The sequence below is a fragment of the Hypanus sabinus genome, chromosome 16 (genome assembly GCF_030144855.1).
Source record: "Hypanus sabinus isolate sHypSab1 chromosome 16, sHypSab1.hap1, whole genome shotgun sequence".
In the NCBI taxonomy this organism is placed as follows: Eukaryota; Metazoa; Chordata; class Chondrichthyes; order Myliobatiformes; family Dasyatidae; genus Hypanus; species Hypanus sabinus.
In genome coordinates, this window is record NC_082721.1 from 25,152,088 (window position 1) to 25,224,176 (window position 72,089).

General features: G+C 43.7%; 3 protein-coding genes across 6 annotated transcripts in view; all 3 read right to left on the bottom strand.

Moving 5' to 3' along the window:
• Positions 1-11,298: 11,298 nt before the first annotated feature.
• LOC132406106 (proteinase-activated receptor 3-like) lies at positions 11,299-44,219 on the bottom strand. 4 transcript variants are annotated; one of them, XM_059991331.1, is made up of 3 exons: positions 44,067-44,219; positions 14,305-14,968; positions 11,299-13,947 (listed from the first exon to the last, which is right to left on the bottom strand). In XM_059991331.1, exons 1-3 carry the CDS (start codon positions 44,155-44,157, stop codon positions 13,842-13,844), a joined length of 861 nt encoding a protein of 286 aa, XP_059847314.1. In that variant the 5' UTR covers positions 44,158-44,219; the 3' UTR covers positions 11,299-13,841. The 4 variants fall into 4 exon arrangements, with proteins under 4 accessions (XP_059847314.1, XP_059847313.1, XP_059847316.1 ...); XM_059991330.1 differs by having other exon boundaries at positions 11,299-13,977; XM_059991333.1 differs by having other exon boundaries at positions 14,286-14,968.
• A 3,848-nt stretch (positions 44,220-48,067) lies between these two features.
• LOC132405800 (proteinase-activated receptor 3-like) lies at positions 48,068-53,509 on the bottom strand. The gene is made up of 2 exons (XM_059990799.1): positions 53,230-53,509; positions 48,068-51,264 (listed from the first exon to the last, which is right to left on the bottom strand). The coding sequence occupies exons 1-2, from the start codon at positions 53,309-53,311 to the stop codon at positions 50,129-50,131; spliced, it is 1,218 nt and encodes a 405-aa protein (XP_059846782.1). The 5' UTR covers positions 53,312-53,509; the 3' UTR covers positions 48,068-50,128.
• A 16,101-nt stretch (positions 53,510-69,610) lies between these two features.
• The window catches only part of LOC132406107 (proteinase-activated receptor 4-like), an 11,743-nt gene continuing 9,264 nt past the window's right edge, over positions 69,611-72,089 (bottom strand). The window contains exon 2 of the mRNA XM_059991334.1: positions 69,611-72,089. This exon is cut by the window's right edge and continues 488 nt beyond it. Within this exon, the coding sequence (XP_059847317.1) occupies positions 71,547-72,089 (543 nt within the window). The 3' untranslated portion in view covers positions 69,611-71,546.

The window sequence follows — 72,089 nt, forward strand, 5'->3', positions numbered from 1 at the left end:
GTGGGCTCTTTTTATTTTCCTTTTTCTACTAACTGTTCGATAAAGCTGAAATGTGTAAACGTACTTTAATTATAATTGTATACAGTGTACGATCTGTTACTTCTTGCATGGGGGCTGTGGGATGGAGTCGGCCATTTTGTGAGACTGTCCTTGTTGCCTCTCCACTTTTATGGACTCTGAACTGATTCTTGCACTGGGATAATCAAATCAGAATGTGAACACAAGGTAGTGACCTGTAAACCTGAGACCATTCTCAGATGAATAGTTATTTACCATGCAAAGAGGCAGACCGACAGAGGAGAAATTTGTAATCTCGTTAGACTTGGTGTCTGGGTCACCAAGTTTGACTGGTTTGAACCAGTCAGATTTGAAAGGAACAAAGGCATGAAACTAAAGGCAGAGAGCATGGGACAATGTGGGTTGTAGCTCTGAACAAGAGCCAGTAAAAAGATATAAAGCGCCAGTCGAGGTAATATCTATCCAATGACACTGGAACACTACATTTATAGTGATAAAGTCTGAATATAAAAGTGGACACTTTGATTGCGCCATCAGTGATAATTTCCTTCAGAGAATTGCCATCACGAGGAAGAACCCCGTGCCAGTGGCTGGCAGAAGAAAGAATCAATCATCTGGCCAGCAGAGATCCCCTATTTCGGAGTTATAAATTCGGTGGTCTGAGTGAGTATTGGTACAGAGGGAACGTGTTCTTAGTTGTTGCCCTGGGTCAACAAAGTTACGTTGTTGTTTGTGCAGAGACAATAAAGTGCGAGCTTTGATTAATTAAAAATTGTGTAATGAGTTTCCTAACCTAGTTCCATTGCTGAACGGTCAATATATACCAGCTGTAATAAAAATAGGGTTAATATCAAGTGTAGGATTAGTGTTCTGTTCAGGCATGTGGCAGATTGCTGCCGTAATCTCTTCTTGTACTACAGTACTTACTTGTTCATCTATCTGTCAATCTGTTTATTAACTTATGTAATGTTTCTTTTTGTAATATAATATTTTTTGTATATTGTTCTGTACAGCTGTCACTAAGCGACACAATTCACAACACGTCAGTGATAATAGCCTGGTTCTGTTTCTAGAGTTTACATTTTCAACTCTTTTATTTCACTTATACTTCTGATGTTATTGTCCAGTTTTATTTGCCATGGTCTCCTCAAACATTGTCGACCGAAAAAGATCTTTCTATCGTTATTTTGGATATTTCACTCTCACTTCCACATGGTCCTTTTTATGAATCTCTCTTTCCTTTTTTGACATTGCAATCTTGAGGTTTAGGTTAAACATCACCGAGGGCCTCACGTGGTCTGTACACACCGGCTGTGTGGTGAATAAAAGCACAACAGCGCCTCTTTCACCTCAGATGGTTGAGGAAGTTTGGTATGGGCCCACAAATCCTTTCTACAGGGACACAATTGAGAGCATCCTGACTGTCTACATCACTGCCCGGTATGGGAACTGTACCTCCTTTAATTGCAGGACTCTGCAGAGAGTGGTGCGGACAGCCCAGCGCATCTGTAAATGTGAACTTCCCATGATTCAGGGCATTTACAAGGACAGGTGTGTAAAAAGGGCCAGAAGGATCACTGGGGATCTGAGTCACCCCAACCCCAAACTGTTCCGGCTGCTACCATCGGGGAAACGGTACCGCAGCATAAAAGCCAGGACCAGCAGGCTCCGGGACAGCTTCTTCCACCAGGCCATCAGACTGAGTAATTCATGCTGACACAACTGTATTTCTATATTATATTGACTATCCTGTTGTACATAATATTTATTATAAATTACTATCAATTGCACATTGCGCATTTAGATGGAGACGTAACATAAAGGTTTTTACTGCTCATGTATGTGAATGATGTAAGTAATAAAGTCAATTCAATTCAATTAACAATATCCATTATAAAGCCATTAATCCCCACAACAGTATCAATTACACTTCTATTAGGACTCCAGCCCATTCTCACCATTTATCTCCTTCTAAAATCAGAGTCATAGAGACGTAGATTGTCTGACAGAAGAATGGGTCCTTTGAACCTTCATAGCTAAATCCAACTTTTCTGCCCATTAACACTCATCCTAATTAACTGTGACATTTTGTGCTTTGTACCCAATTTCAGCACCTCTATTGTCAGCAAGTTCTAGATATTAACTACTGTTTGCCTAAAAATCTTTCCTCTCAAATCCCCTTTAAAACTCCTTCCACTAGCTTAAACCTCTGGTTTCTGATAATCCCACCGTGGGAATAAGATTCTATCTACTTGTCTCTATGCCTTTTATAATTTCTTATTCTCTGTTAAGTTACCTCTCAACTTCCTTCGCTCCTGGATATGAAGCCCAAACAATCTTTCCCCATAACCAATGTCCTTTAGTCCATTTAACATCCTGGTGAATCTCCTCTGCACTCTCTCTAGTGCAAGCACATCCTTCCTGTAGGCTTGGGGCCAGAGATGTATCGTGGAATTAGGTCTCAGGACTCTGGCACTCATTTACATTAATCCTGCAATAATCCTAAATTATTTTATTCCTCCCACATTCTTGTCTCCTCACCTTCCTCCCCAGCCACCTCTTGATTCTACCACTCAGCTAGTTTACTGTGAGGTATTAACCTACCAACCTGCAGATCTTCAGAGAGTAGGAAGAAACTGGAGCAGTCAAAGGAAACAATTAGGTTACCGGGAGAACGTGCAGACATCACGCTTGATCAGCTTTGAACCAGGTCTCTGGTGTTGGGAAGTACTGTCTCTAACAGCTGCATCACTGTGCTGTCCTGTTAAATTTATCCTGATGACGAGATTTACTGCACTAATGTCTTTCTTTTCCCTCTAATGTGGCTTCCAGTCTACGCTGGCTGAAAGGCCCCCACACTTCCCCTTCTCCCCTCTCCCCCCAGATTTTAGAAGTCAATGTCCTGAGGTAAAACAGCTCCCCTCTCCTGATGCACCATCAATAACTCACTCTGAGATATCGGTTTTTATTGACTGGAAGAAGGAACAAGCAGTGAGTGACCACCATACTACATCCTGGAGACTGAGAGGCCGGGCTCAGACCTCGATTGCCTTTATCCAGGGGTCTGTGGGAGGAGCCACAGGAGCAGTCAGCGGGGGGGGGGGGGGGGGGTGTGTCCAGACAGGCACACGTAGTTCCCCACATCTCCCCACTGCTAGCCCTGCCCATTCCATGTTTCTGCAATGTTAACATGTTTATCGCTGTAGTTGATGCTTCAGGAAGGATGCATCACTTCTAAAGGGCCAGCATTGATTAAACATGGATCAAGTTTCTTATCCCATGAAACACAGTGTGATTGATGAACTTTTCAAAGCCAAAATGTATGTGCTTACATGATCACAAGATCTTTAGTCGCACTCCAGACATGCAACAATATCACTAAAGTCATAAGCCGTCTTAGAAATAACAAGATACCTGGTGAATCCTTTCACTGTCAATAACCTGAATTAAAAGAGTGGAGCAGTACTGCTCAGAACCCCAGATGTGACTTGCCTTGGCAATTATGACAAAACTTCCCAATTTCGAAATTCTATTTAGTGATAAAAACCACCTTGTCATTTACCTTTTTACATCTCCCTAATGTGTATTGACTCATGCACAAGAATCCTTAAATCCCTCTGTAGGTTTTGTAATCTTCTTCCATTCAGTTAATAAAATGCCTTTTGACTCATATAGCACACAACTTCACACTTTTCCATACTTAAATGCCAAGTTTTCACCCACTCGCTCACCTGCGGTAGAGTACAGCACCGTCACCATACCTATCTTGTGCGGTCAGCAGGGAGTGTCCTCAGCAAATGTAAACACACCTGCTGCTTCTGGCATGTTGATCAACTGAATCATTTTTTTTCCCAATCAAAACAGCTTGTTACATAGAACATAAAACATCACAACAGTTCCTTTAACCACGATGTTACATCTAACCCTTCCCTCCCACATAGCCCTCCATTTTAATATCTTTCCTGTGCCTACTAAGTGCCTCTTAAATGTCCCTAATGTACCTGCCTCTACCATTACACCTGGCAGGCGTTCCACATACCTACCACTTTCTGTGATGAAAATCCTAACTCTGGCATCTCCCCTATATTTTCCTCCAATCACCTTAAAATGATGCCCCCTCATATTAGCCATTTCCTCCTGGGAAAGATTCACTGACTACCCGCTCTACCTATTCCTCTTATCATTTTGTACACCTCCATCAAGTCACCTCTCACCTTCCTTCACTTCAAAGAGAAAAGAACTAGCTTGCTCAACTTCTCTGCATAAGACCTGCTCCCCAATCCAGGCAGCATCCTGGTAAACACAAAGTACACTGCAGATGCTGTGGTCAAATCAACACGTACAAACATGCTGGATGAACTCAGCAGGTCAGGCAGCATCCGTGGAAACGAGCAGTCAACGTTTCGGGCCAAGACCCTTCGTCACAACTGAAGGAGGAGGGGGCAGGGGCCCTATAAATAAGGTGGGGGGAGGGTGGAAGGTGCCAGGTGAAAAACCAATCAGAGGAAAGATCAAGGGGTCGGGGAGGGGAAGCAAGGAGTGGATAGGCAGGAAAGGTGAAGAAGGAATGTAAGGGGAAAGCACTATGGGTAGTAGGAGAAGGCAGAATCATGAGGGAAGTGATAGGCAGCTGGAGGAGGAGGCAGAGTGGAAGTGGGATGGTGGAAGGGAGAGGGAGGGAATTACCGGAAGTTGGAGAATTCGATGTGCATACCAAGGGGCTGGAGACTACCCAGACGGTATGTCTCCCCTGCAGCACTTCTAAAGCTTCCACATCCTTCTTATAATGAGGCAACCAGAAATGAACACAGTACTCCAAGGGTGGTCTAACCAGGGTTTTATCGGGCTGCAAAATCACCTTGCTGTTCTCGAACTCAATCCTGCAACTAATGAAGGCTAACACTCCATTTACCTTCTTAACATCCTTATCAACTTGTGTGGCAGGTTAAGTGGATCTGTGGACCTGGAGCCCAAGATCCCTCTGGTCCTCCATTACTTGGACGTCAAACATTCCTATATTGGATAATTAATGATCACGCACAGGAGAGCAGATTGTGTAGATCAAATTGTTGTGGGTATAATTTTTGGTCTATGTAATAAGAAGGGCTCGGTGAGAGAGAGAGAGAAAAGCACGGGCAAATAACTTTCAATAGAACTCTTGAGTGGTGTTCAGCATGAGCTGAAACATGTGAGAAGTTCATGGTGCTGACTCAAATCTACCCACAAACCAAAATCCTGGTTTTTCCAATCCCGAGCCCAAACCACAGACCGGATCCTGGCTTATGGCCTCCTCTTCTTCCATCTGCTCCTGACGCTGGTCCTAGACTTAGCCCGCTCCAACTGTTGATATCGTATTATTTGTCAGCAAAGACCACAGGAACGGATACAACACTGATTACCAACCCTTCCAATCTTACACGGTCACGCGAGTACACTAGTCTGGGGTAGTGTCAGTGGACAACAGTGACTTTGTGTATAACTCAGCAGTGCTGGCTCAAGAAATTAGAGATGTTATATGAAATTATACAAACAGCTAAAGTAAGAGTCAGAAAATACCGTACGGAATTTGAAATCTGCCGATTTTTTTAAAGGACTGCAGACTTTGATTTCTGTGCTTTACTTTCAAAGAAACACAGCCCATTGTTCTTGTCTCGTTCTTTAAAAGAAATCTGAAATTGCAACTTGTTTCAGATTCAGACATGTACCCATTAGTGTTGTATTTCAGTGTTATACAGAGACAGACCGGTGCTACGCTGTGGTGTTGGGCAGAATCAGAGTAGTGCTCATCGATGTTAGTTATGGAGCTACAGACTGCAAGGATGGTATTCCTTTCTTTCACTTTCTTGAGATGAGGACTTCTACTCCAGGACATCTAAGATGTTCTCCTTTTTCAGAAAACAAGGCCCCCACCTCACTGTCACTTAGGGACCCTCCACCAGCATCTGCCCTTACCCCCACTCCCGCCTCCCCAGACAGAACAGGTTCAGAGTTCTCCCGGCCATCGCTTACCACTGTGCATCCAACGCACCATTCTTCACAACCTAGTACACGATCCCACCACCAGCTGCACCTTCCACTCACCACCCCACAGGTCTCTGTCCATCATGACTGTCTCGGTTTCCGGGTTGTAAGCCTCTTTAATTCTCCTCCCTGTTTTCACACTGACAGTCTGTGAAGGCGGGCCATTGTCAGGATGGAGCTCCCAGGACTGGACACCATCTATTCCTGCAGACTCAGGAGGAAAGCAATCAGCATGACCAGAGACACCACATACCCCGGCCACTCCCTGTCTGACCCGCTGCCGTCCAGCAAAAGGTTCAGGACACTAAAAGCCAGAACATATAGACTGAGGAACAGCTTCTACCCCAGAGCTGTGGCCTCCATCACACCACTCCCACAGAACAATGACTGAAACTGTCAGCACACACGTGCATGCACAAGGACTCAAATACTCGCACTAACGGGACTTTGTGCATTACTGTGATATTCTGGTGCTGCTGCAACTTATTTTCTGCTACGTATCTATTTAATACTGTTTTTCTATTACTGTCTTGTTTTTATCTACCGCTTTGTTTGATTGCCTGAGAGGAAGCCAAATAGAGTTTCATTGTACCTGTGTATAATGACAATAAAGATCATTCAATTCAATTCAATTCAATTGACCTCCTCTACTGCAAAATACAAACATGAGGAAGAACACCCCACATTGTGTCTGGATAGTCTGCAACCTGATAGCATGAACATCAAATTCTCCAACTTTAGATAAACTGCCCCCCATCCCTTTTCTTTCTCCTCCTGATCTACCCTGTTGTCCCTGTACTTAACCTCAACCATGCCCATCATCTACACATTCCTTCCACTGGTTCCTCTTCCCCACTGTTCTCATCAGTTCCCTCCACCCCTCTTACTTGTTTCATGAGTGACAGCTCCAGAAAGATGGAAGGACTCCATCCACGTAGAGATACTTTAGAGCACGCTTCTCAGATCTGATTGCCCATAGGAACTCATCTGCATCTTATGTTTGCTTCACAACTGCCTGCCTGCTGTTTGTGCCTCATAAGCCTAACTGAATTCTCCAAGGAAGTGACAAAACGTACAGATGAAGGTAGAGCAGTGGATGTGGTGCAGATGGCTTTTAGCGAGGATATTTGCCAAAACTCCCCGTGGTAGGCTGATTCAGAAAGTCAGGAAGCACGGGATCCAGGGAAACTTGGCTGCATGGCTTCAGGATTTGCTTGCCCACTGAAGGTGGACAATGGTAGCAGATGGAGCGTATTCTGCCTGGAGGCCTGTCGTGGAGCGCTCACGAAGGGCTGGACCCAGGTGCGGAAGAACGGCAGGAGATGGAAACCAAAGATTAAACGTCAGAATCAGAGCCTCGGAGGAGCAATTGAGTGACACCATGAGGTAATTCATCCTCTGACACAATGACCCCACTAAGGCATCAACTGAGGGTCCTCTTTAAATAATCATAGACCGCAGGAAACACATGCTAGCTGCAATGAACGATAAGATTAAACTGAAAACACAAGGGCTTAACGACTCTAGTTAAGATATTGATTAGTAAGTATAATTACCTATGCAGGGCTCGTGACAGAGGTTGGTAACCAGTAATGTTCCATGAGGATCTCCTTCGAACCACAGCTCTTTGTGATTTTGTAACTGACTTCAATGAGGAACTGGGTTAGTATGGATACTGATTACTGGGTTAGTATGGTTACTGATGACCATGCATGATGACCTGTTCAGATTCTGCTGCTGCCTTAGAGGCTATAAAAGGGAATAAATCAAAAGCTCGTCCCCACATAGTTATTGAGATTCTCTTAGTTTTGTTTAGAGTAGGGAAGATGGGTTGTGAAGTCAGATTTACATGGATACCTGGGCATGCTGGGGTGGAGGGAAGTGAAATTGTGGATGGCATTGCAAGGCCTTCCTTACAGAGCGGGCAAGTAGGAATTAGAATACCCCTAGGCAGAGCAGAATTGAGAAGTAGAATAAAAAAGGCATAGAGAAGAAATGGCAAGAGGATTGGAAAAATGAATTAAAGGGAAGGCATTTCTTTTCTAGTCACCCACTAGTTAAAGAGGTCTCAGACTGTTGCTCTTTAAATCATAGAGATATGGTGAAATTAACAAGACTTAGGTTGGGGCATTGTGGGCTAAACTAATACTTAAAGATAATAGGAAAACATCCAACTGGATTATGTGACTGTGGTAGTCCAGAACAAGTTAGCATGTTTTGCTGAGTTGTAATCGATATAAAATTGAAAGAGGAATATTGTTCAAGAGGCTGTCTGACTTAAGTGTATTTTGTTTTTCTATTAAATCTTTGTTTGGCCACCAAGAGAACCATCATCTGATTGAAAAGTTTATTATTCTGTTTCTACACGTGACTAGTTTATATTTGAGAATTTGAGTTTCTTGAAATTCTGTAATTACCTGTACATCCTGCAGAGGGCAGTAATGTGCCTAGGTGCGTCTAAATTGCTGGAAATAGAAGAAGAAGAAGAAGAACTGGGTTAGTAAGCTTGCAGACAACACAAAGGTTGGTCATGTTGTGGATAGTGTGGAAGGTTGCCATAGGCTACAAGATTGATAGGATAGGATGCATTGCTCAGCTGAGGAATGGCAGTCTGGAAAAGTGGGAAGTAATTCACTTCAGAATTTCAAACTTGAAAGCAGAGTACAAGATTAATGGCAGGGTTGTGGAACAGAGGGATCCTGAAGTCCAAGTCTATAGATCACTCAAAGTTGCTGAGCAAGTTGAAAGGGTGGTTAAGAAGGTGTGTTGTCCTTGATCTTAAGAGCTGTTGAGTTTAAGAGTTGTGCAGTAATGTTGCAGTTCTATAAAACTCTGTTTAGACCACACTTGCAGTATTGTGTTCAGTTCTAGTCACCTTATTATCGGAAGGATTTTGAGGCTTGAGAGAGGGCACAGAGGAGATTCACCAGGATGCTTTCTGGATTAGAGAGCATATCTTATGAGAATAGGCGAAGTGACCTGGGGCTTTTCTGTATGGAGTGAAGGGGGGTGAGAGGCGACTTGATAAGAGATGTTTAATAAAACAAGAGGCATTAATAGAGTAAACAGCCAGCTTTTTTTTACCCAGGACAAAAATGGCTAATGCTAGTTTGTTTAATTTTCAGGTGATAGGAGTGGTGGTAGAGGTAGGACTTTTTACATGGAATGTGGTGGGTGTGTGGAACAAGCTGCCAGGGCTGGTGGTAGAGACAGATACTTTAGGGACGTTTAAAGAGTCTCTTAGATAGGCATATAGATGAAAGAAAAATGGAGAGCTATGTGGGAGAGAAGGGGTAAATTGATCTTGGAGTAGGTTAAAATGTTGGCACCAAAAAAACCAGTGCTGTGCTGTACTGTTCTGTGTTCTATTATATTAACCAATGGGTCTATCTTTCTGAATAAAGACTGGTGTCAAACAAGACTGAGCCTTTGCCCAACATGTTTCTCAATCCTTCTTGACAAAATGTTGGATCTCATGTCCAAAAATCTACCCAAGAAATGAGCCACCTTCAGATCCAATGGGAAGCTGTTGAATTCATGTTGGCTGCACTCCAGGGTGAAGATTACTTGAGTAACTCAGTAATTGAGCTTAAATAAGGAGACATCACTTATGTTTGTAACCTTTTGGTGGCTGAGCTCCGAGTCATGGTCCACAGATACACTGAATCATTGTTGGTAGAATCTCAGATGGAGATGAAAGGGTGTACAGGAGTGAGATATGCCAACTAGTGGAGTGGTGTCGCAGTAACAACCTGGCATTCAACCTCAGTAAGATGAAAGAGCTGATAGTGGACTTCAGGAAGGGTAAGATTAAGGAATACCTTCCAATCCTCATAGAGGGATCAGAAGTGGAGAGAGTGAGCAGATTCAAGTTCCTGGGTGTCAAGATCTCTGAGGATCTAACCTGGTCCAAACATACCATTACAGTTATAAAGAAGGCAAGACAGTGACTATACTTCATTAGGAGTTTGAAGAGATGTGGCATGTCAACAAATACACTCAAAAACTTCTATAGATGTACCATGGAGAGCATTCTGACAGTCTTCAACACTGCCTGGTATGGGGGGGCTGCTACTGCACAGGACTGAAAAAAGCTGCAGTGGGTTGTAAATTTAGTCGGCCACATTTTGAATACTGGCTTACAAAGTACCCGGGACATCTTCAGCGAGCGGTGTCTCAGGAAGACAGCGTCCATTATTCAGAACCTCCATCACCCAGGGCATGCCCTTTCCTCACTGTTACCATCAGATAGGAGGTACAGAAGCCTGAAGACACACACTCAGCAATTCAGGAACAGCTTCTTCCCCTCTACCACTCAATTCCTAAATGGACATTGAACCCATGAACACTACCTCACTTTTTAAATATATATTATTTCTGGTTTTTGCAGTTTTAAAAATCTATTCAATATATATATATACCGTGATTTACTTATTTATTTATTTCCCTCTTCTTCTATATTATGTATTGCATTGAACTGCTGCTGCTAAGTTAACAAATTTCACGACACATGCCGGTGATAATAAACCTGATTTTGATTCTGATTCTTGCTACACCACTCCACACTTTGACAATAAGGTTTCACAATGAGCCCCTAGAAGGCATGGATTTCTTCTCATTTCTCAGGAGCAACATTTTGATCAGGGTAGAAAAACTGATAAAGAAATTCACCATTGTGTTCAAGACACCGGCATGTACAAATGTTCATTGACTAAGAGGGTATTTGAAGATCAAGATCTCAGATCTAGCACAAAACTTGTGTTGTGTACCATTGTAATTCCTGGCCTCCGATATGCTTGTAAGGCCTGGACTATCTATTGCATTGTCAGGCACTGCCACTAATGTGTAGCCAGACTAAACTTCAAATTCACTGGAAAGTTAAGCAAGGCACTATGAGTGTCCGCTGCTTGTCTACAGCACCATTGCTGAGGCCCTTCTCACGATGCTCAGTTGGCCCCGTTGGCTTGGCCATGTCATTCACATGCCCAACACCAAACTCTTAAGACTCTCAGTTCTGAGCTTTGTCACAGGTCAGATTCAGAGGCGGACAAAGAACACAATCCAAGTTCTCTGAATTTAGAACATAGAACATAAAACATAGATTCAGCACAGCACATTACAGGCCCTTCGGCCCACAATGCTGTGCTGACCCTCAAACCCTGCCTCCCATATAACCCGTCATGGTTTCTCGTGCCCCACAAATGACCAGGAGATGCAGAAGTTTCTTCAAGAAGGGTTAAACTTTAATTTGCAAATCAAAGCTGAGACAGTCATTGAGCTAGTCGCTGATTGCCCACCGATCCTTGGGCATAGCATTTTTTATAGCAATTTCCTGGTTTAGTTGCATTAGTGTATCCAATCGGTCTACAGTTGCGTCTCACAAGTACATCCGCCACTATTGTTTCTACCCATTGACAATCATGTTCTAATCTACATCTCTTAGCTACCTCTCATTAACACACCATTGTCTTCTACATTCTTAATATTTCATTCTCCTACCAAATTGGGTACATGCATAGCAAATAGCAAGTTTCAAAGCTGACTACATAGTTTTGGTTACACAGCAAACAATCTCAACTTTTATACTCCAATACCCCCCACCTTAAATTCCTCCATATACCTGTCTAGTAGTCTCTTAAATTTCACTAGTGTATCTACCTCCACCACTGACTCAGGCAGCCACTCTCTGAATGAAAAATCTTCCTCTAATATCCCCCTTGAACTTCCCTCCCCTTACCTTAAAGCCATGTCCTCTTGTACTGAGCAGTGGTGCCCTGGGGAAGAGGCACTGGCTGTCCACTCTATTCCTCTTAATATCTTGTATACCTCTATCATGTCTCTTCTCATCCTCCTTCTCTCCAGAGAGTAAAGCCCTAGCTCCCTTAATCTCTGATCATAATGCATACTCTCTAAACCAGGCAGTATCCTGGTAAATCTCTTCTGTACCCTTTCCAATGCTTCCACATCCTTCCTATAGTGAGGCGACCAGAACTGGACACAGTACTCCAAGTGTGGCCTAACTAGAGTTTTATAGAGCTGCATCATTACCCCGCGACTCTTCCTTGAGGAAATGCGACACGTACAGCAACCCTTGTGAATGTCAAACACTTGAGTGCTCAAACCAGAGGAGGTGGATTCAGGGTGATGCTGACAGCTTCAATACCAGTGTCAGGGACATACAGATACCCTGCACAGGCGACTGAAAGAGTGTTTCACCTCAACCTCCTGACATCATCCAGCAGATGCCCCAAGCAGAGGCTGCCTCAGAAGAAGAAGACTTCAATTACTCACTTATATGCTCACAAAAGGCATCTATATGATCTGTTTTTATTTGTTGCACAGGTTTGTGTCAGATACAGTGTTTACATTTTAACACAAGTTTAAATATACATTAAATATACCTGTGGGGACAGGCAGTAGGCTGCTACCTTCAGGTTTACTTGTGGGAGCCTTCAACCAACAACGTACCACAGGGTTGACCTGGAAATCCTTAGTTTATTATTTACATTAGTTATTAGGATTATGGTAGGGAAGGTATGATTAGTGACACCAAATTTGGTGGTGGCACAGAGAGTGAGGATGGTAATTTTAAGGCTATTGGATAATACAGATGAGTTTCTGAGATGGGCCAAACAATGACAGACAGAATTTAATTCTGATAAATAAGAAGCACTTTTGGAGGGCTAAAGAAGCTGGGCCCTGTGAGGTATTGAGGAAGAGGAGGACCTTGGTGCACGAGGATCCCTGAAGGTAGCAGCCCAGGTGGATAGATGGCCAAGAAAGCAGTGTGAGGTGCCTGTCTTTTTAATAAGGCTTTGAATATAAAACAGGGAGATGATCACACAACCATGCAAAGCATTGCTTAAGCCAAGACTGGAGTACTTTGTGTAATTCTCATTTCTACACTATTAGAACAAAGTGCTTATACTGGAGGGCAGATTCACCACAATGTTGCCCTGGGATTGTGTGTTTCTGTTATGAGAGGAGACTGGATAAACTGGGCTTGATTTCTAGGAGTTGAGGAAGTAGTGGGGGAATTTGATTTAAGTATACAAAATATCAGAGCCAGAAAATAGGGCTGACTATGAGGAACTTCTCAGGGTAATCCAGAACCAGAGCATCTGAAGTGAACTGACCAAGGAGTGGAGTGAGACGATGCTGGAAACCCAGAGCAACGCAGGCAAAGTTCTGGTGGTCCGGCAGTGCCTATGGAGAGGCATCGTGGTGAAGGGTCTTGGCCTGAAGTGTCGACTATTTATTCCTCTCCACAGATGCTGCCTGGCCTGCTGAGTTCCCCCGGCGTTTTCAGAGTGAGACACCATATTGGTCGGGTTTTGCTAGTGTCACATGTAAATGCAGTGAGAAGCTGTTTATGGAGCATACCAGCCAGTCAGATCAGGCCATACATTGAGGAAGTATAAAGGAAAACAGAACATAGTGTGGCAGCTATGGAGAAAAGTGCAGTGCGGCTAAATCTGGCAGGAGGGAGCTGTGTTCTGAAAGGTGCTGTGGTCTGGAGGGGAAGTCACCAACTCACTTTCATTCCTGCTACTTTGTAAACAATACAACAATACTGAAGGAAACATAAATTCTGGTTTTCAAAATTCTATATAGGTGATATCTGAGAACAAAAAACATAATCTGCTAAATTAATCTGAACCAACAGAATCTGGTCCGTTTTCAATTCCATTGCTGATATGATGCTGAAAGCATGCAGTGCTGACGATGTATTTTTCAGTTCATCGTCAGCAGATCGATTTCTTCCTTTGGGTCTTTGAATTCCCTCCCGGTCCTGCACGGAATCAGGCGTCTTCCACAGACATCTTAGCTCTGGAGTGTGAGGAGTAGGTGTGAGTGTTCAGGAGCTCCTGGGTGGTCCTCCCAGAAAGCACGCCTCGCTGCTCCTTCCTGCAGCAAATTACACGCATCACCTTAACCCTAAATTCATCAGAAATGTAATAGTAAATGAAAGGGTCAATGCAGCTGCTGGAGCTACTGACAACCATGCAGACCATGTAATAAATGTAGAGCTCACTCTCCTTGGTAAGGTGGTACTCTGAGTGGTGAATTAGGAGGATGATATTGCTGGGAGCGAAGCACCCAACATACACCAGTAAAATCAGGAAAGTGACTATTGCAGCATGCACGTAACTCTTCTCATTGACTATTAAAGTTTTGATTACAGAACCATAGCAAAAAACAGTGATACAGCATGGGATCAAAAATCCCATGATAACCAAACATACAAAGTAGTAGAAGAAATACCCAGCCTGACTATCCACCGGCAACACATCATGGCAGGTCGTAATGTTCAGGTCGTGGATGCTGATCAACTGCTCCCTGAAGAGAAATGGCAGAACCAGGAGCGTGGCGATTACCCAGATCACGGAGCAGACGCTGATGGCAAATGTGTTGTCCCTGAACTGCCGGGAGGTGAAAGGATAGACGAGGGCAAAGTATCGGTCGATGCTGATGACGGTGAGGAGCAGGATGGAGCAGTACATGTTCCCGTAGAAGAAGGCCGTCATCGTCCGGCACAGGGCTTCGCCGAAGACCCAGTTGTTGCCCAGAAGGTGGTAGGAGATTTTGAACGGTAACGTCAGGATCAGGAGGAGGTCTGCAGATGCCAGGCTGATCAGGAAGATGGTGGAAGGCAATTTTCTGATTTTTGTTGCCAGTACCCAGAGTCCTAGCCCATTGGCAGGGAGCCCAATGGCAAACACTAAGAAATAGAGGCCTGGGATGGTAACTGTTGTGGTGAGACCAGTGAGCTGCTTTTTGACTGTCTTATTCACATGGTAGATCGTCTCATTGGAGCCATTTACTCTGAGTAGTTTGGCTTTAAATCCTTTCATGATGTCGCCCACGCTTGGTACTAAACGTGTTTCAGCTTTGACCTTTGAAACAATGGTAGTAATATCGTTGTAATCTAAAGAAGAAAGCAAAGGAGAGGGGAATTCATTGTTATTGCATTGGTAACTGAAATCAAGGATCAACTTCATTCACCATACACATCAGCACGTATTCAGAATTTGCTGTGATTTGTTGACCAAAATCAACAGTATTTAATAATTATAATGAATAAAAAATTATATAAAATAAAGCTGAAGATTAAAGTACAGATATGGAATAAAATGTGCATGATGTCACCAGGATTTATCAAGCAGGACAATTCAGTGTGCTTCTGCCTTAAAGCTTAAGTGACAGGGGTGTGATTTGACCTCTCATACTATCCTTGAGCAAAATTGTCTCTCCAAACCTGGGTTTCTGCTAGGTGTGCTGCTTTTCTCCAATAAACCACCCCCCCCCCCCCACCAAAAAGAAAAAATGTTAGCTTAATCAGCTGCTCTAAATTGCTCCTGGTAGGGGTGAGTGTAGTGAGGTGGGATTAAGGGATTTAGGGATTTCTGTGTGGGAGAAAGAGGAGAAGTGAAATAAATGTGGAAGTGGGATTGATAAGATTGTTCTGTGAGCCAACATAGGTTCAATAGGATGAATGGCCTCCTTCAATATCATAAGGAAATATAGACAGCAGGTGGAGGGCAAGCTGCAGTCTAAATTATGCAGAATCTGGAATCATTATGAGTGTATTCTACTTCTGGCTGATTATCTGTGCACAAGATTTCTCAAGCTCACACTGACAAGATGGTAGTGCAAGAATTGCCGCAATATTATACAGTAACGTGTGCACATTCACGCTATCCAGATAAGAAGTGATGGTAGTATTTTACAGTGTTACACAGGGTGTCCATGATAGCTGGGTCTGGTAAACAACCTACCAGGAGGGAGTCATCACTTCCCCGGCTGTAGGTTGACTCATTATAGAGCCTAATGGTCGAGGGTAAGAATGACCTCATACAACACCCTTTGGAGCAGCGCAGTTGTCTTAGTCTATTACTGAATAATTATAATAGACAGTCTATTATAGAACGTAGAACACGGAACGCAGAACAGCACAACAGGACTTGCACATGAAGTCCACGTCAAACATAATGCTAAATTAAATTAAATCTCTTCTGCCTACTCACGATCTATCCCCTCCTTATTCATGTGTCCATCTAACAGCCTTTTAAATATCTCTTATCACCATTTTCCTGGCATTCCGTATCAGGCACTGCCACTCCACGTGTAAAGTACTTACCCAACACATCCCCTTTAAACATTGTCCCTCTCCAATGTCCTCCAAAGACTTGACATTTCTACCCTGGGAAAAAGAGACTCTGTCTACCCTGTCCATGCCTCTCATAACTTTATCAGCTTCTATCCAGTCTTCTCTCAGCCTTTAACGATCCGGAGAAAATAACCCATGTTTATCTCCTTATAGCTCAGACCCTCTAATCCAGACAGCCTTGTGATGAATATCTTTCCAAAGTCTTCACTTCCTTCCTGTAATCGCATGCAAAGCTTGCATGTAGGATCCTGGAGAATCTTGAAGGAGTGGATGGAAAGAGGAGGATTCTTGTGGGAGATCCAGAAACAGAGATTGGAGTTTAAAAATAAGATAGAAAAAAGGTGATTTTTAAAAAAGTTCATCTTTGCAACTCACTGTTTCAAAGGGCTGCGGAAGCTGCATCTTTGAATATCTTTTTACTGTAGAGGTAGAGAGAATCTTAATAAACAAGTGGTGAAGACTGACCTCAGGTAGATGAGGATTCAAAATTAAGGTTACGATCATGTCACATGTTTTTGAATGATGGAGCATTTTGGGGGAGCCAAATGCCCTACTCCTGTTCTTAGTTTTTTTAATTGAAACTATGGTGAAATACCATCTTCCAGATGGCGGTGTGACACAGTTTGCAGCGGCCTCTCTGGAGTTGATATCTGTTATTTGTTAAGTGGGGTGCCGTGCACAATCCTAATCGGATGAAAAACGGACATGGGAGCACGGAGGAACATCTGGAGATCTCCAGGAAGACCTCCTTCGTTGCTGCTGCTGCTGTGAGGTCCGGGTCTCTGCTGGGAAGAACAGGCCCCCAGTCCTCGGGGTCACGTTGCCGGTGGCTGGTGGCGGGGGCGTCGTAGTGCACTCGGCAGAGGATGGTGCTCAGAGAGGCTGTGCTGGAGGGGATGGTCGGAGGCTCGGAGGTTTGACGGACTCGGAGTCCGCTGTGGTCGGGGCGTTTTCGCTGTGTGCTGTGTCTGCGAGGCTAGGTCCAATGGCACCGTGTAAGTCCATAGCGGGGGTGTTCCCTTCTGCCGTCTGCGTGGGATGACGAGTCTATCGGGACCCTGAAGACTAGTGGAAACTGAGTGTTGGTTTCTTTTGAACTTATAATCTTTTAACATCTTTGGACTATTTTAATGTGACCATGGTCTGTTTTTTATTAATTATGGTATTGTTTGCAATGTTGTAACTACGTGGTTTTGTGTAGGTCTTGTAGCTTTAGTTTTTGGTTTGTTGGGTGGTAGAGTTGGTCTCCTGACTTGGTGTGTCTGGGTAGTCTTGTTTTGTCTGGTGGTTTTGAAGCTCCTTTCTAGGGAGCGCGCAAAGATGGTAGCGTGATATTAATACGCAGCAGCCTCTCCGGACTCTCGATTTGGGGATTGCCAAACGTTATGTGGATTTTCTGGTGTAGTCTGTTTTGTCATGTGCTTTTTGTGACATCATTCTGGAGGAACGTTGTTTCATTTTTTAACTGCATTGCAGTTGTGGTTTCTAAATGACAATAATCCAAAATTCAATTCAGTTCAAATACTGTGTAGGTCTTGACAGGAGAAGATTGTGAATCCTGCCCACCACAGTCTCTCTACATTCTCCAGTCAGTCCACGTCAGAACAAATTCTGGAATAGTTGGTCTTCTGGCTGTCAGCTGCTGAAATGGCGGTGCACGGACCCCACCCACCAGCACAGCAGAACGAGCTTCACCTACGCCAAGCCATTGCCCACTCAGAGCTCCAGCTCCACGGGCTCCACTGAGACGCTGCAAGATCTAAGGCTGAGAAACTCAGAGGCAGCCCCTTCTCCTTCAGGCAAAGACACTGCAGCTGAAAAGGAAATCTGCACCAGATGTTGATCAGAGAAAACAGACCGACCTGTTCCCTTAACTTCTCCAATGACTCCTGGCAGCACCGGGTGCCACAATGATCCCACGTCTTCGGATGAACAAAAGCCTCCCTGAGGATTTTGTTACTATTGATGGAAGATGTTTCTTTAAACGACATGCTCTGCCTGTGACGTACGTGTTCAGAAGACACAGCAGAATGATCAAGTGGAGCGAGTAATCAGCAAGGGTCCCTTGGCCTCAAGATTGCTGACTGAATGCAGTTTATTTATTTATTGAGATATAGCACAGACTAGGACCATTCAGCCCTTCGAGCTGTGCTGCCCAGAAACCCCAATTTAATCCTAACCTAATCATGGGGCAATTTACAACCAGTACGTCTTTGGACTATGGGAAGAAACCCACGTGGTCATGGAGAGAACATACAAACTCTGTACAGGCAGTGACGGGACTTGAACCTGGCTTGCCTGTATTGCAAAGCATTGTGCTAACCACTACGCTCCTGTGCCACTCCAGGAATAGAGCTGAAATGACTCATGCCAATATATTCCCCTCAACATAGGAGCCAATTAACTTATTCACCCAGAACGTTATGGGTTCTGGCAGAAAGCTCACCACACGAGGACTGAGAGATTTCCTACCTTCGCATTGTTGCATCCGGTGTTGAGGCTGCCTGTTTTAGCCTCCTTGTGGAAAGTACTTCCAAACCTGTGGCTATCACTTTCCTATGGGGTGGGCGTGGAGACTTCCTCCGGTCCCTCAGCCTCTGCACACCGGACTGGCGCAAGAAGCACCGTCTCTGACCAGCCTTTGACCAGCCAACGGGTCATTTCTGGGACAATTGCTGGCCTTGGCAATGAGGTCCCAGTGAGGATGAGGAGAAATATTGTAGGGGGGCACGATGGTGTCACACCTCCCTGGTTGTGGAGAACTGCTCCCATCCACCGCCCCTTGTGTGGCTAAACCTACTTTTGCTTCATAACGTCTGTAAGCTGTGAATGTAAACTATGGGAACAGTCCTGATCTCAGTGCAGACTGGCATCAAACTATTGTGCATCATTGGCATGACATTTTGTATTTATTTTATGTAGAGAGATAGCCACGGTAACAGGCCTTCTAGTCCAACGGGCCCAGAATTCCCAATTACAGCCTTGTTACCGATCAACTCATCATCTCTTTGGAAACCAGAGCATCAGGAGGACTGTGTCACGGGGAGAAGCTACAAATTCCTTACAGGCAGTGGCAGGATTGACAGGTCTTTGGCGCTGTCATAGTGCCATACCTGATGCTGCCATTACTGCACTGCCCTCATTTTATTCAGCCCTTAGTGCCAGGGTGCAACACTTCACTATTCCTGCTGGAGTGAAGCTAACCAGTCACGGTTGTGTGCTGGCAATATTGCAACCCGAGTGTGGTGGAACGGCCGACTCCGGCAAAGAGACGGCGGACATCGGTGGCTTGTGGGAGGGACACCGTGAGACGTAACGTTCTCAAACTAGGACCCTGCGATCAGCATTCGATTCAATAATGCAAGTAACTCAGAATCCCTGAGTCTATCAAATCAAACTTAACAAGGTTAAACAGAAGGCGCCGGGAGACTGCATTACAAAGGGCGAGTCGCTTGAGAAAAGCCCAAGGAACTCTAACGTCTGTCTTTAAACAACAATCAATAATGTGCTCTAACAACCTCAGAGCCCAGTGGTCTCCAGTGTACCACAGAGACCCGGAGAGGATCCCCTCTCCATGGCCAGCATCTGACGGCCCAGGGAGATCTGAAATCCTGAGATCCAGGGGCAACTCAAGAGACCTGGGAGATTGAGAGAGAGACCAGGAGTGCTCGAGAGAGAGACATGGAGAATTTGAGAGGGCAGCATGGGGAAATCGAGAGGGACCTCAAGAGTCAGAGAGACCAGGGAACCTTGAGAGGAACTTCAAGCCAGACCAGGGAACATCGAGCAGGGCCCTAAGAGGCAGGCTTTCAAGCTCTTGAGAGGGGGAGAACATTGAAAAAACCTTTGAAACCTTCCTTGGGCCTTGGAAACCTTGAGCAAAATCCTTGGGAAACCTGGATGGCCATGGAACCTTGACAATTTGGGCCATGACACTTGGGCTGGGAGAACATCTTGAGACCCAGAAATAGCTTTGAGACCGAGAAAAAACCTGGGGACCCTGAAAGTTGAGTCCTTGAAGACATGAAATTTGAAACTTAGGGAAGAATCCTGGAAGGATTTTGCTCAGTGTTTTACTCTACGCTATTCTTTTTTCCAGAGACAATTAGGATACAGAAGGCTGCACACTCAATTTTACAGACTGAGACATCATAGGAGGCTCTTCCTATCACTGATCTGTTTCTCTGTAGATCTGCTTTAATTGTTACATAAAAGTTCAATTTTCATGGTCTGTACCATGACTTTCATCAAGAGGTTAGATATAAGGTAGCTTACTCTTGATTGGGTTACTTTAGTTGTGTGTTTGCACTCTCCCGCCAGGAATCAGCTCTTGGAGCCGGCTTCTCCGGAATTTATACTATTGATTTGAAAGCTGATTTGTTGAATCCAATGAACTTTGTTGATAAGCTTGCTTGAAGCACTCAATTGTTATGCAGGCCTGAGTCACGGGACCCCAAAGCTGGGAACCGGGGTACTTGTAACTTAAAAAGCTCAGAGCAGATAGTGGAGAAACTCAGAACGAACACTGGATCATTGACTCAGGCCACTCGAAGTGTAGATTCGGGACACTTGAACATAGACTTGGGACGTGCACTGAGCATAGAAAGCACCTTTGCCTCCAGCCACCGCTGTCCAACCTCCGCTGTGTCCATTACTTGGCATGGTCCTTCAGTCACAGTGTGAGCTGTCAATGTCAGAACCCAATTGCAGAGGAAAGACACACTTCGATGTGGCGACAGTGATGGAAGTTTGTTCATAATAATTCCATAAAGAACATCGGTGGCTCAGCTGAGCGACACAGCGAGAAGTCACATGCTCAAGACTAGGACCCCGCGATTAGCACTAATCAGGCATCCGCTTGGATAATACAAGTAGCACAAAATCCCTGAAGATATCAAAATAAACTGAACAAGTTTAAACAGAAGACGCCATGAGACCCCCATTACAAAGAGGGACTCGCTTGAGACAAACACAAGGAACTCTAAATGATTAATGAATATCTTTAAACAGCGATGAACCGATTCCAATGCTTTAAACGCTCTCTGGCTCCTTAACTCATCTCCTTCCACCTTCTAACTTATCAATCACCCCTGATGAGTTATTAGCTTCTGCATAATCACTCAGAGTTGAACTGCATGCGCATGTAACGAGAGCTGTATTACTCATCTGCTTCTACCATAGGCCACAAACTTATCAATCACCCCTGCTGTGGACACTTTCTGGAGGTCCAAGATCCGTATGCTCCACAACCGCTGGACGAAGTGTGTAAATATAGAAGGGGACTATGTTGAAAAATAAATGTGCTAGGTTTTCTAAAATTGATTCCGTCTACCTTAGGCCACGAACTTATTAATCACTCCTTGTATTTATATCTGCATTTTAACAGTTTGTCGTCTTCTATGCTCTTGCTCTTTCACTGATCCTGTTACAGTTGCTACTCTACAGATTTGCTGAGTATGCCTGCAGGATAAAGAATGCCAGGATTGTATCTGGTGACAGGTATGCACTCGGATAATAAGTTTTACTTAGAATGTCGCATGAATGAGAGTAGGGACCCCAAAAGGGCAGGAACAATATTTTCACCAAGGAACCCTTCACATTATTAGAAGGATGTGACCCAACGCCATCGATCCCCACTCCCCAACAACGTCCCCAGCCTCAAAAACATAACTGCACTCAAAAGGCTGGGTGCCTGAAACCGGCACCATGTTCCAAGTTTTGTAATGGGAAGAGATTATGGATGGGTAGAGGGAGAAATTCAAGGAGGTGTTCAAAGTTACCCAAATAGAACAGCACCATATTGTTGTTGTAAGGTGTATTCCTTAGATAATAGGTTTATGGGCCAGTAGAAACATATTAACCATAAAATTGACCACAAATATAGAATAATGATGTCCTTATTCTATGTGTAGCAAGTTTGATCTAAGTCTGTAAACTATTGTGGGCATATTATTAATTGTATAGTTTGCACCGGTACCTAATAAAGTGGCCAGATATTAGCTTGTTACTGCAAATATCAAATCAGCCAGTCATGCCGCAGCAACTTAATGCATTAAAGCATGCACTGGGGGCTCAGTTGTTGTTTAGACAAAACATCAGAATGGGGAAGAAATGTGATCTTAAGTGATTTTGACCATGGAATGATTGTTGCTGGCAAATGGAGTGGTTTGAATATCTCAGACCAGGGAGTTGCACACACAGCAGTCTCCAGAGTTTACAGAAAATGGTGCAAAAATAAAAAAAAACCATCAGCTCAATTGAAAGGAGAATGACAAGGGTGGTTCAAGTTGACAGGAAGGTGACAGTAACTCAAATAGCCACGGGTTACAACAGTGTGGACAGAAGAGCATCTCTGAACGCACGACACGATGAACCTTGAAGTGGATGGGCTACAGCAGCAGATGATATAGTTATATATCTTCTTAGAAGATATAGCAGCAGCACTCAGTGTATATGTCACCATTCACTACTACCTGGAGATGAAACTCGATGCATAAAAGCATGCAGACATGGTTAAGAGATTGAGCTATTATTGAGAGCAAACACCAGAATGGGGAAGAAACATCAGATGAGTGACTTTGACCACGGAATGATTGTCAGAGCCAGACAGGGTGGTTTGAGCACCTCAGAAACTGCTGGCCTGCTGGGATTTTCAAGCACAACAGTCTCTAGAGTTTACAGACTATGGCACAAAAAATTTAAAATAAAACATCCTGTGAACAGCAGCTCTGTGGATGAAAATGCCTTGTTGGGGCCTGGCCTCGCTGTCGGTGCTACCCTCCCATGTTCAAGTGGTGGAACAACAGGCTGAGTTGCACACTGCCTGGAGGCTGTGCCAGTGACTGCTGGACATTGTCGCTCAGGGTCTTAGACTACCTATACTGGTTTTCCTTTCAGTGAAAATGCTTCTTTGCTGGATATCGAATTATGGCATTTTTTTTAGTGTTTGCTTGCTGTTTTGAAGAGGAACACTGCCTCGTTCAGCTGTATCTATGCATGGTTTGAATGATAATTAAACTTGATTTGCTAATGAGAGGGGTCAGTGGAGAGTGGCCAGAGTGGTTCAAGCTGACAGGAGAGCGACAGTAACCTCCAGTTCGCCTATCAGCCCCGATTAGGAGTTGAGGATGCCGTCGTCTACCTGCTGAACCGTGTCTACGCCCACCTGGACAAGCCGGCGAGCACTGTGAGGGTTATGTTTTTTGACTTCTCCAGTGCGTTCAACACCATCCGCCCTGCTCTGCTGGGTGAGAAGCTGACAGTGATGCAGGTGGATGCTTCCCTGGTGTCATGGATTATTGATTACCTGACTGGCAGACCACAGTACGTGCGCTTGCAACACTGTGTGTCAGACAGAGTGGTCAGCAGCACTGGGCTCCACAGGGGGCTATCGTGTTTCCCTTTCTCTTCACCATCCACACCTCGGACTTCAGCCACTGCACAGAGTCTTGCCATCTTCAGAAGTTTTCTGATGACTCTGCCATAGTTGGATGCATCAGCAAGGGAAATGAGGCGGAGTACAGGGCTACGGTGGGAAACTTTGTCACATGGTGTGAGCAGAATCATCTGCAGCTTAATGTGAAAAAGATTAAGGAGCTGGTGGTGGACCTGAGGAGGGCTAAGGCACCGGTGACCCCTGTTTCCATCCAAGGGGTCAGTGTGTACATGGTGGAGGATTTCAAATACCTGGGGATACGAATTGACAATAAACTGGACTGGTCAAAGAACACTGAGGCTGTCTACAAGAAGGGTCAGGGCCGTCTCTATTTCCTGAGGAGACTGAAGTCCTTTAACATCTGCCGGACGATGCTGAGGATGTTCTACGAGGCTGTGGTGGCCAGTGCTATCACATTTGCTGTTGTGTGCTGGGGCAGCAGGTTGAGGTAGCAGACACCAACAGAATCAACAAACTCATTCATAAGGCCAGTGATGTTGTGGGGGTGGTACTGGACTCTCTGACAGTGGTGTCTGAAAAGAGGATGCTGTCCAAGTTGAATGCCATCTTGGACAATGGCTCCCATCCACTCCATAATGTACTGGTTAGGCACAGGAGTACATTCAGCCAGAGACTCGTTCCACCGAGATGTAACACTGAGCGTCATAGGAAGTCATTCCTACCTGTGGCCATCAAATTTTACAACTCTTCCCTCGGAGTGTCAGACACCCTGAGCCAATAGGCTGGTCCTGGACTAATTTCCACTTGGCATTATTTACTTATTATTATTTAATTATTTATGGTTTTATATTGCTATATTTCTGCACTATTTTTGGTTGGTGCGACTGTAACAAAACCCAATTTCCCTCGGGATCAGTAAGGTATGTCTGTCCGTCTGTCTGTCTGTCAAACAAGCATGCGTTATGATAGTGGTGTGCAGAAGGCCACACCGGGTTCCACTCCTGTGCCTAATGAAATACCCATCGAGTGTTTATCCTGCACCATTGAAACACTGTAAATATAGATAAACCATAATTTTGAAGTGAGCTTTGCACAAAGGAAATGGTGTCAACTGTTTGGTGCTTGCAGTTCAAACTGCACAAGTCAGCTCCAGAACAATTAGATAAGAGTATTTGGTGTAGGAATGTTCATTTTCTAATTAAGCCTGTGAAAAGAGAGATAAGGAGGACTTGATGGATTAGAACTGCGTCATATAACGAGCATCTGGTGAAGTCACTGAAGTGAATAAAGGTTTCCCGCTCCAGCTCTGAGACCATGATAGTAGCAAATAGCATGAGCAGAGTCCGTCACTACCACTTGGCCTCATTTGTGAGTTCAGAACCCACAGAGCAGAAATTAATCTCTTAAAATGGGTAATAGGTTTTGTATCTTCATCTGCGTCAACTGAAACCACCCACGACAAAGATCAAGGTTTAAAGATAAACTTTTTTTTCACTTAGGCAGCTTCGAAGGTTTTGGGCCGATAAAGGTTCTTGATCCCCGCTCGTCAGATATTAAGTCACTTCATTTTCCCCCCTCACTCCACTTTTCTCCTCTTCAATTCCAGCTCTTCCTCTGCTGTGCAATTAGTATAGTTGGAAAACAATTTTTTTTCTCTCTTCCTGGTAAAAAAGAATCCTCTGCCCCCACTTTCTTCTATTCCCCACTCTGACCTTTTACCTCTTCTGACCTGACTTTCACTTGCCCTGAGCCGTCTCCTCCTTCCCTTTCTCCTGTGGTCCAGTCTCCTCTCCTATCAGATTCCTTCCTCTCCAGCCCTTGTCCCTTCTCACCAACCTGGCTTCACCTACCATCTTCCAGCTAGCCTCCTTTTCCCCCTTCCTTCTCAGTCCAGAAGAAGGGTCTCAGCCTGAAATGTCGACAGTTTATTCATTTCCACAGATGCTGCCTGACCTGCTGAGTTCTTCCAGGATTTTGTCTATGTTTCTTTTTAGTTTTGCTCAGTTCCAAAGCCTCCTTGACTTTGCAAAGCACCTATTCCTGGAACAATTTGACGGGACTGTATAGAGGCAGCATTCTTTGTATCTAACTCTTTTTCTTCCTGGCCTGGAGGTGTGTGATATTGATTCTTGCAGAAACATACTGGTCTTCCAGTCAAGATGGTGCCTGTATACAATGCTCCCTTGGTGGACGTCTTCTGGATAGACCACAAAACTATTTCACTTCTTTTACGTCTGTTTTTCATACTAAATGTCTTTCTGGGACTGTTAGAGCCTATGATTTACAATTTGGAGACCGATGGAGTGATCCAGTGCTTTGCTGTCTCCGAGTAGATTCCAGAAAGCGAGCTCGAGCTCAAACCCTTGAGGCTTTGAGGCGAAGAAACTTTGAGAGGAAATGTGAGCCAATAACCGACTCCATTTCACCAGTTGTTTGCTGATTAAAGTGACGAGGAAGACTGAGACATCAAGGTGGATGGGAAGGCGAGCGACGTTTCAGTGCCTACTCTGCTGTCAGAGAAGGAGCTTGTGTGGACTATTGCTGTGCCCCAAGGGTAGGTCTGTGCACTCGAGCCATGTTGCTCTCTTTCCATGATGTTAGAGGATGTTACTGAAGTTCTGCGTTTATGGATTTTGACTATGGACTTTATCAGTCTTATGGTTTTTAAATTCTGTGTTGTCACCTATTCTTTCTCAATGTCTGTTGGGGGGGGAGGTTTGGGGGTTGTCATTCTTATTGTGTTTTTGTGCTGGGGAGGGGATTTTGGGGGGCGATGTTGCATTTCGTGTAGAGGAGGGGGTTTGTGGCCGATGCTCTTGCTGCAATGTTGTGCAGGGGTTGGGGGCATTTGGGGGTTTGATGATCGCGTTGCCGTTATGTTCTTTGTGCGGGGTTAGGTTTGCTGTTTCTCTTTGAATTGACTTCCATGGTTTTCTTTGTTTTGTGGCTACCTGGAGAGGAAGAATCTCAGAGTTGAAAACTGCATACATACTTTGATAATAAAAGAACCTTCCAACCTTTGAGCCTTTGAAGACCATTTAACTCTAACCATCATACAGCTTGAGATAGAAACTAAACTGCATTAGAAACAGTGAGCAGCAGGGCTCGACATGACATATCTTTTCCGGTCATGCAGTGCTGTAATAAATATGAGAAAATAACAAGGCACTATTTATGTAAAGAGTAATTGCTGAATATGTCTACACATCACAAACAAATTTTCAGTATGTTTACTTTGAGTCTGGTCTGGGCCAAGCAGTGGAGTTTTTCCTTTTTGATGACTCAAGGGTGTGATGGAAAATTTACATTCCCACCAAGCAGCAGGAAGGAAAAGCCTGCGCTGCAATTTCCTGTTGGAGTTAGTACCCAAGATTGTCCCGTGTATGCACTTCTGCTAATTCCAGCCTGTTGTTCACGACTAAAACATTTTAATGTCGAGTCTCACCCAAACACTTTTTTGCCCCAAAATGGGATTTTCAGCAAATTTCTGGAATTTTAACTCAATTCATACTCAGTAGCGGTTCAAATTTCTAAGCATTAGCTGCTTGACACTCAACCTTACAACTGAAGGAACAGCACACGCAACACACTTGAGGAACTCAGCAAGTCGGGCTGCATCCATGGAGAGGAAGAAACTGCCAACATTTCAGGCTGATGAAGGGTCTTGGCCTGAAACGTCAGCTGTTGATTCCTTTCCACAGATGTGGGCCCAACTTGCTGATTTCTAGTAACCGCAGAATCTCTTGTTTCTCCAGCTGGAGAATGGGTTATTGTGACCATTATGTCTGCAGCAGGACATTTGAGTAAGCACAAGGGTTTCCCTCCTAAGCTCCTGGTTAATATTTGCCCCACAACCATTCAAGGCAGATTACAATTATCTGGCTGTGTTTATGCTTGACGTAAGACTCTTTTATTGATTTTTTTAGGAGATGGCAGTGGTGGCAAATTCAGCATTTATTGTCCATCCAAATAGTCCTTGAGAAGAAAGATAAAAGAAACTGCAAATGTTGGAATCCAGACAAAAAAGCAGAGTTCTGCAGGTCGAGCAACGTCAAAGCCGACAAAGGATGTAGTCAATGTGTTGAGTCAGGTCCTGCGTCAGTGGTCTCGGTCCTAATGCAGGGTCCTGACCCGAAATTTTCAGTATGTTTACTTTGAGTCTGGTCTGGGCCAAGCAGTGGAGTTTTTCCTTTTTGATGACTCAAGGGTGTGATGGAAAATTTACATTCCCACCAAGCAGCAGGAAGGAAAAGCCTGCGCTGCAATTTCCTGTTGGAGTTAGTACCCAAGATTGTCCCGTGTCCCGAAATCTCTTTTTGCCTCTGAATGCGCTGCTTGACCCGCCAAGTTCTTCTGGCGCTCCGTGTGTTGTCTTCCTCGAGAAGGAGTTGGTGATCCTCCCTCTTGCGCTGCACAAGTCCTTTGGATGAGGGAGCTCTGGACTTCAGCCCCGGCAATGACGGAAGAACAGTGGCACGGCACGGAGAGGGAATCTGCAAGGCCTGGACTTCCTCTGCACCTGCCGCTTTGTCCTCATCGGTAGTGGCAGGTTTTGGGAGGAGCGAGTTACAACACAGTGAAAGTTTTAGCCTCTGGATTTCGCAACACAGCGTACCCTGGTAACTGGCCGCAGCAGGGGAGTTCCTGGACTGACAAACAGGCAGTAGCAAGGGAGTTGCCAGGCTGATAAAGGGTCAGTGACTGGGTCAGGTCAGAGGAAGCAGCTTGATTGACAGAGGGGCAAGGTCAAGGGGGAAGCTGGCCTGATGGAGGGAGAATATCAGGGAAGCAATGGAAGGGCCGTGCTGGGAGCTTGAACCAACTCCTGATTAATCAGCCTACTTATTTAACACCTGCTGGAAAATGAAGATTTTACTGGAGTGAGTATACACAAAAATCTATTTTATTGTTGTTAAACCTTTAAGGGTGCTTCAGGAAGACAACACTGTTTGCATGGGACTCTTCCCACAGGAAACCACTTCAGCAACAGTGGAAGGAAGAATATTAAGTCTGTTATTACTAGCAGTGGTATACACCCCATGGTACACGCCAACAAGTGGACATGTTGACTCTGAATCACTTGGCAATACCAACAAATGTCCGTTGTAAGAACTGTCGGAATGTCTGGCACAGAACTCTGGCCTGGACCTGGTGTGATCATTTTGAATTGAATTGAATTGAATTTCAGTTTATTGTCATTTAGAAACCACAACTGCAATGCAGTTAAAAAATGAGACAACGTTCCTCCAGAATGATGTCACAAAAAGCACATGACAAAACAGACTACACCAGAAAATCCACATAACGTTTGGCAATCCCCAAATCGAGAGTCCGGAGAGGCTGCTGCGTATTAATATCGCGCTACCGTCTTAGCGCGCTCCCTAGAAAGGAGCTTCAAAACCACCAGACAAAACAAGACTACCCAGACACACCAAGTCAGGAGACCAACTCTACCACCCAACAAACCAAAAACTAAAGCTACAAGACCTACACAAAACCACGTAGTTACAACATTGCAAACAATACCATAATTAATAAAAAACAGACCATGGTCACATTAAAATAGTCCAAAGATGTTAAAAGATTATAAGTTCAAAAGAAACCAACACTCAGTTTCCACCAGTCTTCAGGGTCCCGATAGACTCGTCATCCCACGCAGACGGCAGAAGGGAACACCCCCGCTATGGACTTACACGGCACCACTGGACCTAGCCTCGCAGACACAGCACACAGCGAAAACCGCCCTGACCACAGCGGACTCCGAGTCCGTCGAACCTCCGAGCCTCCGACCATCCCATCCGGCACAGCCTCTCTGAGCACTATCCTCTGCCGAGTGCACTACGACGCTCCCGCCACCGGCCACCGGCAACGTGACCCCGAGGACTGGGGGCCTGTTCCAGAATTCCTCCCAGAATCTCAGCCCAGCCTGGAAACACAGCATTCACCCAACAGAGCAATCTTTACAGGGCCATGGCAGTAAGTCATGGTGTAGTTCTCAGTGGCGACACAGTAATGTAGCAGTTAGCGTGACACTTTATAGCACCAGCAGTGAAATTATGGTTCGATTCCTGCCGCTGTCTGTAAGGAGTTCGGATGTTCTCCCTGTGACTGCACAGGTTTCCTCTATGTGCTCCAGTTTCCTCCCACAGTCCAAAGATGTATAGTTTAGGATTAGTAGATTGTGGGCATGCTATTCTGGTGCCAGAAGCATTAGCAACAGTCCAGGCTGCCCCCAACTGTGGCCATCGATGTAAACACCAAATTCAACTGCATGCTTCGATGTTTTGAAATACATGTGACAAATAAAGTTAATCTTCCTTTCTTCTCCTTAAAGGAATTCACCTACTAGAAATGAAGAACTGAACATCAGCGGTCTTCGAACAGGGCAGATGCAACTCCAGAGCTCAATGTTCTTCAGATCCAAGGCAACTCTCAAAATATTAAGTTGCAAAATAAAAGCAGATACTATTGGAGATAGTATATCGATGTGGACTAACTGGTAGGAAAAGATTGATGCAGTTAAGGGGGTCATTTTTAGCTGTAATCGGTGGAGGACCACAGAAAGCAATGTAGGGACAGTACACTGCACCCCCCAGGTTCAAGAACAGTCACTACCCCACAAGCATCGGGCTCTTGAACAAAGGGGACGGCTACACCCACTTGCCCATCCGGTGAGATGTTCCCATTCTCTCATTATTTATTCCTTTTTATTTCCACTTGCAGCTTGCACAGTTTGTTGTCTTCTGCACTCTGATTGATCTTTCATTGACCTTGTTATCGTTCAGAGGAAAAAGTTTCAAAGTAAACTAAAATGATCAGTGTGCATACGTGTCACCCCATACGACCCTGAGATTCTTATTCCTGTGGGCAAATCTACGGAACGGTAACTGTGAACGGGATCTGTGAAAGAGCGAGAACATAGAAGACAGCAAACTGTGCAAATGCAAATATAGATAAATAGCACTAAATAACGAGAGCATGAAATAACAAAATAAAGAGTCCTTAAAGTGAGATTGTGGAAATGTCTCAGTAGATGAGTGTAATTATCCTCTTTTGTCCAAGAGCCTGATGGTTGTGGGGTAATAACTGTTCTTGAACCTGGTGGTGCGAGTTCCTGAGGGACTTGTACCTTTTGTGAGAATAGTTACTATTCTATAGATTGGTTGAACATGCCCGCAGGAGAATGAATCTCAGGGCGGTTTATGGTAACACATATGTACTCTGATAATAAAATTTACTTTAACTTTTAAACTTCGAACTGTTTACAGTATATATTGATGGGAAGCTGGCACATATTAGCAGCATTTGCAGAAAACACCAAAGGAGCTGGGAAGACAAGTTTCAAGGAGGTTACAAACACTTTACAGAGGTATTTGTACATCTAGTGAATGGGAAAGAAATATTGACAAATGTATCATAAGGTGTGAAGATATAAAGTTGTTCACTTTGATGGAAGAATAAAAGAACAGAGTATTATTTAAAATTAAGAAAACAGTAGGAAGTGGCTGCTGTAGGGGATCGGGGGCTCTCCTGCAAGTGAATTCACAGAAAACCAGCGCACAGACCGAGTACTACAGCTGTTAGGGTATGTTTTTGGGATGCTCACTATTACTGCAAGAGGGTTAAAGTATAATATATACAAAAATTTTATTGCAAATGTACCAAGCAGCGCATTTGAAAGTGCTGGCAATTAGATGTGGTTTAGAAAAAGATTATCAGGTTGATCTGGGTGTGGTGAGATTGTCCTGTGACTAAAGGTTAACAGATTGTGAGGCTCCTCAGTAGAATTCAGAAGAATGACAGATGGTTTTACTGAAACTTTAATCTTTGGAAGATTAGTCAAGATAAACATCTTCTTTGAGATGTGATGCACCATCAATAACTCACTCTGAGACGTAAAGGCGAGATATCGGGTTTTATTGACTGGAAGAAGGAACAAGCAGTGAGTGACCACCATATTACATCCTGGAGACAGAGAGGCCGGGCTCAGGCCTCAATCACCTTTATACAGGGGTCTGTGGGAGGAGCCACAGGGGCAGTCAGCAGGGGGCGCGTCCAGACGGTATATGTAGTTCACCACACGATGTTTCCTCTCAAGGGACCGTGAGAACCAAAGGGCATAAACTTATACTAAGCACAAACAAAACTTAAAAAAGGATGTGGCACATAATGTTTTGGTAAACTTGCATGTAGTGAAGTCCCTGGGATTGGACAGGACTATCTCACGCTGCTGTGGCAGGCAAGAGAAAGAGATCTGAAATTGCTAAATCTTCACTGGACACGGGTGAAGTGCCAGAAGGTCAGAGGACCGAAAATAGTGTCCCTATTTTGAAGAAGGGCTACAGGAAAAAATGTCTGGTAATGATAGACCCGTGATCTTAACATCCAGTGGTCTGAGAAGATCTGAAGGAGAGTATTAATGTTCACTGGAAAGGCAGGGGCAGCTAACATGACTTTCTCAAGGCTGAATCCTGTCTCACCAAATTGATTGAATTCTTTGAGCAGTAGATGTGACTTACATGACCTTTAATAAAGCTTTTGACAGGGTCCTGTTTGGGAAAATGATTTTAAAAATTTAGTAGGGTGCATAATCAAGCTATATAAACTTATGAGGAATATAGTCAGCAGAAACATTGTATCAGAGGAAGATAAAACTGGAGAACATAGCAGGAAGAGATTCAGGGGGATCTGAAAGGGGTCCTTCTTCACTCAGAGAGTGGGTGAGTACCCAAAACACATTACTGAAGAGCATAGAACATAGAAATCTACAGCACAATACAGGCCCTTCGGCCCACAATGTTGTGCTGACCGTGTAACCTACTCTAGAAACTTCCTAGAGTTTCTCTAGTGCATAGCCGGCTTTTTTTTTAAGCTCCATGTACCTATCTAAGAGGCTCTGAAAAAACCCTGTCGTATCCACTTCCACCACCGCTGCTGGCAGTACATTCCACGCACCCGCCACTCTCTGCGTGATAAAATTACCCCTGACATTCCCCTCGATACCCATTTCCAAGCACCTTAAAACTACGACCCTCATGTTGGTTTTGGTTCTGGAGAAAAGCCTCTGACTATCCACACAATCAATGCCTCTTGTCATCTTATACACCTCTATCAAGTCACCTCTCATCCTCTGTCACTCCAAGGAGAAAAGGCCAAATACAATCAACCTATTCCCATAAGGTACGCCCTCCAATCCAGGCAACATTCTGGTAAATCTCCCCTGCACTCTCTTTATAGTATCCACATCCTTCCTGTAGCGAGAACTGAACACAGTACTCCAAGTGGGGTCTGACCAAGGTCTTATATCACTGAAACATTACCTCATGGCTCATGAACTCAATAGTTGAAATTGGGTCACTGACAGCATTTAAGAAGTGTCTGAATGAATTACTTAGGCATAGTGAACTCTGAACCAAGTGCTGGGCTATAGGGTTAGTAGGGAAGGGTGCCCACTGGACAGTACAGAAGAGGGGCTGAATGGCTAGTTTCCATGCTCAATGATTTAATGATTCTATAAGAGGTTCTCTATTGAACTCTGGGATGAGGAAAGAACTCTTCTTTCAGTGGGGTTTGGAACTCACTTGCCAAAGAGCCATGGGGATAGATTCCTGAGGCTGAGACAGATTTCTAATTGTACGTGTAATGCCCTGGTTCATATTTTTACTGTCATGCTGTAGGTACTTCATTTAGCAGCTCTGTAAGAGCAGTCTCTTTGGGTTACTGTTGAAGATAAGGGATGATGAGGAATGTGTGCTATCCAATTTGGGTGGTGGAATTAGGGGGAGATTTTCTTGGTGAAGGACACTAAGGTTGGTCTTGGGGTTTTTTTCTGGTTCAGCTGGAGATGAAGAGAGAAGATGCTGGGAAGATACTGGTCGTAGGTTATGATCCGGTGGGAGATCTGTTCGTTCGAGATGGGTTGCGAGTGATATTCGGAAGGTGGTACGGGCTTTCACGCTGACCGAGGGCCCAGTGCGTGAGTGACAGAGAAGCTCAAGATGAGCTCCAACTTGTGCACATTTGACTGTTTAATTAGAATGGGCCCTTTTCTTTTAGTTTTTGTTTTACTAAAGTTGTTAGTAACTTAGTTAAGTTTAGATTCATAAAGAACGGGAAGGTACAGATGTGCGGGCTATCGGACTCTGAACAGGCATACAGTCCCCGACCAGTATACAGTCCAGGACTCACTGGCCTGCTTGAATTGTGTGAAGTGTGCTGGACTTGAGGAGTGGGTATTACCAGATCCCCATGAGTGATGCTGACAAAGAGGAGATGAAATTCATATGTCCACTGGGATTCTTCCAGTTTGAAAGGATGCCCCAGGACATGTCGGGAGCCCCTGCGACTTTCCATCGCGTCATGGAGAAAATGGTGGGGGATATGAACTTGCTTGAGGTATTGGTGTATCTGGATGACCTCATAGTGTTTCGGTCCGCCTTGGAAGAACATGAAGCGAGGCTGCTGAATGTGCTGGGCCCCCTGAAAGCTGGAGGGTTCAAACTTTGTCTGTCAACTATGTTGGGCGCATCATCTCATAGAATGGAGTAACTATGGATTCGTCTAAGACGGAGGCAGTGACCAGCTGTCCGAAGACCCAGACTGTGAGCACTTACGCTCGTTCCTTGGATTTAGTGGGTACTATTGGAGGTTCATGAAGGGCTGCGTGAAAGTGAGTCACCCTTTAAACCAGCTTCTGTGTGGATACCTTCCTCTGGGGAAGAAAAGGAGGAAGACAAAAGGAGAGGAGGGAAAGGATTATCTAAGCCCTTCGGAGCCTTTTGGAACAAGATGAGATGTGAAATGTGAAGAGGCCTTTCAGTCGCTGAAGGAGCTGCTGACCCAAGTGCCTGTGCTGGCTTTCGCAGACCCCCAGTTGTCGTGTGTATTGCATACGGATGCCAGCTGAGGGGGCTTAGGGGTGTCCTGCATCAGGATCAGGGCACAGGGTTGAGACCCCTTGCGTTTGTCAGCTAGAATCTGTCACCCTCTGAGCAAAACTACGGCACACACAGGTTGGACTTCCTGGCAATGAAATGGGCTGTGGTGGATAAGCTGAGTGACTACCTACAGGTGTTCCCCCCCTTTACAAAGGTAGAGCATTCCTATGGAACCTTCCTTAAGCTGACATGGCGTAAAGCGAAGAACCATTAATTTATATGAGAAAATTTTTTGTAAAAGTGAAAATCCTCTTTGTAAAGTGAAAACAGGTTACTAATGTAGGTCTTTTGTAAAAGCAAAGTGGCGTAAAGCGAATATTCACAAAGCGGGGGACACCTGTATATGGTGCCAAGTTCCAGGTGAGGACGGACAACAACCCATTAACTTATATCCTGACCTTGGCCATCGGTGGTTGGCGGTGTTGTCTGCCTGTGATTTCAGCCTGAAGAACTGGCTGGGGAGTCGGAACATTGATGCTGATGCTTTGTCCTGATGGGCGAATGAAGGACTTGACAGGGATGGAGAGTAGAGAGTATTCCTGCCCTTGGAGCACCAGTTTTCCATCACGGGGAAGGCAAGGGCAGAATCGAGCGATAGATCATTTGGGAGCTACTGTTTGGGCCATTCCACAAGCTTACTTCAACCTGACTGCTTTGCCAGAATTGAGCCCTGGGGCAGTGGCAGCTGCTCAGCGAGATGACCCGTGTATTGGTACTGTTTGGTCAGCGACGGTGAAAGGGGCACGGCCCAAGCAGACAAGATGAAACACTCTGCGGTGTCTCTACTACTGAGAGAATGGCCTAGATTAGAGTCGAGAAACCAAATCCTATACCGGATCACATCACCTCCAGACCAGCTTCAGTGTTGCCAGCTGGTCCTACCAGAGAAGTATCAGAAGATTGTGTTGAAGTCACTTCATGATGGTTCTGGACATTTGGGGGTTGACAAGACCTATGGATTGCTCAGAGATCGGTTCCACTGGCCCCGAATGAAGCCAGAGGTCAAAGAATACTGCAAGTCGTGTATTCGATACATACAGAGGAAGACACTGCGTACGAGGGCAGCTCCCTTGCCCCACTTGCAGAGTGCGGGGCCCCTTGACCTGGTGTATGGATTTCCTGTCAATAGAGCCAGATGCCAGCAGCATGGCGAATGTCTTAGTCATCACAGATCACAACACCAGATTTGTACAAGCTTTCCCTACCATGGATGAGAGAGTGTCCATGGTGGCCAAAATGTTATGGGAGAAGTATTTCATTTATGATGGCCTTCCCAGGCGGATTCATAATGATCAGGGACAGGATCTCGAGAGTAGGCTCATACATGATTTACTGAGCATGCTTGGAATCGAGAAGTCGAGGACTATGCCTTATCACCTGCCCAAGAGATTCAATCGGTCCTTGTTGGACAAGCTCAGAACCCTGGAGTTCAGCATAAAGAACAATTGGAGTCAACACATTGGACATCTGGTCCACTGCTACAAATGTACACAGAATGAAGCTACCAGGTACTTGCCATATTATCCGATGTTTGGGTACGAGGCGAGGTTGCTGTCGACCTCTGCTTTAGGACTGGCGAGGAAGATCTACCTGTGAAAAATGTGTCTGATATGAGAAGGGAGCTGAAAAGGGCTTATGAAGTAGCTGAGGTCATGGCTACCAAGCAGAATCAAGGAAATAAGAGGAGGTATGATCAAAAGGTGAGGTTCTCCCAACTCGTGCCGGAAGACCAAGTCCTCATAAGGAATTTGGGGCTACCTGGGAAGCATAAGTTGGCTGACCGCTGGGCGGCTACGCTCTATGTGGTGGAGAGTCAGATGCCAAATGTCTCAGTTTTCTGGGTGAAACCAGAGGATGGGAATGGGCTTGCCAAGATTCTCCATCAGAACCAGCTTCTGCCTCTGGGACAAGAGGTGCGTGTTGACCCAGAGGCCAACCTGGACCCTACACCTTGTAAGAGGACTCTGCGGCAATGTGGAGAGACTTAAGGGTCAGCCGCAGGAAAAATTAGGCCAATCCAAAAGAAAGAGATTATTCATTTTATTCAAATAGACATAAAACATACTCAAGGATAGATTTTTTCCTATTATCAACGAATACTCAAGATAGAGTGAAAAATGTGGAATATAAAGCAAGAATATTGTTTGATCATTCTCCTCTAATAATGACAATGATAATGATAGATAAAGAGGAATCAATTTATAGATGGAGATTTAATTCAATTCTACTAAAACGTCAAGATTTTTGTGATTTTATGAAAAAGCAGATTCAGTTCTTTTTAGATACAAATTTACATTCAGTTGATGATAAATTTATATTGTGGGAAGCAATGAAGGAATATTTGAGAGGTCAGATAATAAGTTATACTTCTAAAATTAAGAAGGAATATATGATAGAAATAGATCAATTGGAAAAAGAGATTATAAAATTAGAAAAAGAATCTCAAAGAAATATGACAGAAGAAAAACGACGGCAACTTATTAATAAGAAGTTAAAATATAATACACTCCAGACATATCGAACAGAAAAAGCAATTATGAGAACTAAACAGAGATATTATGAACTAGGTGAAAGATCACATAAGGTCCTTGCATGGCAGTTAAAAACAGACCAGACTTCTAAAACAATAAATGCAATTCGAACAAAAGTGAATAGAATTACTTATAAGCCTCTAGAAATTAATGAGGCTTTTAAGAATTTTTATTCTGAGTTGTATAAATCAGAATCAAAAAATGATGACGTCAAGATAGAAATACGGAAGAACAGAAGGGATTAGGTATGCCTTTTACATTGAAGGAGGTTGAAGAAGCTCTGGGATCACTTCAAAGTAATAAATCTCCAGGAGAAGATGGTTTTCCACCTGAATTTTGTAAAAAGTTTAAAGATTTATTAATTCCTCCTTTTATGGAGTTAATACATCAAGCGGAAAGAACGCATAGACTTCCAGAATCTTTTTCAACGGCTATTTTAATAGTATTAAAAAAACCAGCATCATATAGACCTATTTCTTTATTAAACACTGATTATAAAATAATAGCAAAAATCTTATCTAATAGATTATCTAAATGCTTACCAAAATTAGTGCATATGGATCAAACAGGATTTATCAAAAATAGACAATCGGCAGATAATGTAACCCGGTTATTTAGTATAATCCATTTAATGCAAAAGAGGGAGGAAACGAGTGTGGCAGTTGCTTTAGATGCAGAAAAAGCATTTGATGGATTGGAATGGGATTTTTTATTTAAGGTATTGGAAAAATATGGATTAGGAACATCATTTATAAAATGGATTAAAACCTTAAATACTAATCCCAAAGCTAAAGTAGTGACAAATGGTCAAATTTCAACATCATTTCAGTTAACAAGATCAACTAGGCAAGGTTGTCCATTATCACCTGCTTGTTTGTGTTGGCAATAGAGCCATTAGCTGAGTTAATTAGAATGGACCCAGATATTAAGGGTTTCAGAGTTAATCAGGAAGAATACAAGATTAACTTATTTGCTGATGATGTTCTACTTTATTTAACAGATCCATTACATTCATTATGCAAATTATCTTATAGATTAGAAGAATATGGGAAAATATCAGGTTATAAAATAAATTGGGATAAAAGTGAAATTTTACCTCTTACTAATGGAGACTATAGTCAATGTCGATTAATAACTCAATTTAGATGGCTGGCAATTGGTATAAAATATTTAGGTATAAGAGTTGATAATGACATAAAAACTTATATAAATTAAATTATTCACCACTTTTGAAAAAAATTCAGGAAGATCTTGATAAATGGATGGCATTACCAATAACATTAGTAGGTAGAGTAAATACTATAAAAATGAATATATTCCCTAGACTACAATATTTATTTCAATCGTTACTAATACAATTACCCCAGAAGTTTTTTCAAGAGTTAAACAAATATGTGAGGAAGTTTCTCTGGAAAGGTAAGATGTCAAGAATATTGTTGGAAAAATTGACATGGAAATTTGATCTAGGAGGGTTACAACTTCCAAATTTTAAGAATTATTATAAAGCAAATCAACTTAGATTTATTGCATCTTTTTTCAAGAAAGATAAACCGGCATGGATTATAATAGAACTAGATAAAATAGGAGAAAACGTACCAGAAGATTTTATATATAAATGGGAATCTAAATGGATATGGGAAAAGAAAGAATCTCCTATATTAAAACATTTGATTGACTTATGGAATAAGATAAATGTTGATGATGAGACAAAAAATCTTTATTAGCAAAGAGATCTTTAATTCAAAATAGACTTATTCCTTTTACAATGGACAATCAACTTTTATGTAATTGGTTTCAAAAAGGGATTAGATATATAGGAGATTGTTTTGAAGGACGTATATTAATGTAATTTGATCAATTAAAGAATAAATATAAAGTATCAAATAACACTTTATTTTGTTACTTTCAACGAAGGGCTTATTTAAGAGAAAAATTAGGTCAAACAATGTTATTGCCAAAATCTAATGAAATTGAAATTTTAATTCAAAAAGGAAATATTAAAAAAATTATATCTTGTATGTATAATTTGATTCAAAAATAGGCAATTAAACAAGGAGTCCAGAAGTTAAGACAAAAATGGGAAAGTGATTTGAATATTAAAACTGAAGAAACAAATTGGTCAAGACTATGTCTTGATAGTATGACAAATACAATAAATGTTCGGTTAAGATTAGTGCAGTATAATTTTCTACATCAATTATATATTACACCACAAAAAATAAATAAATTAAATCCAAATTTATCTGATCAGTGTTTCCGATGTAACCAAGAAACTGGTACTTTTTTACATTCTACATGGTCTTGTTCTAAAATTCAACCTTTTTGGACAAATTTAAGACTTTTACTGGAACAAATTACAGGAACACAACTTCCTCATAATCCAATATTACTCTTACTAGGTGATATTGAAGGGATAAAACTGAAACTCAAACTAAATAAATATCAGAAAGAATTCATAAAAATTGCACTGGCAGTAGCCAAAAAGGCTATTGCAGTTACTTGGAAATCGGATACATATTTAAGTATAGACTCTTGGAAGAAAGAAATTTATGGCTGTATTCCATTAGAAAAAATTACTTATAATTTAAGAGATAAATATGAAACATTTCTGAAGATTTGGTGCCCTTATTTACAAAAGACAGGATTAAATATATAGGTGCTCCGAAGATGAAACAATTGGTTACTTGGGGAAAGAAAGAAATATATATACTGAAGTTATTACGAACTCCATGGAGCATGTGGAGATCTACCAACAACCAGGCACTCTTTCTTTCTTTTTCTTTTTTTTCTATAGGGAAGTTAGGGGGGAGGGGTTAAGGGGAGGGGGGAAGGGTTATATACATTTTTTTTCCATACTTTACTCTGTAATTACTTAAAAACGCAATAAAAAAAAATTTCAAAAAAAAAAGAAGACATAGATGATGGGATAAGGAGGTCTCAAAGAGTCAGAAGCCCCTCGGATAGACTGGCCTACGTAGCACCGAGGGAACAGAGTGTTATAACTATCCCCCCCCCCCCCAGTGGGATATGTCACCACCATTTACAAATAGATTGGAGGTTCTGAAATCACAAAATTCCATTGAAAACGGTGTTACTAATGATGGGACAACAAACCATCTACAAGTCACGAGGACATGACTATTTTGGTGGGGGGAGAGTGTACTGCCCTGGTTCATATTTTTACTGTCATGCTGTAGGTATTTAATTTAGCAGCTCTGTAAGAGCAGTCTGTTCTGCTGTCAGCCTGTTGGGTTATTGTTGAAGATAAGGGATGATGAGGAATGTGTGCCATCCAATTAGGATGGTAGAAATAGGGGGAGGTTTTCTTGGCGGAGGGACAGGCTGGTCTTGGAGTTTTTGTTTTTGGTTTGGCAGGAGATGAAGAGAGAAGATGCTGGGGAGAACCGGTCATAGGATACGACCCAGTGAGAGACCCGTTTGTTCGAGGTGGATTGCGAGTGACGTTTGGAAGGTGGTGTGGGCTTTCACGCTGACAGGGGGCCTAGTGCGTGAGTGAGAGTGAAGTTCAAGATGAGCTTCAACGTGTGCACATTCGACTGTTTAATTAAAATGGGCCTCTTGCCTTTTGTTTTTCTTTACTAACCCTTTAGTTAAGATTCATAAATGCAATTCCACTAATCACATGCAGTGTACTGTCTGTTATTTTGTGGCACTAATTTGTAACAGGGTAGCAAATTACCCAGCATCCACATGGACCGGGGGTTAGGATGGGAAAGTCATCTCAGCTTCACCAGTTTGGCAGGACCAGAGGGTGTTTTCCTTAGACTTACGCACCCAAGGAAATCGGTGGGGGGGGGGGGGCTTCATAAGGGATTCATGCATCATAGGGAAAGGGCAGGCAGGTGGATTTGAGGAATATCAGACCACCTCTAGATGAAGGGGTTGATTGGTTTGCCTATATGCTTATGTCTTACGGTCTTATAGTCTTATGGCCCAAAATCCAGTCCATATAACCATGTACTTCAGAGAGTTCAACAAGTTATATCAATCAGGCGCCATTTGTTCTGGCGCAGTCTCACTGTGTTCTTATCCTTCTTCCAAGAAAAAAAGACATGGATAGAAATTCCACTGTGTACACACACACACAGGGATAAAACAAACAAGATTCTCTGGCTTATCCGTGCCTCAAATAATTGTGTGTGCTTCTACCGGGCCCTCAACACTCCAGAGGAAAAAAATGCAAGTTAGTCCATCCTCTCCCTGTAGCTAGTACTTTCTAATCCTTATCCTGGTGAACCTCCTCTGCTCTCTTTCCAAAACCCCTACAACTTCCCTGCAAGGTAGAGCCCTGAACTGCTCACCATACTCCAAATGGGACCCGTTCCGGTTTTACACAGCTACAGCATTACCACCCAACCTTCATAATCAACGCGTTGCTGATGAAGGCAAACGTGCAGTGCCCCCTCTTTGTCACCCTGTTTCCTTGTGTTGCCAACTTCAGGGAGCTCCTAAGAGCCCTGCCACTAACTGTGCACAGTTAGTGGCAGTATCTGGGCGTGGTAAAACAAGGCAACTGGACTTGCTGTGCTGCCTAGGAGATGCTTCGCTATTCATCCGAGAGGTTTCCTCAGTCAGATCCATGGTGGGTGGTTTTCTAGCTTAAACTCTGTGAGCTGTTTAATGGTATAGCAATCACACGAGGGTCCGTATATTGGCCAGACAAAACAACCACTACACAAACGGATGGCCCAACCTCAGGGCTAACAAGATTCAGCTGTATATCTACACCTAAAGGACGAGGGACAGTGCTTTGATAACAATTTGCACGTTTTGGACAAGGTGGACAGGTGGTTTGAAAGAGGAGATGAAGAAGCCATCTTTGTCAAACTGGAAAACCCATCCCTGAATGGAAGGGGGGGGGTACGACACCTCCTACCAGCTACTTACAATTCATTCCTCATGCCTCTACCCAGCGTCTCCACAACCGTTCATACCTCCAATTGTGCAAAGACCCTCTCATTACCTGTATGACTCTTAACAGCCCTCATGTGATTGCTATACCTTTTTCAAACAACCTCACAGAGTTTATTAGCGAGAAAACTACTCACTATGGATCAGAATAGAAGAAGCCTCTCAGATGAGTGGTGAAACGTCTTTAGGTAACACAGCAGGTCCAGTTGCCTTGATTTACTGCTGCTTGATGTACAATGACCTGAGAACCTTCATAGACAGTTAGTGCCAATGATGATCATGTGAGGAATAATTAGAAGCTGTAGTGCTGTGGTCAGTCGGTGTGAGTGCCACTAAGTGCCAGCATTAAATGGCATTAATACTGATCTAAATCTTGGAACTTCTGACTCAAAATGTCTGTGGGAGCACATTCACCACAATGGGTCAAGAAGAGAGCTCAACCCCATCTGCATGAGAACAGCTAAGGAATGACTTTTAATGCTGACCTAAAAATGATATTTACATCCCCAAAATTAATTAAGAGAAACAGGTACAACATGCTCTTCTGTCACATTGTGCACTTCAAAACCTGGGCACCGTCCAGCCACACTGAATCCTCCAGACACATAGCACTGATTAGACACACAACAGCGTTCAGACATAAGGCACCCTCAGACACACATCACCCTGTCCAGACACACCACTCTGTCCAGACCCAGCACTCTGTCCAGACACACCACCCTGTCTGGACCCACCACTGTTCAGACACACATCACCCTGTCCAGACACACCATTCTGTCCAGACCCAGCACTCTGTCCAGACACACCACCCTGTCTGGACCCACCACTGTCCAGACACACATCACCCTGTCCAGACCCACCACTCTGTCCAGACCCAGCACTCTGTCCGGACACACCACCCTGTCTGGACACATACCACCCTGTCCAGACCCACCACTGTCCAGACCCAGCACTCTGTCCGGACACACCACCCTGTCCAGACCCACCACTGTCCAGACCCAGCACTCTGTCCGGACACACCACCCTGTCTGGACACATACCACCCTGTCCAGACCCACCACTGTCCAGACCCAGCACTCTGTCCGGACACACCACCCTGTCCAGACCCACCACTGTCCAGACACACTGCACTGTCCAGAAATAAACATAAGGAATTCTGCCGATGTTGGAAATCCAGAGTAATGCACAAAAAATACAGGGGTTAGGATGTTATGTAGCAGTTGTATAAAATGCTGGTGAGTTCTAATTTGGAGTATTGTGAGCAGTTTTGGTCATCTTCCTACAGGAAAGATGTCAATAAGATTGAAAGAATACAGAGAAAGCTTACTAGGATGTTGTCGGGGCTGAAGGACCTGAATTATAAGGAAAGATTGAATAGGTTAGAACTTTATTCCCTAGAATGTAGAAGATTGGGGGGTGATTTAGAGAAGTATAGAAAATTATGAGGAATATAGATATGGTAAATGCAAGCAGGCTTTTTTCCATGGAGGTTGTGTGAGACTACACCTAGAGGTCATGGGTTAAGAGTGGAAGGTGAAATGTTTAAGGGGAACACAAGGGGAGACTTCTTCACTCAGAGGGAGGTGAGGGTGTGGAACGAGCCAGTGGTGGATGTGATTTCGATTTCAACATTTAAGAGAAGTTTGGATAGGAAATGGAAGGGAGGAATATGGAGGGCTGGTCGATGGGAGTAGGAAGTTTAAATGGTTCAGCATGGACTAGATGACCCGAAGGGCCTGTTTCTCTGTTGTCATTTTCTATAACACTGTGAAACTGTCCCGATACACAACACTGACCTGGCATACTATGTCCTCCGCACATCACACTGTCCAGGCACACTGCATCCTCTCGACGTACCTTCTGTCTTTTCCTGCTTTGACCCAATCAGTTTTGTATGCTCCCAAAGACATACCATCCTTTTCCCTTCTTTGCTCATTATATGGAGCATCCAAAGGTGTTCTCTGGTTGGGTCCTTGCCTCGCATTTTTTTAGTAGAACCTTTTTCATGTTTATACAGGAATAGTTCTGCACAAAAAGGGAGAGAAGGAAAAAACACTTACCGTCATAGTCCATGGACCTGCTAACTTCTTGTCTGCTCCAAAAGACGCAAAGCATTGATAGAAGGATCCTCAGCAGCAAGCTGCAATTCATTTTGCAGCAGCTCAGTACTGTTTCTGAGTTAAATTTGTGTTGCAACCCCAGGCAGAATGACTTCAGACTGAACAAGGAATAAATGACTTTCAGTTAGATGATTGGACAAGGGTAATATGTTTCACAGTGGCGATTACATCTACAGCCTGTGTAAACAGCAGAGGTCATTGAGATGACGTTTATCATGCAAGACCTGATTCCTGTACAGTTTTTAAGTGACACCACTGATGGGGAACAACTGTAAGTAAGCTAAAAAAAAATACCGTGCTGTAGCAAAGGACAGAATTTAACTCATTCTTTCCTTTTTATTTCCCTCTCTATTCCTTTCATTACATCGCTGCTCTAGCGAGAGAGTCAAGAATCCATTCATTCCTTTTGGCAAGTGCTATGTTTTACGTCATCAGCTTACACTTGACCAAAACTCTCACCAATATCTGCAGGACAATTAATATAGATACTCTTTGGAGTTCCATTTTCACCACTTATTCTCCACAAGGAGGAGGCATTTTTAAAATTTGAATTCAGTATCTGCATTAAAAAAAACCTAAAGGCAACCCTTGGGAATAGTTGAAATAAAAACAGGATTTCAAGCCTTTTAAGTTTGTTATTACTTTCATATGAACTAGAACATTCTTTTGCCTTTACCGCACCCAATCCTGCCTTGAGAACCCTGCTTATATTTTTCTGTCATTATCTTTGCAGGCAATGAGTTTCAGATCTTGTAAAAATATTTCCCCTCCTGTCCTCCTTATATCTTATGATATTAACACTAAATGTCCCTAATCCAAGTTACTTATTTCATTCATTTTACAATTAGATCTTGCTGTTAATTCAATTAAGCAATACCTTGATCCTCGAAGACAATGAAACAAGTATTCCTTCTCCAACTGTAAGAAAACACTACCCTCTTGTTTGGTCCTACCACAAGAACATCTTATCTCTTTGTGCACATTTCCTTCACTAAGGCCTTCATGCATATTGTTTCTTAGAAATGATCGCTTGAATGTCATGCATTGAAGTTAAAAATAATGCTCCCTTTGACTGGAGCCCATCTCCAAGATGGCACTGTGATGAGTTCATTGGAATGCTTTGCACTTAAGTTCCATTCCAATGATTTGAGCGCAAAGTCTGGATGAGCTTCCCAAAGCAGTATGGAAAGCTTGTTACACTGCTGGAGATGTGCCTAGAGATATTGTACTAAACCCACAATATAGACATACCACCTAACATTGTAAGTCAGTCCTTGAGCTGAGTAGGACTGAAGTTCAGAGGCAGAGCACAATGGGACAGGTCATGGGGTGGTAGGTTTGCACCACACAGAATCACACCCTATGACTACAGCACATCGATCATGTCATTCAAGTACCTCTTGGTTCTTGATTAGTCAGGGCATCAAAGATTACAGGGAAAAGGCAGGAGAATGGGGTTGAGAAAGGTGATAAATCAGCCATGATGGACTGGCAGAGCAGACTTGATGGGCTGAATGACCCAATTCTGCTCCTATGTTTTGGTGGCCTTACGGTCTTACCTATTTTTACTAATCTCATTTACCAGCGTTTGGTGCAAGGCCCATTATCTTTTGGTGATTCAAGTGCTCTTTTAATTGCTTCTTAAATGTTGTGAGAGTACCTGACCTCGCCACCTGCTAAGGAAGTGCATTCCAAATTGTAGCTACCCTCTGAGTGGGGAAAAAAATCCCCTCGGCTCCTCTAAATCTCTTCGTCTTCTTCTTATGTTCTCTGACCTCTGCCATGGGGGTAAGTTTCTTGCTATCTATCCTATCTATGCCCCTCATAATTTTGTACATCTCTAGCTTTGGCCTCCTTGGCTGCCTCTCCAGTGCAGTTATGTCATAGACCAGGATGAATTTCTAGGTTGCAGTCCTTCTAATGCAAGGTTAAACAGAGACCAAATCTCCTCTCTCTCAGGGGGATGGAAAGCATCCTCTTTCCTTACCTGAACAAGAGCAGATGAGGTTTATCTGATGGCCTGAGCATTTATCTATCCAATAATAGATACATAGGCCTAGAGAGTGTGGAGTGCTGTCGGCAGGGCTCCGGGTAAGGGTTGTAAAGCAGGCTGGGGAGAGGGTGGCAGTCAGGGTCTAAGTCTGAGCCTAAGGTGGAGAGAAGGCGGCTTGCACAAGAGGCCAATCAAGCCTTGAGATCGATGGTGAGGTTGGGGGAAGGCTGAGAGCTTGGGGTGTTTATATAAAGGCAGATCATGCCTTGTGGAGGGTGGAAACCATTGGAGATCTGCAATTCCATTAGTATCCATGCAGAACTGCAGAGGACAAGTCACTGGTTGTATTTAAGGCAGAAATTGGTAAATTCCTGATAGGTTCTTGAGGAGGGTTAAAGGTTATGTGGAAAAGGCGGAAGAATGGGGTTGAGAATAAAAGAAATTAGCCATGATTGGAGGGCGGAGCAGACTTGCAGGGTAGAATGGCCTCATTCTGCTCCTATGTCTTGTGGGATTTGGAGGGCTCAGTGCATTTGGAGTCATGGCCAGGGATAGGGGTGGATTGAGGTGTGACCAGTCAGGGAGGTCAGGCTTTCGTAGAATTGGCTATTGAGGAGTTCAGAGGTTCTGGGAATGTGGCTATTGGGACAATAAGCGAAGTAGATCTGTTGCTGTGGGATGGGAGGTTGATGGTTTGTGGGGATCGGGGTTGGCAACAAAGGGGAGTTTGAGTCAGGAGAGCAAAACGTTAATTACAACTAGAGCAACACACAATCTGCTGGAGGAACTCAGTGGTTTAAGCAGCATTGCTGAGAGGGAAAGGGAATAGTCGACATTTCAACCAACAAGTCCTTCTGCCTCACAGATGTTGCTCAAGTCATTGGGATCCTCTAGCAGGATGTTTCCAGCATCTACAGTCTCCTAAGTCTCCACAATTAAAACTCAGAGGGTGCTGAATAAAAGGGCTGCTAGGATAATTTGGACAAACTTTCCTGGCAGTATTTCGAAAGCAGCAGGATTAAATACTTGTTCATGTCAGTACTTCCACTCAAAGAGTATTAAGCTCTTTCGCCCTATCTCTAAGCAGGACCTGAAAAAGGATCTTGACCTGAAACATCAACTGTTTATTCAGCTCCACAGATGCTGCCTGACTAGCTGAGCTTTTGCGTCTGTGGATAATTTTTGTTCTTGATTAAATAATCTGAGCAGAAGAACTCACTTTAAACATAACTAGTGAAACCAGTATCCTACCCTCAATGAAGTGCAACAAAACTATAGAGAAATTATGTTAACTCCGATTAAACATTAGAACAGGTTAGAAGTGAATTTGAGAGCTATTTATTAATATTACAGTACAATAGCTTTTACATAAAGTGACAAAGCTTATACTAACAATGCAAATTTTAGCAAAATTCATTTTATGAAACCATAATATAATGCAATGAGAAAAATCAGAGTGACTAGTTGGAGAAAATATTTTGCATCCTGTGTTATTGAAAGAACACCTGGTTCTGAAATGCATTAAATGATTGAAATTCTTTTGGCTTTTGTTTGCTCAGTTTGAGATACAGTATATGTGTTCAGTGTTTTATACTATGTAGAGCATGCAATTTATTGCAAATGGGGATTCTGCGAAATAAGGATCGAAGTGATCTTGTGGTGCATAAATGGGAATCTCCTCCTCATCATTTGAGGTCTCTGGTATTGTGATACACCAAGTTCTAACTCTCTATCCACATTCCTTCAGTTGCACTTTCTAGTTATCTTCTCTTCCCTCTTTCTCTCCCCCTTTTCTCCTTCCCTTCGCCCTCTCTCCCCCTCTCTTCCCCACTCTCTCTCTCCCCCTCTCCCTCCCTTCCCCCTTCTCTCTCCCCCTCGCTAATGCTTCCCCCCTCTCCCACCTCTGTCACCCTCATTCTTCCCCCTCTCCCCACTCTCTCTTTCCCACTCTCTCCTCCTCTCTCTCTTCCTCTCATTGTCTCTCTCATTCTCACTCTCTCCCTTTCTCTTCCTCTCACTCTCTCTCATTCCCACACTCCCTCACTCTCACTTTCACTCTCTCTCACTCTCTTTCTCTCCACTCTCCCTTTCTTCACGTTCTCCTGCAGAATCTCTTTGCTCAATATAAAACAAAATTTATCTGTGCCAGTTGTTCCATGTTTGATCTCTACCAGGTTCCCATTGGGCATTTGCTCCAAATGAGTATTAAACAGGAAACAGTTGGACTCTCTTTAGGTTATTGCGACAGAGGAGGGTTCTCTGCTTTGCTAAGAAGTGTATTTTGTTTTACTGTTCTGTGTCACAAAGCGGTAAGTTTCCTCATGAGAATGCACGCACAGTAATGGCCAGTAATAGAGATTTAGCCAAAGGTTGGTGAGAGCATTACAGTTAGCAGCTTGGCCTTTGGTGACACTGACAGTGACTCACATATTTGACTTATGTGAAATGTATTTTGGCATCACTGCAGACATTAAAGTGCCTCTACCTGTAGATGTGGGGCTTGGCTCAGCGCTGGACTCCTTTCAAAAGCGAAGGACTAGGCAAAGTATGGAAACTCAGCCCCAGATGAGGAGATCAGAAATAAATGCAGAAAGTATTTAAAAAGTTTACATGAAAGCATATATCAGACTCACATTAGTGATTCGACTGTCCTTCAATAATATGACAAATAAACAAAGGTCTGAAAAATAAGTTTATAAAGTTAAAACTAGATAAATTCACTGCATGAGTGAGTGCTGGAACAATACAAAACCACAGCTACTGACATCTATTTTTAGCTTATCAACAGAACTAAATTCCATCCCTTTGCTCTCTCCATTTTCCCATAATAACATCAAACTAATCCCTAAATCCTGCTCTTCCTAAATATAGATATATTTATATTCAGCATGCTCTTCTCATTTTTGTGTCATTCTAAGAATTAATCAGAAGACTTCACACACTCCCTAAGTCCTGTACCATACCCAAACTAATCCCACGCTGTGCTCTCTGTCCACAACCCTGTAACATTCCTCAAATTAATTCTAAAACTGACAATCTTTCCAAAGCACAGTACCTATTTCGACCTAATCCCATTTTGCTGCATCTGTCCACGCCGTCTCGTATTTTTCACTGCTTCAAGTATTTATCTCATTTATCTTTCATAGACGGAATGGCTTCTGCTTCCATCCCCCCCCCCCCCCCGGTGACAAAACATCGGAGTTTATAAAAATGCCTGTGAAACTCTCTTTGCATTCCTATGATTATTTAAAACCACTGACATAAAACCAGAGAAGCACTTTTTTCCAGGACTTCCCAATCAAATGTTGAAAGTCTGAAATAAAATCATAAAAGGTTATGAGTACTCATCGTCCATGATGAATCTAATTCAATGATTTAGTTCAATGATCTTCCTATTATGTTGTGTCTTTCATAAAACACCATTGCTGGAATGGGTGAAGGGAGGAGCAGGGGGAGGGGGCGATGCTTTGCTACTGCTTGTGTGTAGGAGGGGGGGGGATGGAGGCTTTGGGTTTCTAACTTTTTTTGTCATTTATTCTTTGCGGTTCTTTTCTGTTTTGTGGATGTCTGTGAAGAGTGAGAATTTCAGGTTGTACACTATACATTCTCTGATGTTCAATAAAACCATTGAACCTGGGATGTTTAATGCTTTCCCCTGCAACCTGCTAGAACATTCCTGGGGATGTAGGCATATTGCTACCACTTTACAAAACTTCTATCCTTTATATAATCAATTACCAGCTAATAAATACCTGCTGTAATTCTAAAAATTCTTAAATGCATGCTTGACAATTTCTGCATCTGTGGAAGTAATTCCATCTTCCCAGATATTTGACCTAGATTCTAAGCGTCTCCCTGCTTTTATGACCTATCAGCAAGAAAACACAATTTGTGCAGAATCTCAAACTGTGACCCAGGCATCATTTTATACAAGTGCCTTCTTTATACTTTCAATCAATGTCTCTGCTATTAGAAATCAAAACCCTACTTATCTTTTCATTACTTAATTTCACTTCTGGAATTCTCTGTTGCAACCATTAATTTCTCTTGATCCAAGACTTCCTGAGTTTTTCAAAGTAGAAGACACACATTTAGATGCTATACTTTTTGATGTTGAGGTGCTGTCTGTGTGAAGGAAAGTTTTTATGGAATCCTCACTTTTCTTCTCCTTACTAAAAGACATAAGGCTCCTCACATTGTCACGGAAGTCGTCGGACATATAGTAATACAGGAAAGGGTCAACACAGCTGTTGAATGTGCTTAATACCAGGCAGATCACATAATATAAATACAGGTGATTGTTCTCTGCAAGGCCAAACTGTGAGAAGTGGATGAGCAAGATAGTATTACTGGGCGTGAAGCAAAACACATATATAATCAGCACGAGTATTATGGTCCTTATTGCTTTGGCATACTTATCATTTTTCATCATCAGCGTTTTGATTACAGTTACATAGCAAAACACAGTTATAAGACAGGGAATGAGAAAACCCAACACAACCAAGCATAGAAAATAATAGAAAAAATAACCCTGTTGTGTGGTCCTTGGTAAAACATCGTGGCAGGTTGTGATGTTTAATTCCTGGAATGAGTACACCTGCCTCTGGAGGAGAAAGGGTAACACAGAGAGTGCTACAAGAGTCCAAATCATCGAGCAGACAACCACAGCGGACCTATTGTCTCTGAAGCGTCTGGAGTAGAATGGGTGGACCAGAGCAAAGTATCGGTCGACGCTGATGAAGGTGAGGAGCAGGATGGAGCAGTACATGTTCCCGTAGAAGAAGGCCGTCATCGTCCGGCACAGGGCTTCGCCGAAGATCCAGTTGTTGCCCTGGAAGTGATAGTGGATCTTGAACGGGAGCACCAGAATCAGGAGAAGGTCGGCTGTCGCCAGGTTCATCAGGAAGATGGTGGAAGGCACTCGTTGCACCTTGGTGATGAGATTGATCATAGCCAACCCATTGGCAGGCAGACCAAAGGCAACGATGATGATATAAAGAGCAGGAATCACTGCTGTCGTAATAGCTGTGGTTAGGAAATGTTTGGCTGATTTGTCTAAGATAGTTTTATTGGCGTCAGAATAATTTTGTGTGGACTCTTGATCAAAGTGTATACTTCTTCCGATGAATAGATAACCGGAGCCTTCTAAACAAACAAGGGACAGAGATGCTTAGAATAATAATAATAAGTTATAGCATTTTAAAAAATCACATTCTGCAGATGCAGGAAATCCAGAGCAACACACACAAAATGCTGGAAGAACTCAGCAGGTCAAGCAGCATCTGTGTGAAAAGGAATTAAAAGTCGAAGTTTTGGGCCAAGACCCTTCATCAATTCTCTCCAAAGCTTCTTCCTGGCCTGCTGAGTTCCTCCAGCAATTTTGTGTTTAGCATTTCAAATTGATATTTTTCCCTCTGTTTCAGATGCCTTTACATTTTTCAGCGCGTATAGTGTCGTGCTGGTTATTTTATTGCTTCCTAGTTTGGAAAAGGAGAAGGATAGAGGGCTAGAAAACGAGGAGTAAAAGCAAGTGTTTGTAAAGTGGCAGAATGTGGATAGCTGGTTGCCCTGGGAGCTCGAGCCATGGAGACTTACAGGATGACAAATGGCACGTCCTGCTTCTGCTGAGTGCACACTCTGTATGAATGAGTAGATCTTATGGACAGACGGACGGAGTCCGCTTGCTTATGATGCCAATGAGGAAGAAGGTTGAAGATTCTTGAGGATTTGCAGAACTGTGAAGCTTGACCATGTGATGTGGAGTAGACTGACAATGGCCTTTGTTGGCAGACAGACACCGATTCTGTTTGTACCAGGCGGGCCGTGGCAAGCTGTCATTTTCCACCTCATCGATCAAAGATGTGTAAAGGATGATAAAGGTAATGAGAAAGACAATTTGCATCTATATTTTTCTGTTGAACAGCTAAAGATAAAACCAAGATAAAGGGACTGGGGTGGTGCAAGGCAATGTGGAGATGCACAGAAAACAGAAGTTGCACGGATATGGTGCAGCGTTACCATCTGCTTATTTACTCAGTAAAGTGATGCCTCTCTGATTTCATTTCCACATTGATCTACTTTGCAGGGTGAATTGGGAGGTCATAGTACAACAGGGACCACTTTAATTCACCACTTGTTTTCCACAGTCCCTGCCTTTGCTGAGATGCAGGAGTGATGACACCTTTTTAACAAGCCTCCCCTTAGTTCTCAGCTCCAATTCCTTCACCTCCCACATAACTGAAATCCATTTCCCTGGGATGACTCTGGCATATTTCTTCTGCAACCCCTCTTGGTGCTCACTTCCTTCCAAAAATAAGATCATTAAGAAAGCATCCGGATGCTTCCCTTAGAAGCAGAGGCATTGACTCAAAGATCAGGGAGGGCAATACCAATGTGGGTTAAATGCCGGATAAAGCTCCCTCTGTTCTGCCTCACCAAACATGCCTAGGGCAGAAGCAGCACAGGTTAGATACAGACTGACCCTCCCTTTACACTGTCCCAAAAAACTTTACATGCTCAGCACTGCTTCAGTCTAGGATAATGGTCACTCAAAGATGTCCCATTAAGGACATCCAAGGCAAGGAAAACAGGGCTTACCTAATGAGTAAAGCTCCCTTTACACTGGCCTATCAAACGGGGAGGGGGGGGGGACATGGGCTGGATACAGAGTGAAGCTGCCTCCACAATGTCCCATCAAACACTCCAGGGGAGAAACAGAACAGGTTAGATACAGGGTGAAGCTCCCTCTACACTCTAAACGTCAAGCATGGTCATGGGGTCATAGAATAATAGAAAGATACAGCAAGGAAACAGAGCTCTCAGCCCACCAAACGTACAGTATATCAGCCATCTATCACTCCTTTTACACTAATCCAATATTAACCCTTCTCTTTTGATCTCCTGGAGGAAATACAGAATAGCTCAGGAAGAACATAGCTTTAGGGTAAATGCAGCTCTGTGTAGTTTGATGTTATTTTGCAGTTTGTGAGGAGCTTTGAAGTAATTTGAGTAAGAGAACACAGGCCAACATAAAAAGACAATGAGTCATCCCCAAGAGTTTAAAGTCTAAGTCTATTCCACCTGCTTCAAAGCATTAGAGTGTAGTCTTACCTTCCTGTGAGAAGCAGAACGCTGCACTGAGGAGGAAGGTAGCTGAGACATTGAGTGTGAAGGAGGGTTTGTCCCAAACCATTGGTGCAGGTTCAAACAGCTTCCCCTCAGAGAAACAGCTTGACTCTAGACTGACTGACGTGAGGGTCTTTACTGATGCCTTCTCCCGTTTATTGTGGGAGGTTACGATGAAACTGCCGGAATCCACTCGTTCATGACATCCATGCTGCGTCTTATCAAACAACTCGCAGAAACACTCAGAAACCACAGGACTCCCTTACTGATCAGCAATGTGCAGAAGCGGGAACTCTGCCCACACAGCTCCTGATTCTTCCAGATGACTTCCAGCACACTGAGTGCATCACATCAAATGGAAAAGTCGCATGTCCACGATAAATAAATGAACAAATGGTTCAATTGTATTTCTGAGATAACCTTAACTTTGGAAAACGTACCAAATTGAGTGTTATCTAACAAAAGTTAGCGGGGTATATTAAACCATGTGATCCAAGGCTGGCCGGAAAGCCAGTTGTTAAGGAGGATTTTTACTCAGCAGAATGAGTAAAGAGAAAGAGGTGGAAAAGTTTAGTGGAAAAAATTACAGAGCTTATGTGCTTGATAGCTGATCAGAGGGACACCAATGGTAAAATGGGAATGTCTGAAACTGGGAGGGGAAAATAATCTTGGAAGGCTTTGGAGCTGCAGAAGATTATTGAGAGAAGTGGGGTTCCAAACTTGACAGGGATTGGAAAATGAGGACAAGCATTTTAAAATCAGGGTGCTCTTTAACCAACACTACATCCATATCAGTCACTCAGTTCTGCACCACATATCTACTCTGATACATACAAAGTTCAAAAGTAACACTTATTATCCGAGTACATATATGTCACCATCCTTGAGGTTCATTTTCCTGTGGGCATACTCAGCAAATCTATAGAACAATATCTGTAAACAGGATCAATGAAAGAGCCAGAGCATAGAAGATAACGAACTGTGCAAATGCAAATTTAAATAAATAGCGATAAATAAGGAGACCATGAGATAACAAGATAAAGAGTCCTTAAAGTGAGACCATTGGTTGTGGGAACATCTTACTGGATGAATGTAATTATCCTCTTTTGCTCAAGAGCCTGATGGCTGAGGGGTAGTAACTGTTCTTGAACCTGGTGGTGCGAGTCCTGAGGCCCTTGTACCTTCACCTGATAGCAGCAGTGAGAAAAGAGCATGGCCTGGGTGGTGAGGATCTTTGATGATAGATATTGCTTTCCTACGAGAATGTTTCATGTAGATGTGCTCAATGGTTGAGAGAGCTTTGGGTATCACTGTCCTGCTGTGTTTCCAAATGCCTTGCTGTTACTTCGAAGAGCTGATCATTTCCTGTCAGAGTCACCTTATGTACAGATACCTCTGTGCCTAGCATAGATACAATCAGTCTATGTACAGTTTGTAAGCTAATCTTATAAGATAAACTTAAACGACCACACTCAAAGAAATATTTGTACATTGTGAGACTCATCACAGGATTGCTTCATATTTAAATTTATTGTGTTTATTTTAGTGTTTTTTATGCTACTTTGGATCAGGAGTTACAATCATTTCATCCTCCTTTACTCTGGTGTACTGAGGAATGACATTAATTAATCTTGAATCTTGAAGCAGATTTATGATCAGAAGCAGAGGGCGAAGCCTGGGGCAGGTTAGGACGTGTGCAGCAGCCGGCCATACATGCCACCCAGTCATTGTTCGGCTTGTTTTGTTGCACATCTCCCTGAAACAGCTGTGAATTTGAGATAAGCCCTGGAGTTGAAGGCAAAGTCAAGGATGGCACCCCAGCCTTGTCTCAATAGCTCAACATCAGTGTTGTGTTACACCTGGAGTGACCAGTGAGAGGTAAATTGTTCGATTAATCTAACGATGTTGCTGGAATGAAAGAAAAGGCTATGTTGAGGCAGGAGTACTGGATTTAAGTATGACGGTAGAGACAGACTTGATGACGGTGGGAAATGGTATTCCACTGGGACTGGTGCTGGGGTCACTGCTGCTTGTGGGCAGAAATTGTCAGCTTAATCTTAAAATGTGCAGATTATGCCAGTTACTCTTGAGAGTAACTTAATAGAATTAAACCTGACTGAATTCAATGGTTATTTTTCAATATTAATCATACTTTTTAAACATATAACAAATATATTTTCAGTGGAATGTGTGGAGTTTCAAATTTCAATTGATTTTTTTTCCATTTCTAAAGGTTAGAGGGAAAGCTAAATTATTTTAATCCGAAGAAAGAGGTCTCCTAAAATTAAAATCCCCAAAAAGGAGAGTGCCTTATATAATGATGCGACCTACAGACAGGACTTTGGGGTAACGGGGTATCTTGAAGAGAGAAGCAAATGTTGCTCTGACAAGAAGTCAGAGACCTGAAATGGTAATACTGTTCCCCTCCCCAAAGACGCTGCCCAGCTGCTGAGTGTTTCCAGAATCCTTTACTTTTAATCTGCATGATTTAGTAGAATGCATAAGAGATGGCTTTTTTGAACAGCTCGTGGTTAAACCCACTAGGGGATCAGCTGTTCTGGAGTGAGTGTTGTGCATTGAAACAAAATTGATTACAGAGCATAAGGTTAAAAAAAATCCATTTGGGAAAGTAATCCAAATATGATTGAATTCACCCTGACATTTGAGAAGGAGAAGCTAAAGTCAGATGTATCAGTATTACAGTGGAGTAAAGGGAATTACAGAGGCATGAGTGAGGATTTGGCCAAAATTGATTGGAAAATAATTCTGGCAGGGATGATGGCAGAGCAGCAATAGCTGGAGTTTCTGGAAGCAATTTAGAAAGTGTGGAATATAGACATCCCAAACAGGAAGAAGTATTCTAAAGGCAAGATGACACAAACATGCCTATCAAGAGAAGTCAAAGACAATATAAAAGCCAAAAGAGAGCATATAATAGAGCAAAAATTAGTGGGAAGTTAGAGGATTGGGAAGCTTTTAAAAACCAACAGAAGGCAACTACAAAAGTCATGAAGTAGGGAAAGATGGAATATGAAAGTCAGCTAGCCAGAAGAGGATATTAAAGAGGATACCAAAAGTCTTTTCAGTTACATAAAGTATAAAGAGAGGCAAGAATGGATATCAGACAAATGATGCCAGACTAGGAAATGGCAGATGAAATGATAAGTATTTTGCATCATTCTTCACTGTAGAAGACACTAGCGTACGCTAGAACTTCGAGAGTGTTGGTGGTCTGAAGTGTGTGAAAATGCCATTACTAGAGAGAAGGTTCTTGGGAAACTGAAAGGTCTGAAGGTAGTTAAGTCACCTGGAGCAGATAGTGTACAGCCCAGGGTTCTGAAAGAGGTGTCTGTAGAGATCGTGGAAGCATTAGTGATGATCTCTAAAGAATCACTAGATTCCGGCATGGTTCCAGAAGAATGGAAAATTGCAAATGTCACTCCACTCTTCAAGAAGGGAGAGAGGCAGAAGAAAGGAAATTATAGAATAGTTAGTCTGACCTCAGTGGATGGGAAGATGTTAGGGTACTTGGAGACACGTGTAAAATAGGCCGTGGGCAGCATGGTTTCCGCAAGGGAAAAGCTTGTCTGACAGATCGATTGGAATTCTTTTAAAAAAAAACCAAGCAGGATAGACAAAAGAGAATTGGTGGATGTTGTGTACTTGCATTCTCAGGAGGTGCCACAAGGTTGCTTAACAAGGTATTACTGGAAAGATATTAGCTTGGATGATGCATTGGCTGATTGGCAGGAGGCAAAGAGTGGGAATAAAGGGAGCCTTTTCTGGTTGGCTGTGGTGACGGGTGGTGTTCCACAAGGGTCTGTGTTGGGACCACTTCTTTTAACATTATATGTCAATGTGTCACAACCACACAATCAGCAGCACAGTAGATATGGCAATTGCGTCTGTGAATATGCACGTGTCAGCTAATTATTATTTAATTGTGATAGTATTTCACTCCACACTTGTCATCATAGTGCTTGTCGAGACTTGGATACAGAACAGCAATGCTTCACTGTCTGTCTGCTTCTGGCCTTGCCTGAGAAATTGGACTGTTGAGTCAGCTGACTCTGAAGACTAGCGGTATTCATTTTAAACTCAATTATTCCTTTCAGCCACAGTGTTGGCTTTGTCTCCCATTTTTAGTTAATGGCTCTGGTTGGCCTAGTATTTATTGTTTTCTTTTCCTTTAACAATGTCTGCATTAAAGTCTGTGAACTAATGTCAGTGTCTCTCACTCCGCACTTGGGCCATATCCGAACCGGGTGGCAGCAAGTCTTGACCACACAAAGATGGATCCAGCAAAGAGGGAGAGAGCAGCTGACCTTGGTCGTGAGATTCATTGGTCAGGCAATGGAATCTGTTCTCAGTAAAGTTATGGAGGCAATGAGGCAGATAACCTTGTACCAACAAGCCCAGTCTCACTTGAGGAACAGGTATCGCCCCTAGCTGCAACTGTTCAACAGCTCATCACAGACAATTGATTCAGGTGTCTACGAATTCCGCACTCATGGCCGCTGTCCATGAACTTACAGTGAACAGCCAGCATCAGCTTTTACGCTGCCTTTTGATGCCCCTCTGGATTTGCAGCTCAATAAATATCACAGTGTGCTCAGTACTTGGTCTGTGACTGGGTCCCTGCATCCGCGCCCGCACACGATCTGTGGCATTTAAGTCTGGCGACCCAGTATGTCTTGTGGAGGGCGATTTCAAGAGTGAAGAAACGATTCTGAGAGAGGTTGGAGGTGACATCGGAGGCACATCACGTCTGGCAGGGTTTGCACGACATTACTTCCTATGAAGTACAACCCAACATTTATATGGCAGTGATGCTTCACTACCAGAGGAGCTCAACACCTTTTATGCTTTTTTTGAAAGGGAGAATAAAACAACAGCTACGCGGATCCCTGCAGCATCTGCTGACGCTGTGATCTCTGTCCTGGGGGCCAATGTCAGACTGTCTTTCAGGAGGGTGAACCCTTGCAAGGTGGCTGGCCCCGATGGCGTACCTGTTAAGGCTCTGAAAACTTGTGCCAGCTGACTGGTGGGGGTATTCAATCTCTCATTGCGACAGTTGGAAGTTCTCACCTGCTTCAAAAGGGCAACAATTAAACCGGTGCCCCAGAAGAGCAGGGTGAGCTGCCTTAACAACTAACGTCCAGTAATGCTCACATCTATGGTGATGAAATGCTTTGAGAGAGAGAGGTTGGTCACGGCTAGAATCAACTCCTGTCTCAATAAGGACCCGGACCCACTGCAATTTGCCTATTGGCACTGTTGGTCTACAGCAGACTCGATCTCAGTGGCTCTCCACGCAGTCTGGATCATGAGGACAATGCAAGTACCTATGTCAGGATGCTGTTTATTGATTATATCTCAGCGTTTAACACCATCATCCCTACAGTTATGATCGAAGAGCTACAGAGCCTGGGCCTCTCTACCTCCCTCTGCAACTGGATCTTTGACCATAATCTGTGCAGATTGGAAATAACCTCCATCTCGCTGACAGTCAACGCTGGTGTACAACAAGGATGTGTGCTTAGCCCGCTGCTCTACTCTTCCTCTACTCATGACGGTGTGGCTAGGCACAGCTCAAATGCCATCAATAAGCTTTCTGATGACACAACCATTGTTGGCAGAATCTCAGATCTTGATAAGAGAGCGAACAGGAGTGATATGCCAGCGGTTGAGTGGTTTCGTGGTGTTACGAAACCCTGTAACTGGGTCACTTACCAGCAAAGATAGAGAGGTCCGTTGAAGTCTGATGGTACTATTTTTAAAAGTATTTATTGATAAAGGGACACAAAAATAAGATTAATGCAAACATATAGATAATATACTAAACACTAAACACTAAATCTAAAGCGTCAACACTAAATCTAAAGCGCGGGTATAATAAGAACCAATAAGAAATAGCTCTATCGTTGTCTAGGGGATAATGTATTGTCCGATGGAAATATAAGTCACTGTCAGTTCGTTCAAGCTGCAGCGTTTTTGGGTTTAAGAGCGAGGTGGTTTAAACTTGCCCAGGTCATTTATGATGCCAATCCGTTGAGTCAGGGGAGTGGGTTTCCCCGTTGTTAGCTAAAAGCCATTTTCCATGGTTCCAGCCACCAGTTCCAGCAATGGAACTGAATGCACGTGGCCTCCTTCAGATGACTTCCTGCTGTTACGTGGTCGCTTAACGTTTCTTCTGGTGCATCTGAGGGGCTGTTCCTACAGACCCTCTTTTATCCTGACTTGCAGGGTCGTAGATGTCAATCAGGTTGGGGGTGATGCAATCTCTCCCTCAACCAGCCCACTTTGCCTGAGGGCGTTCACGTAGCATAGTCTCCAATCCACACTTCGCCTTCCGGAGACAATGGCCATGTCCCATAGCTTTACATCGCCGGGGAAACGAGACATTTCCTCTCTCTCATTTCCTGGGCCCCTTGATCCAACCCAATAGTGATCTTGCGATTCTCACAAAGGAGGGGGCTACCCCGCACCCTTCGGCCCCTCAGAGCTGTGGTACATTCATAACAATGGCAACAACCTGGCATTCAACGTCAGTAAGATGAAAGAGCCGATCGTGGATTTCAGGAAGGGTAAAACGAAGGAACCCATACCAATCCTCATGGAGGGATCAGAAGTGTACAGAGTGAGCAATTTCAAGTTCCTGGGTATCAAGATCTCTGAGGATCTAACCTGGTCCCAACATATCAATGCAGCTATAAAGAAGGCAAGACAGCAATTATATTTCATTAGAACCTTGAAGAGATTTGGTTTGTCAATTAAAACACTCAAACTTCTGTAAATGTACTGCAGGGAACATGCTGACGGGCTGCATCACTGTCTGGTATGGGGGTTTGGGTGGGAGCTACTGCACAGGACTGAAAGGAGCTACCAAAGTCATAAAATTAGTCAACTCCATCTTGAGTACCAGCCTCCATAGTACCCAAGATATCTTCAAGGAGCGATGCCTCAGAAAGGCAGCGTCCATCATTAAGGATCCCCACCACCCAGCACATTCCCTCTTCACACTGTTACCATCAGGGAGGAGGTACAGAAGCCTGAAGGCACACACTCAGCGATTCAGGAACAGCTTCTTCCCCTCTGCCATCCGATTCCTAAATGGACATTGAGCCCATGAACTCTACCTCAATACTTTTTAAAATTTCAGTTTTTGCACTACTTATTTGAAAATAGCTATTTAAGATACATACATATATAATTCAAATTTTTTTCTGTATTTATCATGTTTTGCATTTCCCTGCTGCTACAAAGTGAACAAATTTCATGACATAAGCCGGTGATATTAAACCTGACTTTGATTCTGATGGAATCAAACAGCACCTTCAGTAGATACTACCAATGGTGGGGGAGGATGTCCCCATGATGTTTTGGGCAAAGTTTACTACTTACATTCTGCAGCTTCATATGTTCCTGCGATATTTGAATTACTGTATCAGTCTATGATGAAACCAAATAGGACACTTCCAGGAATATACTTGTAGGAAGCTTGTTAAAGTGTTTGGTGGCAAATTGAAACTTCCTATCTCCTCAGAAAATAAAGACATTGGCCCTCTTTCCTTGTGATTGCATCAATGTGCGTTGATCAGGACATGTCATCCGATTTGTTTACACCCGGGAACCTAAAGCTGCTGTCTCTCTCCATCGCTGGTCAGTGAGGAGGAGATGGTGTTACCAGCCCTCATTAACTGAGAACGTTGAGCATCCAGTTGCAGGGGGAAGTACCAGGGCCCAAGTCTTGAAGTTGAGGATTACTTTAGATGGGACGATTGTGTTGAAAGCTGAGCTCTTGTCGATGTGGTCTGGCCTATGCATTTCTGTTGGCCAGATAGACCAGAGGTAGAGTGAAGAGCCAGAGAACTTGTTGAGGAGGTAGGGTATTTCAGCAATATTTGAGTAATACAGTTTGATTAAGCATTCTTGTTTGTTTAAATAATTAATTACGGGTTATATGTATAAATACGTGAATTGTCATAAGCACACCTCACTTAAAGTAAACACATTCCCGGACTCCCAGGATTTCTTTGCATCAGTTTAATGATTTGAATTTACAAAACATAACATTGGCCGCGGGGTCTTTTCAAAACAAACCTGATATGGCTACTGATCCATTCCAGTGCAGCAGGACATTTAAATGAAAAAGAAACTCAGCGAGGAACATCAAGGAAAATACGCAGCCCTGCGTGTGCAGACTATCAAGTCCAAAAAAGGGAAGACACAACTGAGTTGAAAAAAGTCATAATGGAAGAACTCACAGGTTCATAAAGACTGAGTACTGGGTGATAATAATCATCAAGAAAAATCAGAAAAGACTGGCTACATCACAAATACTGGTGAGCTTCATCACACAGCGGGTAACTGGCTCACGTGTACTGAGGTATTGGAATACTATTTGAAGCAAGTAAAATAGCCAATGAGAAATGAGTGCCAATTTTGCTCAGTGCATTGGGTTTAAAGGCATATAGTCAGCTTTGAAGTTTAACTGCTCCAACTAAACCATGCGAAATGAGCTTTGCTGATATTGTCAAAGAAACGCAGGGACACTTGGAACTGAAGCCATTGCCGATGCAGAATGTTTTAAGTTTCACAAGTGGGACCAAAGAGGGGAGATCAGATTGTGAAGCAAGCAGCTGAGGGATTAATAAGAGAATACTCCAGCAGACTAAACTCACTTCCCCAAGATCAAGATGCACACCCTAGAAAGATGAAAAGGGAAGGTGAGGGAGGAAAGTTAAGAAGTTGAAAAGGAGGGAAGAGAGAGAGAGAACGTATGTGAGTAAGAAAGAAAAAGGCAGGAAACAAAAAAGGTTGCCTTGCATGGAAGCAGATGTTCGTGCTTTCATTGCTGCCTGCCCTACTTGTGTCCAGAGTAAAACCTCCCAACAACGTCCTCAGGGCCTACTTCACCTACGACCCATCCCCAAATGACCCATGCACTTCATTATGGGACTCCCATCCTCACAAGGCAATACAGTTATTCTTGTGAATGTTAAAAATATTGAATATCTAAAGCCTGTTGTTTCATTTCTCCTGCCCAAGCCTCCCTTGGCCCGTGAGCCTGCAGAACTAATCTGTCAGCATATGTACTTATTGAATTTCTGGCTTTCCACAGGCCATTGTTTCAGGCCATGGGCCACAGTCCACTTCTCGATTCTGGCCGGCATTCTGACATCAGTCAACCTCTCCTCTGGCTTTCAATGGCCAGATGGAGGACTAACCAGGACCTGGAGACAGCTCTGTAATGCTTTGCTTCCACCAATCCCAGCTCCTGGAGCAGATACATCCCACGGGCAGGGTGTGCTCACAGCACCCTGCACTGCCCCTCCAGTTTGGGTTCTAGCCTCCCCTCTTCCAGGACCAGGGAGTTGAAGTGGCCGTGCCGTCAGCACAGGGGTTCACTCGATGTTGCCGGCAGACTTGGAGGAAGGCCAAGTTGGCTCTGCAACGGGCCTCTCCGTGTCAACTGCTCCAGGCCGACCGCCAGCGCTGGCCGGCACCCTCTTATCGCCCTGGGCAAAAGGTTTGGTTCTCCTCTGCGGGTAGGATCTCACAGCTGACTCCCTGGTTTATTGGCCCTTTCAAGGTGTCGAGGGTCAGTCCTGTGTTACTATTGCCTCTTGCTCCCTGATCGATGCGGGTTAACCCCATGCTTCCCATCTCAGGCCTGTGGTTGCCTGTCCCCGGGCTCCTGCTGCAAGCCCCACACCCCCTCATCCATGGCTCATTGACGGTCAGCCTGCATATGTGGTCCACCATCCGCTGGACTCTCATTGGATCCATGGGTGGACCCAGTATTTAGTGGACTGGAAGGGTTATGGGCCTGAAGAACGCTCTTACATTCTGACACGGGATATACTGGATCCTGATCTCATTCAGGATTTTCATCACTGCCAGTCCCAGGAGAACATTAGGAGCTGCTCCTCGGGGCAGGGGTCCTGTTTGGACTCCAGTCTATTCCAGGATTGACCAGCAGGGGCAGACATTGTTCCCCAAGGGGTTTTTCCAGAACTGATCAGACTGTCTTGTTATTGATCATTGTCTGCACATGTTCTCAATTAACATCTGTGCATTTAAACCCTGCTGCTTCCTGTACTCACTTTGTGCAGTCTTGTAAGTAGCAGGAGCCTCTGGCCCTCTTTCTTTGAGTATTTTCTGTGGGGGTTTTTTTAGTGTTTGTTCACTGCCCACCATTTCTCGATTTTATTTGTGGATCAAGGTTTAGGATTACTGAATTTGTGTTGTAATTACTGCATTTTTGAGTTGGACTGATTGTCTGTGTTTTACATATCTCTGCTCTAAAAAGCAAGTAAGACTTGTCTTTGAATCTGCAAATGAACTGCATCATTGTTTTATGCAGCTGGACTCGCCCTCCATCCTCAGTGATACAGTGGCAGAGTGCAGGACTTCCAACCCAGCAGCCCGGGTTCTATTCCGGATTGGGCCACTCCCCTTCTGAACTGTACTTGTGCATATGACAAATAAATTCTGCTTTGACGTTGTTTTAACTTCTAAATATCTCTTTCTTTATCCCCACTTCCTTTGTTCTTCTAATTTAAAAATGCAGATTTAAAGTAGAGGATCTGGAAACCACTTAGCCTGTCAGGCAGCATCTATGAGGAGAGGAACAGTGTTAACTCTTCTGGTCTAAGACCCCCGATTGGAGCATCTATTATTAAACAAGTACGTTTGTAAGTATCTCCCCTACTCATTTGCTCCTCTCTTCAAGAATTTTAATTTTGCTGACCTTCCTTCTGTTTTCTAGCCTTCTCGTTTTCAAACCAGCATCAGACATTGTCTTTCTCTTGCTCTCGCTGTTCATGCTGGATGGCAACGTATCTAGATCCCAGCTACACAACCCGAGCCAGTGAGGCTGGGCTGTCTGTGTAATGTTTGGCTGGGTTTAGACATCCATAACATTGCCACTGAGTTTCAGGTCAGAGTTTATGTTCCATGGGAAGGATCTGATTGAACTGCAGAACATTCAGAGTTGTTCACCAGGCTGTGGCTGGCAATAGCATTTCAGTTCTGGAGATATTGGATATGCTGGCACAACTTGTCACTCTCTGTCTATGTGGTGTAGAATTCTGACAGACCATCGCCATAACCTTGTGTATAGGGGTAACGAGGGATTGCAGGGGTGGAAGCGAATGGGGATGTAGATGGAGCTGGGGTATTATGGATGTAGCTCCTCTGGAGGATTTCCTACCCAGCACTGCCCCGCCCCTCCCCTCCTCTTTCCCTTCCCCACACTGCCCAATGTCTGACCCATAGTAGAATCCTGAAGTACAGACACAGGCCACCACATCAAAGCTGACCACCAAGCAAGACCATTAGACATAGGAGCAGAATGAGGCCATCTGACCCATTGAGTCTGCTCCTCCATTCAATCATGGCTGATCCTTTTTTTTCTTCTCCTCAACCCCATTTCTTGGCCTCCTCCCCGTAACCTTTGATGCCATGTCCAATCAAGAACCTATCAATCTCTGCCTTAAATTCACCCAGTGCCCTGGCCTCCACACCTACATTTGGCAGCAAATTCTGCAAATTCACCACCCTTTGGCTAAAGAAATTTCTCCACATCTCTGTTTTGAAAGGGCGCCCCTCTATCCTGAGGCTGTCCTAGACTCTCCCACCATGGGGAAACATCCTTCCCACATCTACTCTGTCTAAGCCTTTCAACATTCGAAAGGTTTCAATGAGATTCCCCCCCCCCCCCATCCTTCTGAATTCCAGTGAGTACAGACCCAGAGCATTAAATGTTCCTCGTAGGATAACCCTTTCATTCCTGGAATCATCCTTGTGAACCTCCTCTGGACCCTCTCCAATGCCAGCAAAACTTGTCTAAGATGAGGGGCCCAAAACTGTTCACAATACTTCAAGGTGAGGCCCCACCAGTGCCTTAAAAAGCCTCAGCATCACATCCCTGCTCTTGTATTCTAGACTTTTTGAAATGAATGCTAACATGGCATTTGCATTCCTCAGTTAACCTTCAGGGTGTACTGCACTAGGGCCCTCAAGTCCCTCTGCATCGCAGATCCCTGGAATTTCCAGCATTGTATTTCACTTGCCACTTTCCTGCCCATTCTCCTAATCTGCCCAAATCCTCCATCCTACCTGTTTCCTCAACACTACCTGCCCCTCTGCCAATTTTCGTATGATAAGTACCTATCGATACTGTTACGAACCCCGTAACTGGGTCACTCACCAGCAAAGATAGAGAGGTCCGTTGAAGTCTGATGATACTATTTTTAACAGTATTTATTAGTAAAAATACACAAAAATAATATCAATGCAAATATACAGATAATATACGTCGTCAATACTAAATCTAAAAGTGCGGGTATAATAATAATCAATAAGAAAAAAGCTCTATCGTTGTCTAGGGGATAATGTATTGTCCAATGGAAATATAAAGTTCACTCAGTTTATGCAGGCTGCAGCCTTTGGGGACCGCTGGATTGCAATGGTTGGAGAGAAAGAGAGATTTTTGGGAGAAAAACTTGCTGGCTTTCCTTTTATGATTTTGATCCGTCAGGAGTCTCGTTGTCGTGGCCGTTCACATGTGGCCTCTCCTTTAGCTAAACCGTTCTTCCATGATGAGCCCGCCACCCAGGCAAGGGAGGACGCACACGAGCCCCCACCGGCTGTCACTATTAAACACTGTCACGGGATTTCTAGCGTTTCTCCTGGTGCGTCTAAAGGGGTTGTTCCCCAGACCCTCTTTTATCCTTACTCACGGGGTCTCAGATGTCAATCAGGTTGGGATGATGCAATCCCTCAACCAGCCCTCTCTGGTCGTCCCCTGAGGGGCTTTAATGAATAGTACAGTACCCAATACACAATTCCGTCTCCAAGAGACAATAGCCGTTATCAGTGGTTTTGTTTCGCTGAGGCCAGGACACATTCCAAACTCTGTGTATTCTGGACGTTTCTCTCTCATTTCCTGGGTCCCAGACCCGAATTAATAGCGATCTTGCGATTCTCAAAAAGGAGGGGGCTACTTTGTACCCTTCGGCCCCTCAGAGTTGCGGCACATTCGTAACACTACAACCAAACAAACCAACTTACATCACCAGCTACACAAGCAAGCGCATTGTTGATGTTACTCTGTCCAAGACCATCATTATTATTTATTGTAATGCCGGCACTGTTTTGTGCACTTTATGCAGTCCTGGGTAGGTCTGTGTGGTTGTTTTTTTCCCCTCTGTGTTGTTTTTTACATAGTTCGGTCTAGTTTTTGTACTGTGTCATGTAACACCACGGTCCTGAAAAATGTTGTCTCATTTTTACTATTTACTGTGCCAGCAGTTATGGTCGAAATGACAATAAAAGTGACTTGATTTGACTTCAACATGTCCAAACAAGCTGTAGGAACTTAGCAGGTCGGGCAGCATTCCAAACCCTGTGTATTCTGTGTGTGTCTCTCTCATTTCCTGGGTCCCAGACCCGAATTAATAACGATCTAGCGATTCTCACAAAGGAGGGGGGGGGGTGACTTCGTACCCTTCGGCCCCTCAGAGTTGCTTCACATTCATAACAATGCTAATCCCAATTACCAGAACTTTGGTCTGCAACCTTTCTATATCTTGGCAATGCAAGCATTCAGCTCTAAGTACTTTTCAAATGATTACCTGACACCATCTTTTTTTCTGTCATTAATTCTTTGGGGGTTTTTCTCTCTGTTTTGTGGATGTCTGTGGAGAGTAAGAATTTCAGGTTGTACACAGTACACATTCTCTGATATTAAATTGAACCATTGACTGTGCACATCTATACTCATGTCCTTCTATGGAAAGCATCACTGCATGGTACGGAAATAGCACTGCGACTGACAGGAAGGCTCTATAATGCATAGACGAAACTGCCCAATGCATCGCTGGCACCAGCCTGCCTGCAATCAAGGACGCGTACACAGAGAGGTGCGGGGGAAAGAGCCGGTAACATCAAGAAGGATCCCACCCACTCTTGTCATGGACTGTTTGTCGTACTCCATCAGTGAGAAGGCACAGCAGGGCCACCAGACCCAAAGACAGTTACTTTCCCCAAGCAACAGTTCCATCAACCAATGCACCACCACTACCTTATAATTTCCTGCCAGCCGCCTTGAGTACAGGCACTCCTGCGCCTAGCATCACTTCATGGATTTGCAGGCAGTCTCTGTGAATCCACCTTGGTTTCCTCGGCTGCGCAAGCCTGGGGAAGACCATCTCTGGCCCTGCCAAACTCGTGAGATTAAGGCGCGCTTGATCCCACCCCAAACCTCTGTTTGTATGGAATCTGTGTCATTTGCTACCCTGTTAAATATTACACACCACCTTCCAAATGTCACTCGCAATCCACCTCGAACAAACGGGTCTCCCACTGGACCGTACGCTATGACCGGTTCTCCCCAGCGTCTTCTCTCTTCACCTCCTCTAGAACAAAAGGGCCAAGCCCAACCTTATTGTCCCTCACCGAGAAAACCTCCTGCTAATTAGATGGCACACATCCCTCATCATCCCTGGAAGAACTCAGCAGGTCGGGCAGCATCCATAGAAACAAGCAGTCAACGTTTCAAGCCAAGACCCTTCATCAGGACTGAAGAGGGAGAAGGCAGGGGCCCTAAGAAGAAGAAGGTGGGGGGAGGGTGGGAAGGAGAAGGCTGGTAGTTCCCAGGTGAAAAACCAATCAGAGGAAAGATCAAGGGGTGGGGGCGGGAAGCAGGGAGGGGATAGGCTGGAGAGGTGAAGAATCTAAGGGGAAAGCACTATGGGTTGTAGAAGAAGGCAGAATCATGAGGGAGGTGATAGGCAGCTGGAGGAGGAGGCAGAGTGAACGTGGGATGGGGGAAGGGAGAGGGCAGGAATTACCGGAAGTTGGAGAATTCGATGTTCATACCAAGGGGTTGGAGGCTACCCAGACGGTATATGAGGTGTTGCTCCTCCAACCTGAGTTTGACCTCATCATGGCTGTGCTGCCTTTATGGCATTTGTTTAGTTTATAATATTTTCGCTTTAGTAATTCGTTTGTTAGCATTTTTCTAGTTAAATTTAGGATTGTTTAAAGTAAATTCGTTGTCTGTGATATATCGCGGCATGCGATGACGTCACATCCAGTTTCACCGCGTCTTGTGGGAAAATACCGGTTTGGAGAAACGGGAAGGAGGGGGCTCACATGTGCGAGATCAGCGCAAGAAAAGTTGTCTTTCTACACACTAGAAACATAGTGAAGCAACGCCGTAAGTTCATGAGATAATCGATATGTTGAATTAAAATGTTAACGCCGATTCTGTTAAAAGTAATGATGGTTGATAAGGTTTATGTTTTCGTTAGTTAAAGAGTTGCAGATAGTTTGTGCTGAAGTGTATTTAAAGCAGTCAATGGCGTAGGTAGATTCTGACTGTATGCTGCACTTTATCACCAGTTTTCACCATATGTTAACAAGGAAGAGTGAACAGTAAATGGTTAATCTTACTGTGATCCTGTTTTCATTGACTACGGTTTACCTTGGTGTTTAGTTCAGTGTTATCTTATACCTGAGCAAGAACACTACAATGGCAGTAGAGGAGGCCATGTATGGACATATCTGGGTAGTCTCCAGTCCCTTGGTATGAACATCGAATTCTCCAACTTCCAGTAATTCCCTCCCTCTTACATTCCTTCCTCACCATTCCTGCCTATCCCCTCCCTGCTTCCCCTCCCCCACCCCTTGATCTTTCCTCTGATTGGTTTTTCACCTGACACCCACCAGTCTTCTCCTTTCCACCCTCCCCCCCCCCACCTTCTTTATAGGGCCCTTGTCCCCTCCCTCTTCAGTCCTGATGAAGAGTCTCGGCCCAAAACGTTGACTGCTCACTTCAACAGATGCTGCCCGACCTGCTGAGCTCCTCCAGCGTGTTTGTACGTGTTAATTTGACCACAGCACCTGCAGTGTACTTTGTGTTTACCACATCATCTCTCATCTTCAACAATAGCCCAAACAGGCTGAAAGCAGAAGCAGAAATAAAATACTTACAGCATAACAGTAAAGGTGTGAACCAGGGCGTTACATGCGGATGTAAGCTAACTTGTGTGTTTATATTTATTGCCTGCTTTTTTATTGTGGCGCTCTCTCTTATTGGGTTTTTCTGTGCTGCTGCAGATCTGGAATAACAAGTGTTATATTCTCCTTCATACTTTTGGGCTGGTAATCACTTTAAATAATCTTGACAGCCACACTCTGTAAATATTTAAACAGAAGTCTGGGGAAACAAGTGGATAGGCCTGCATTCTGTCAGAACCAAAGGCTAGTGCATCACTGATTACAACAGTCAGCCAGTGCTGTTGAAATTATGCAGATTTGTAATTTGATCCTTGAATCAATGATTCCTCCCCAGAAAACCAAATGTCATGAATTTATTAAAGATGCAGTACATGTAAAAATATTTAACTTACAATTAAGAGGTTACGTCAAATGTTAGTTGCTTGATAACATAAAATTGTTACAATTCTGAGCCAAGTAATAAATCTAAATGTTCATTACATAAAAGCACTTCGATGCATGCTACTCTATTTGAAAATAAACCAATTCTGCATTACATAAATAAATGAAGAGTATGATACAATTCCCAAGAAGGAAGACTGGAATAATATTATTTATTCATATGGCTTTCAATCTCACTTAAAGGTTAAAGTGATGAGACCTTTTCTAATCTCTGGGTTTCCATGAGGGTAAAAACTTTCACTGGCACTGAATATTGCATTGAAACCTGTGGTGACAATGTCTGATGTGGTGTGGAAATAGGCCTTTAGTCCATCAAGTCTGTGCCAACCATCCAACACCCCATTCCAATAATTCTATGCTAATACTTTATTCTCTGCACAGCCAGGATCTCAGCTGGACTGTACATACCGGCTGTGCGGTGAAAAAGGCACAGCAACGTCTCCTTCACCTCAGACGGCTGAAGAAGTTCGGCATGAGATCCCCCAAATCCTCAGGACTTTCCACAGGGGCACCACTGAGAGCACACTGACTGACTGTAGTACCGCCTGGTAATGGGAACTGTATTACCGTCAATTGCAGGCCACTGCAGAGAGTGGTGCAGGCAGCCCAACGCATCTGTGGGCATGAACTTCCCACTATTCAGGGCACTTACAGCAGCAGGTGCGTAGAAAAGGGCCCGGATGATCATCAGGGACTCCTGCCACCCCAACCACAAACTGTTTCAGCTGCTACAGTCTGGCAAATGGCACCGCTGCATTAAGGCAGGACCAACAGGCTCTGGGGCAGCTTCTTTCACCAGGCTATCAGATTTATCAATACACATTGATCTGACTGTGTATACAAAACAATAATGTATACAATCCCAGTGTTTGGGCAATATCCTACTTTTCTCTTCCTTATTACTTGTACATTGCGGCAGAGACGCAACATAAAGATCTTTATCCCCTCATATAAGATGGATGTAAGAAATAAAATAAATTTTAATTCATCACTCTCAAATGCCACTGGATTTTGGCACTAGACTAGGCATGATTTACATTGGCAATTAACCTCCTACAAACCCACATGCTTTTGGGATGTGAGTGGAAACCCAGAGGGAGGTCTCCAAAGCTCCTTGAGGATGTTGCCTGGACTTGAGAACCTAAGTTATCGGGAAAGGTTGGACTTTATTCATGGGGGCAAAGGAGAATGAGGGGAAATCTTTTAGAGGCAAACAAAATTATGAGGCTTGCAGGCTCCCCACTCCTCAGTTTGGGTGAGATTAGAACAAGGTAATAGGTTTAGGGTAAAAGGAGAAATGGAATTAGAGGAACCATTATAAGGCACCATGATCTATGGCTCTTTCAGGGAGGTTTATGTCAACCTGTGGACATCATTAACGACCTGCACCAATCCTACACACTGGAAACTACTGATTTTTGCTACCGCCTCACTTGACCATGTCGAGTGGTTTAATGTCGAGAGCAATTTACTATGTCCCATTTCACTCCCACCTGCATATCATCTGCTGGCATCTGTCATTCATCGACTCACCACTTAGATTGTCCTAAGCTCACCTTTAATGCCACTTACTATCTGATTCTTCTGAATTCTCCCATGTTCACTGCAATGAGACCACAGAACTGTGCCCAAACACCAGACAACATTCTCAAACTTGAGTCGAGATCAGAAGTGTTGAACTTTTCAGCTTATTTTAAAAGGGGAGACTGATTTCTCTTGTTTCTGGTAACTGCTGGCACCGTAATCCTGCAGAGTTTCCTGCCCCTGATATGAAAGCCATTAGGAGCTTTGCTTCAATAATTACTCTCATTAAGAGATGAGTGACGTGCTTAAATAGTGTGCTCAGATGTTGCTTTGCTCTCAGGTGCTGAGGAGGAACCGGACTCGATCAGTGGCTGAGTTACTTTTATTGACTTCTTGCCTTTCTTTGTCAAGGAGAGGATCACACTTCTCGCTTTATTCCGAAACTCGTCAGAAACATAGTAGTAGATGAATGGGTCAATGCAGTTGTTGAGGGTACCCAGCATGAGGGAGATTGTGTAACTCTGATAGAGGTTCGTGAAGTGGCCAGAATGGTGAATGAGGAGGATGATATTGCTGGGGGCGAAACACACCACGTACGTAATCAGCACTAACACCATGTTCCTTACAGCCTGGCCAAATTGGTCACTGCTTTTGAGCAATGCCCTGACTATAGACACATAACAAAATACAGTAACTGCACAAGGAATGAGAAACCCGACAGCAACCAGACACAAAAAGAAATACAAGAAGTAACCAGAGTCCACCTTGGCAGGCAAGACGTTGTGGCAGGTTGTGATGTTTGGGTTCTGGAAGGAGTACACCTGCTTCTCGAGAAGAAGTGGGATCAT

Bases quoted from the DNA above. Each gene is read 5' to 3' on its own strand.
- LOC132406106 (XM_059991329.1), bottom strand. From the start codon at position 44,157: ATGAATTGCAGCTTGCTGCTGAGGATCCTTCTATCAATGCTTTGCGTC. The intron at 14,969-44,066 runs GTAAGTGTTTTT...TTTCTTCTTTAG, and splicing joins CAGGTCCATGGACTATGACG to ATTACAACGATATTACTACC.
- LOC132405800 (XM_059990799.1), bottom strand. From the start codon at position 53,311: ATGGTTTGGGACAAACCCTCCTTCACACTCAATGTCTCAGCTACCTTC. The intron at 51,265-53,229 runs GTAAGACTACAC...TTGTTTGTTTAG, and splicing joins GTTCTGCTTCTCACAGGAAG to AAGGCTCCGGTTATCTATTC.